Raw genomic sequence first — 72,089 nt, forward strand, 5'->3', positions numbered from 1 at the left:
ATTAAGGGCTGGTGGTGGGGGAGACTACGTCTCCTGACAACACGTGGTGGCATAAATAGCAAAATTAAACATTAATTCTTCTTTCCAGATTAAAACTTCCTTATTCAAGAGTCTGTATTTTGGATAAATGTAATCCAATTTATTCCAGTTAAAAAAAAATCTGAATTTTGTTTTTCAGTTCTTATGCTGGTTAGTTTCAATATTAAAACCTAGACAAATATCATCTAAGTAGTCTTCCTACTACTTTTCTAACACTATGGTAACTATTTCTGTTTAATCAGAAAACTTCTCTGTGACTAACATTTATAAATGCATTTTTTTACACCCCAAAGAAACTCACAACCCTCTTTTCCCCTAAAATAATTTTATTCTGGGATGAAAGCAGATACTTAATCCATTCAATTTTTAGTACAATAAAATTCATTATCTTAAATCATTAGAACAAATGAACTGCGTAAACCTCAGTATTTCTTTTTCAAATTGATCTATGAATGGCATACACAGTACTGATTGTACAAAAAGGTGATATATATTGAAAAGAAATTGTAAAGATTCAGAACTTTTCTGGGATTAGTACACTTTTTAAAAGGGATTAACGAGAATCTTGAAAAACATTCAATGACCTGGGCGCATTTAATATCATTACAATTACAGTAATTTCACGAATACAAGCCGCACCAATTTGACCAAAAGTTTGGTGGAAACCCGGAAGTGCGGCTAATATTCGAGGGCGGCTAATACATGAACAATATTCTAAAAGCTGCTAACACGGAAGTGAGAGCCTGCAGCAGCCCCAAGCCAAGCTGGAGCCCGGTCAGCCCCGGCTGAGGTGGGAAAGCCTGGCAGAGGCGGGGCCAGCAGTGTGGGGGACGGGCAGCAGAGCCTGGGCCAGCAGGGCGGGGCAGGGGGGCGGCAGAGCCCGGGCCAGCAGGGGGGGGAAGCCCGGGAGAACTGGGGCTAGCAGTGCAGGGGAGCATGGCAGAAGCAGGAAGCTCGGCGGGCGGGGCTGCCTGGCAGCGGAGGAAACCCAGCAGAATTGGGGCCAGCAGCGTGGGGGAGCCTGGCGGTGCGGGGGCCTGCAGTGCCAGCCAGGGCGAGCAAACGTGGCGGCAGTGCAGACGGGAGGGGGCGGCCGGCGAGCCTGGCGGCGGCCGCCCCGCCAGCAGAGCCTGGCAGCGGCGGCTGGCCCGCCGGCAGGGCGAGTAAACGCAGCAGCGGGGCGGCCGACGTGCCTGCCAGCAGTGGCGGCGGCTGGCCCGCCGGCAGGGCGAGTAAACGCAGCAGCGGGGCGGTGCTGATGGGAGAGGGGGGCCAGCGAGCCCGGCGGCCGTGGCAGCCCTCCGGCCGGGCGAGTAAACGCAGCAGCGGGGCGACCGGCGTCCCTGGCAGCGGCGGCGGCGGCTGGCCTGCCAGCAGGGCGAGTAAACGCAGCAGCGGGGCAGTGCTGACGGGAGAGGGGGGCCAGCGAGCCCGGCGGCGGCTGCAGCACCACCCAGCCGGCCCCGTCGGCAACCATGAGCGGGCCGAGCCTTCCTGACCCCGCCCCGAGCCAGTAAACCCCGCTATGCTGCGATCCTGTTACTAATTGGCCAGTTTGTGAAAGCTGCACACGGATTCTCGCTACGAACGAAAGTGCGGCTAATATTCGGGGTGCGGCTTATCTATTGACAAAGACAGCAACATTGTCGAGGCACCGGAAGTGCGGCTTATACTCCCGTGTGGCTTGTATTCGTGAAACTACTGTATATCTTTTTTTCAGGTTTACCAGACTCCATATTTCGCAGCAAATCTTGATCTCCTGTCTTAACATCATACAATAGATTATATTTTGGAAATATTCACATTGTCTTTATGAGAAAAGGCACCATAATGGCATGATTAAAAACTTGCATTTTTGTTACATTAAATAGTATTTTCAGTTTTTGAAATATAATTCATCTGTAGTATTAAGGAATCACTTGTAGAATTTGTGTCTGTAAGTAAATTTGAAATTCACTTTAGCTATTTTTCTAGGGATATTTTTCAGTGTTTTCCGGTTTATGACTTTGCTAGAGACTGTTTTTTCTGCATTTGTTTTTATTTTTGTCTTTATCTTCAAAATATGCTGCTAGCAGAGCACTTCATGGTGATAATCCACTGGATCTAGGTGTCACACCAGTTCTGTTCAGCAATGAGTCACTTCAGAAGACACATACTTTAACACAATAGGTATACCTTGACATTGCCAGGGAAATATTTGTGAAATATTTCTGTGGTATGTGTGTGTGAGGGGTGAAGAATTAGTTTTTGCCTGTTTTTTCATGGATTACAAGGAATGTGGCATTACAAAGCATTCCCTAAATGATAAGGAGAAACTCTTGAATTGCAGGTGCTAAACAGTGTCCAAGGAATTATTGTTATTTGCTATTGTACCAGAAAATGCCAATAGTACAAAAAAAATCTGGAATGGAGCGAGAAAAATTTGGGACTGAGTCCCAAAATGCAGGTAAAGTATTCAGACATTCTAGAGGAAATGTGCCAGGTATTATTGTGACTGATTTGCAGGAAGAAATAATCCCTTCCATTAAATGTCTGGATATAGTCAAATCAGAAGACCAAAAAACTAAATATATGAGCCTTCAGGAAAGGAATCATTCTTCATGCAGTAATACCAAGGAATTTTTCTTTCCAGAGGATTTATCTCCATGCCACCCTTACAAAGACCAATACAGATGCTACAGAGACCATCCCTTAAGTAGTTATTAGGAAGAAGACAGGGAGAAGTCAGAATACCACATACTCACATTTGCTACTCCTACTCATAGCAGTTGTAATGACACTATCAGTGCTATTTGTAAAATGATGGCACTCAGAGAACCAAATTTTAGGGCCAAGGTCTTCTACAAAAATGTCCAAAAATCTGTTTTAAACACCTTCCATAGGCGTAGAAAACCGATCAAAGAGCAGAAGCAGCAAAGATCTGAAATAAGTTAGTCTTCAGCATGACTTCATACAAATTGGCCTTTCAGGGCTAGAAGATGGTGTTCATGGACTTCTACTGGGCCAGTTGTGCTGTGGTCATTGTGCTGCTCAAGTTTAGAGATCCTATCTCTTGGTACAGTACTTCCTGTACTGTGAGAATCATTTGGAGTCTTCCTAAAGCTTTTACTTTTATTATTTTACTACTGAAAGCAGAAGTTGGGAGAAAAAATGAACAGTGGGTCATAAATTGAATAATTAAGATACTTGGATGGTGAAGATTATATTTTTCGTGCGAGACTCAAAATAGTTGAAGAACTAAAACAGCTGAAAAAAGTGGGTAAAATAATGCTAAAATTATATTTTCTTTTAAACTGGGCCCTTTATGGTTTTTTATATGGAAGGTATATAATGACATGATTTTGAAGATGGCATTGTTTTGCAGGAGTCATTGGCAAAAATAATTTTATTAACTTGAAACCTCATTAATAATTTATTTGTTTTCCCAAAAAGTTTTAATCAAAGCTTCACGGACACTATCTCATCTTTCCTTTGGTACCTTTTTATTTATTCTACATTTGTCTCAGAATATTGGAACATAATCTAGTGAATAATAAAATAAAATCTTATGAACGCTATATTTAACACCTCACCAAGAAATGATGCTTTATTGCACCTCCTGAAAATCGCAAAAATGACTACAAGAAGGATTGTTAAAATGCTGACACTTTCTTTAATAGAAATGTAATCAAATCCCATTCAGAAATTTTCATATTATCATTTTGTATGGGTCTCCTAATGTTGTTTCAATTTTGAAATCTTGATTGAAATGATAATGTGAAAAAAAAAAAAAAGGAATAATGATGGGTATTATATTGACACTGTAAGAGCTTCTATCCCATCATTATAAAAGTAACTTTGTGGCAGTGATTTTGAATATTAACAATGCGACACTGGGTGATACATATGCTGTGCAATTACCATCATCCATTAATGTGTTAATCTTACTCTAAGATACTATGTAGCAAGAAAATTTCATATTAATTCTGTACTTCTCCCTTCCCAGGTTCCTCACAGTCCATATATTAATATTTAAACAGTTTGATAAACACTGCACTTTTAGAGTCCCACTGAAATATTTTTACTAGACAATGTCCTTATTACTTTATGGAACCATAAAATTTTAGTAGTCATATGACGCTATTTATTTTGATTTGTTGTATTAAAAAAAACTAAGTACACCTGTGCAATGTTTTAGGTATTTCAACCTAATTAATTTATAGTATATTAAATTGGGACACATAAAATAATGATTTAAAATAATGATTTAATGCAACTGCACTGATTTTTGCAACTGCAACATTTTAGAAACTCCTTTCCTGGCTCTCTAAATGAATGATAGTTAAAGCAAGTATTCACTTTCATACCTGAGAAATGTATAGAAGTATTTCTACCTATTTGCAATACATCAGTTTAATAAGAACTGTAAGAAGAAGAACAAATATTTTTCTCCACTTTGATTCACATACAGAAATTCCTTTACTTGCATACACATAGGCTCAATTATGAATATATTTAGCTAAAGTAATCAGTTTTGAAACTACTATTTCTAGCCCAGAATTTTCTGAATAGTGATCTCAGTGCTTATAAAAAAGAAAAAAAAAAAGCAAAAAACATAAATTCAAGAAAAAACTAATAAAATTATTTTTTTAAATTAAATTTAAATTTTATGACTTTAAACCTTACTCAGCATTAACCCAGATTTTTTTCAAAATCGACATTTTAAATATTCATATGAAAATGACCGATTACTAATCATTGCCACTGCTAACAGGCTATTGTCTTCCAGTGCATTCAATGTTTTGAAGGTATCACTGAGCAGATTATAATATTTGCAATTCAAGGTCTTCAAAAACCATAAATAAAATGAACAGCTGTCAGTACTTAACCTGCTAGCTGGATGTCAGCATTTGCTTTAAAGGAATTAGTCCTTCACGATACGAATCTGTTAGAAAAGAGGAGTCTTCATCCATAATTATATAGTCAGAACTTCCTCCTGGTATTTCTTGGATGAACTCCTTCTATCAGATAAATTGATGAGATGAAGACAAAGTAAAGTAATAATCAGTGACTTAGTACAGAAAAGTTAAAGAGATAATCTTCTTAATGTCAGTGTGCCACCTTACACTCCTATGATTCAGTAAAGCCAACGTGCTAGATCTTAGTATTTAATTCAGCTGCTCTGTCCTGCCACAACCTATTACCAACACCATTTGTACTGCTACCCCATAGAAATGTATTTGGTTCCCCTTGAGTAGCCATTCACAACCTTTGATTTCACACTCTATCAGCTTTAGATCAGATATATTTCCCTGAGTATGGGGCTGCCGTTTTGATAGATAGCTCCTGCCTTGGAAAGTCTCCGTTCCTGAATCAAAGCCTGACAGCTGGGTTTTGGCCAGTTCTTTTTTTGCTGTATATATTACTGGAAGAAATTCAGGGTCACTTGTCAACCTACTGTTCCTTAGAGTAAAAAAGTGGCTGGCCACCAGCTTTCTCCTGTAAATGGATTGTTTAAAGCCATTCAATAGTGATGGTAGGGAGCATGCACTGAATGGATGCTGGGCTGGATGTTTGTACAGAGTGAAACTAAAGATAAAAGTAGGAGCTTCTTTCCAACAGAAAAAATGCAACTATACATTGACATGAATGTCTGTCAAAGTACAGGTTCCCAGTGCTAAGTTCCCATGTTTTAAGTGTCAACTAATGAAAAGCAATATCATCCTGTGACCTAGTATTTGTCTACTTGGAAAACTGATAAACAAGAGGAAAGCATGGCTCAAGGTTTGAATCCAGTTTTGAGTCTCTAAATCCAAACATATATGGAGTGGTTGTAGAATGTCTGGTGAAAAGAAGAATAAATAGACTGTAGTTGTTCTAAGAGAGGAACAAAAATGAAAAGGCAACATTACAGCCCTCAAATGCATGACAGTTTTCTGCAAAGAGGAAAGAAACTGTGAAGCTGAAGAACAGATTGCTTGGGAGGTCTCTTCTGATCTGCAGTGAAGGCATCATGTGTTGGAATGCAGCTAGAAGCCCTACACCAAGTTGAAGGAGGAGCAAAGCACATTGCTCAAGAGGGAGGCCTTGCACTGTGGTGTACTGGTACTGTAGTTCTCAACAGGAAGAAAAGGCACGGAGAGTTCATCTGATACACAGATGTATCATAAAGCAACAGCCTGTCATTTGTTTCCTGCTGTCTTAGAAGGAAAGAACCCAAAAATTTCTGTCATGACAGGGAAGCATCCAAAAGAAATTGTATCCACCATGCAGCAGTTGTAAGAAAAGGCAAGTAAAAGGGTGAGAAATTTCATAAACTTTACCCCTGGACCACTACTAACAAAGTGCAAGCAAACATTTGTCATCAACAACTCTTCAGTAGTGATCATGCTTTGAGCAGGGCATTTTCATACATAAACTTTGGAGGACTCTTCCACAATTGGGACATAATGTTCATTAGTCACACAAAAGAGGAGGTTCATAAGCATGACTGAGCTTTTTATGTGATGCTTTAATCTGATAAAATGTGAATTGAGAGTATAAGAGATCAAAGTGAAAAGTCTATGGATGCTGAAGTTTCTTACATATGGTACCTTAGACCCCTCCCTACACCTGCCATCTGGAACAAAGCTGTCTCTGTAAAAGTTCTTTTTTTTGATGCTTCAGTCCATACTTTACGTTTTGACCCTTACAAAAGGGATGAAAGTATGACCTGGAGCCCAGATGTTAATGCTCTTAGGAAGCTGGTTAATCCTTTGTAGATGGGAGTTGCACCTGTCAACATGACCTCTAAAACAGGTGTATGCTACAGTCCTGCACAAATTTAACTATTATCTAGAATGGCAGAAATTATTTTTATGCAGCCACCCAATCTTATTGTTTGAGTTCATTCAATGACTTGTTTATCTTGTATTTAAAATGCAAATCACATTTTAATACCAAGATTTGACTTCCTGATATTACTAATGATAGGAATTTCAATGGTAACCTGAACACAGTTTGCAGCAAATTAAAAATATATATTGAAGAGGACCATGACACTCGTCTTACATATGACGTGTTGAATGCCTGAGGACAATATATCCTCAACATTATGCAGATTTTACAAAATGCAAAAATACTCACTTGTAGTGAGCAACACTGGCAACAGATTCATATACCAGTTTTAGAATGACTTCATTTCGTGCCAAGTTTTCCTTCTTTTCTTTGGTCTGGATGGAATGGAGTTAATTTTCCCATAACAGACCTCATAGTACACACCTAGTACTTTGTAGCTAGAATGGTGTTGGTAACACACCAATGTTTTGACTACTACTGAGCAGTGCTCCCAAGCTTAGAGGACGACTCTTCAAATCACCTCCCCATCCCTCTAAAAAAAGGTTGGTGGGGAACAAGAGTTTGTGATGGGCCATAGCCAGGACAGATGATCCAAATTCACCAAAGGGATATTCCATACCATGTGACATTTTCTTAGCAATAAAAAGTAGGAAAAAGAAGGGGCATTTATAATTAAGTAATTTTTCTTCTAAAGCAACCACAATGTATATCAAGGACCTATTTCCCAGAAAATGGTTGGAACTCACCAGCTTAGGGGAAGCAGGGTATAAAAGTCTCTGTTTGCCTTTGCTTTTGTGTAAGGCCTTTGCTTTATTGAATTAATCTACCTTTACCTCAGCCTAAGAGTTTTTCCATCTTGTTTTCTTCCTCTGTTTTGCTGAGGGAACAAAGAGTGGTTTGGTGAGCACCTGACAGCCAGGTGATCGACACACAACAGTCTTTTTTTGGTACCCAATGTGGAGCTTCCAAGGAATTTGAGACAAGGACAGAAATTGAGAGAAGTAATGGGCAAAATATGGATTTAAGATTGTAGGGAATTTTTATTGTCCTAATTGTAGTGAAGGGATGTTTTGGTCATAAATTACCCACCTTTTTCAGTGTTGTGTGGAAGTGATTTTGATTTTTGTAGGGAGAATTTTTTTGTCGATTTAACTGAAGCTTTTAAAGATTGTAGATTGTGCTATGAATATATTTGAATTATAATTCTTCAATACATGATTCACAATGGCAGAGAATGGAATATATTGGGTTTACGTGGAAAGCTTTCAGTAATGCAAAGTGCTTCTGGAAGAAGACATCAGAAGCTGCACTCAAGCTATACAGAGCTGCTTCCAGCTAGCTCTGAGATTTCTGCATAGGTTGCTGCAATCAGCATTTTGAACCCATACCTTTTTTGGGTTGACTTCTCCATCCATTCAAGATATAGGAATTATATCACCCTGGTAAGAGAGAGCCATGAATGAGCTGTTGAACTTCAGGAATGAAGCTTCAAAAGTGACAGCTCTGCTTACAACCTCCAAAAAAACACACTGAAGATTTACTCCTTGAGCAATTAACATTGTGTCCCAGGAATTTTTGACCCAACAATTTCTGGAAGTAACACAGTATGCTCTTCAGTTCCTTTATACTTTATTGGCAAGTATTGGATCTAGGATGTTGGTCAAGAAGAGTCTTTGATTCCACCTCTAGAGCCATTCCTGCTAAGTCTGCTGCTGCCATAGAATGTCCTCTTATATCATCTCAATCTTCAAAGAGGAAGATGTGAACATCAGAGCCACATCACATTGCCAGTGGACGGAAGAAATAAAGACAGCTCTCTCCTTACTCAAATTTTTTGGCATTAGCCAGGACTCTATTGGCACATCTATAATAAAGCTTGGAATAATAAAGCTTTTTCAGTTCAGACACATTCAGTGCCATTCTGTCATCCATGTGTCCAAGACGAGAATGTTTAATTGCATTTGTGCTATCTTTTAATGAAAATGACACACAACTGAAATGTTACTCTGTGTGTTTTTCTCCATGACTGAAAAATGTCAAAAGAGATGCATGACACTAAAACATAATTTTCGCTTGGGAAAGGGTTCTGATTACTAGTTACTACATTTTTAAGGTAAAAGTATATTTCATTTCTGTAACTGAACCATTTAATATTAAAAGGGTCAGATGTCTTGATTCCTTTTTCCACATCATTCTTTCAAGATAAATTTCATTTTAGTATATGTAATGCTTTGTGCAAGTTATATATGGATGCTTTTGAATGAAATGGTAGTGCCATTGCAGAGCAAAAATTGTTATCCATCAGATATTAAGTTCATTACAGTAACAATTTTCTTAAATACTACTTCTAACCTAGTGGTCCCAGCACCAAGCCTGCCAGAGTTCAAGAAGCATTTGAACAACACTCTCAGGCACATGGTGTAGTTCTTGGGGTTGTCTGGTGCTAGATTTTGGTCAACCTTGTGGGTCCCTTCCAAGTTAAAACATTCTATGATTCTGAATCTAACTTTGCTTATTTTATAGGACAGTATTGCCATGAAAACTAAATACACTGAATTAGTTTCTAATTAATATTTCAGATAATGGAAAATTGTATCTGATAATTAAATAGATATAGAAGAACATATTAAAAGGATCAATGCTCACCTATTTGTTGCATGGAATACCCACCATGTTGTTAAATACAGACAGGTGGTCTACACAGGAGCTTTAGAATTTTTATGAAGAGGAAATCTTCCAAGAAATTATGGACAGATTGTATGCAAATGATCTTGTGCTGAAAGATTACTTTGGCCAAAATATTTTAATTATATATTGAAGAACTATTTTTGCATTACATAACATGGACCAGCCAACCTCACTGTTCACCAAAAGTTTTAAAAATAGCTAGCCTGACGTGAGAATTAATTTTAAAAATATTTTTCCATGTCCATAAGGAAAAAAAATAGAAGAATTTATTTGATTTTGTTTAGACTATCCCATTTCTTGAAACAAAGAAAAAGATTTTTTCTGCATATTAATTTTCTTTAGTCTGTTTCATGTTTAAGACCTCACTTTGATTAAACCAGTTTTTAAGACTGTTAAACAAAAACATATTACCATTCAATATTAATATCCCTTTATTCATCTAATACAAATGAAAAATAAACAGGAAGATCCCTAAAAGGGATTTGTTTTACTTGACTTAACATGCTGTTTCAAAAAACTAATTTTTTTCATCTGCTGTGTGGAAAAAACTCTGTAACAAATTATATACTGCAACAGAAAAAAGTCAGACTCTATTTCTGCCTCTTTCTTAGACAGTCACTGTAATGTTAACAGTGTAATTTTGAATTCAGATGGCGAAAAAATGTCTTTGAATAATGGATGATTCCCTGTTATTTAAAAAAAGTTTAGAATTTTATTTTTTCTTAAATATTGCAATATTATTCTCAGATCAATACCATACTTCCCTGTCCCTATCAGTGCAAATCTTTTAAAGACACAGTTCACAAGATCAAAGATAATCCCATAATAGTTTTCATCTTCATATTTTTTGGTTGTAAAGCCCTATGTCTAATTTTACAGCATTCAGATAGCATTTCTTTGAAATACTCTCATTTACTTTCTCTGATTCTTCATAAAAATTTTCAAAAGTTTTATTTTGTAAGATTGCCTCTAAATTATCTGATACTTAGGTCGAAAGTTTTCTTTCATGAGAATTATTTTCACTATAGATACATAAATGAATGCTGAAAAGTCCTTGAAAAACAACAAAAGTCTCCCATTTATTTGCATTACCTTTGGATCAAAAATTCAAGTCTTTAGAGAGCAGAAGTGAGATTGGATGTCTTGGTCTTTATCCTCACTTCAGTAAAATCAATATGTTTGTTAAGCAAAGGACCAAACTACCAGCATGAACTTTTAATCAACAAAGTGCAAATTCCAGCTTAGGTTTTAACGCCTATCATGGAAAGTTGATCCTTTTTATTTTCTCATCTCCTATTTGATCATCAGTTGAACTGCTGTATGGAGGTTCTCTTGAGTTCAAAGATTTGTCTTTTGTGATAATTTTTCTTTACACTTGCTATTAGACTCTTATTTTATTCACAAAATGTAATGAATTAGTAAAGATTGTTGACAAAATTACTGTTAATACACAACTTAATAGCTCTTATTCTCCTATTTAAAATGCTTCAGCCATCAATCGAAGAGCAAAACTACTGCTGCAGACTTTGCATGATGACGTACAAAAAACAGTCATTCAATGCCATCCTGTCACTGGAAACTATTTATTGAAACTACTCAAAGAATAACTCAATAATTTGGAAGTGAACATTGGTGTCACTTCACAGTCAGTTTGGTAACGGAGAATGATTACTACATTTGTTTATTAATTTTGACTAGAAAAAATTTATTAACTGGAGTTAATTTCACCCTGCATTTTTTTTAGGTTAGGAAAAACAAAAGAGGTATGACATGAAATTTTTTTGAACGTCAGCTGTAATAAGCTCTGAGTAACAGTTTATCCTACTTTTTCCAAGAGGACTAATAGCAATTATGTAGCATTTTTTCCATCTCATTTGCAGATTATTAATATAACTTAGTTATATTGTTACTGAGCTTCTGAACAGTTCCTTTCATTTTCCAAACAATTTCCTGCTAGCGGAACTTAATAATAGACCCAAATCCAAATTTCTGTTGCTAATATCAAAATCTCCATTTTGTAGGATGGAAGAACAGAAGCATTACTTTAGGTTACAAGACAGATGAAATTAGGACCTAAAATTTACATTTAACCATGAAATTAAACCTAGGATTCCTGGAATTTTTGGGGTTTTTTATTTTACATATCTATGAATATGATCCTTCTAAGAATCAGTCCCAAATCCAAAAAACTTCAACATAAATGTGTATTCTTGAATCTTACATCTCCATGTTGAGGAGCAGCACTCTATGATGTGTTTCTAGTACATTTACAGATTATAGGGTTTGACCAGTGACATTAAGATTCCAATATAATTTGCAGAACTTTTCTTAATAATGGTATAGAGAAAGCTATTTGTCTCAGAGTAAAAGGCAAAGTTTTGAGATTGGTATTTACAGATATTTTTATTTATATATTGAAAATTGTCAGAGAACTCAAGGTAGTAGAAATTCTAGGTATCACGGTACTGAAGTTGCAGAAGCTTGGCTTTCAGGATGAATCCTAATCCCTGTCAAAATCCTGTTATTAAAATTGCTAGAGAGATATCTCTGCTGAAATTAAGCTGCAAATGAGATCATACGCCAAAGTCAATAGTATGGATTTCTATTTGACTGTAAACATGATGTAGAGAGGGAAAGATATAAATAGGAAAACAGAGCAGGTGAGAGAGAAAGAGAGATAGATTAAGTAGATAAAATATCACCACTCAGTGGATCCTGGTAGAATCCCATTAATCCTCTTCTTCCAGTCTTGTGAGGATCCTGGTCTTGTCAAAATGATGACCACTATCTTGATCTGTTAGGAGTAAGAGAAGTCCACCAAACAGAGTGCACTGGGTCCTCTCAGGTTCAGTTGGGAGCACTCAGGTGGGGGGTTTTACACTAAATGATATAATGTTTTATGACCTCTTTTAAGAGGTTACACTGACTCCTACATCATCTAAGTTGAGTCAATTATGGTCCATCAGCAGGGAGGAATAACTTCAGGCTATGTGTGAATGTCCCAGTCATTTGGTGCGAGTTTTCACATCTGAGCTACTTGTGTGAGAACTTTGTCATGATAAAAAGCATTATCCCACCTCACAGGATTTTCCTCTTGCCTTGTCTTTTTCAAGATCCAGCTGTAGCCTCTGGTGATGGGTGTGGATGCACTCTGTACCTGGGTGGTTAAGTGATCAACTGAGTCATCAACCATTAGCAGTCCTGACTCTCACAATCCCCAAAAGCACTTTATAGTTCAGCTGTGGTAGAAAGTGCTAATACAGTGGCCTCTTTGTTCTTTAGGTCATCTCCAGATCCATGATGCCTAGACTCCAGGGGATGTCTGCCCATTTAGGAGGCAAGTCTATTTTTGTGTTGTCAGTTTCCTTTTAAAAGGAATCTCAAAATGAGAGCAGGTGAATGTGTATTTCCATGCTCTATCAGTGTCCAACAGTTATCTTTTCATGTGTGAACATTTATTACCCAACATAAAAACATTCCAGAAAGCAGAATGCAATACTTTTAACTAAAATTCTTTAGATTACAAAACCAGAATCCTTCAATTAGAAGAATAACTAAATGAGCTTATGAATTTCACACAGCTTCACCAGACAAAGGGTTGGTAGCAACCAGCACTTGCCTACCTCCCTTCCTTGCTATATATATACAAATAGTTTCAATTTGTTTAAGGGCATTCCAATTGTCAAGGTGTAGGCTTGAGTCTATCAAGTTGAGAAGATTGTTTAATGGGTGATTATCATACTATAATGCTGTTTTATGGATGGTGTCTATGTTTTTATACAGTGCTAATGACTTCATGCTCTAATTCATTTTATCTGCACACTGCTTGCATGGGTCCCTTAAAGGACACAGATGCTGCTTGTCCAGGTCTGTAGCAGTGTGTAAGCAGGATTTAGGTACATACCTGACTACAATACAGTGATTCAGGGACAACAGTGCTGAAGATACCTAGAAATTCTTGTAATACATAATTGAGTGCAGAAACCCACTGAGACGATCTGTTCCCCATTGTGTCTGACATTGTACAGATCTGTCTCTGTATACTTGAAAGTTTTGAGACAAAACTTGTTAATTGCCTTTTTTGCCTTTTTATAGTCAATTACATACTGCATTAATTTAACACTTTCAGTACTACTAAGGGCTGAGTTGACTCCTGACTTGAGGCATACCTATAATATTTTTCAGAATTTGAACAGTTCCATTTGTCAGTCAAAGTGAGAGGTTCTTCAAGTCTGCTCAGTGGGGGCTGCTTCTGACACTACAAACCGGCACACCTTACTATACCAACTGTGATGTGGATGTGGGAGGAAATAAGGAGCTGGACAGTGGAGGTTTGCTACTGCAGGGCAGGACAATGATTCTTCCTTGTGCCCAGCTAAAAAGGGTCAGAGAGACTAGAGTTCCCCTAACCTTCTGATAAACTTGTTTTCCTCATATGAGAATACCTATTTGAAATACAAATGCTAGGAAAAAAGATGGAAGGATCAGTATAGGGGTAAATAAAAATCTGGAAAAACATCCAAATATAGAATTTGGAATGACAGTAAAGAAACCTCGTCTTAATTACACCAACCAGATAGTCTGTAGTGAGTCTGTTAGCTTAAAAGGAAATTACAGTTCTCACTTAATTAATTAATTTTTTTTTTTGTGGGGGGATGGAGGTGAATAAATGTTTAAAAACATTGAAGGAATGGGGAACTACTTATTCTGATGCACCTTACCAGGAGAAGAGTTTCCATGTAAGTCATGGCAGTGCTCTACTGCCTACACATGGCAGTGCTCAAATCTCAAAATTTGAAGGCTCTTGCTCTTCTACTGCCTTCTATTCTAGTCATGAGAGAGGGTGAAGACTGCAGTTCCCCAAAAGTACAGAGGCTGAGGTTTTATGTGATTCAGCAGCACTTAAAAGCCCTTATCTGAGAAGAAGACGCAGTGCCAAAAGTCTAGGTGTTACACCTGCCCAGCCCCATGAGGAGAGATACTGGGAATTTATCTGAAAACAAAGTGTGATGAGAAAACCTTGTAGTCTCTGAGAAAATCTAAGGATTTTGCAGGTTTGTCTGACTTAGCAGTGAAAAAGTACCTCATTCAACTCTTTCAGAAGCCAAGTGTATGACAGGATAAATTACACTCGTGAAAGCTCGGTGTGTGTCCAACAGTACAGTGTCATTCAGAGCTACATCAAAGGCAAGGAAGTTCCTTGGAAGTACAGCTGTTGATACCTCTCACTAGTAATATCTGGAGGTCCTCATATTTGAGCAGAGCTCAGGATCTTTTCTTCTGATGAATGATGTGTTTAAATAAAGCAATGAGATGACAAGGAATAGTATTAAGGAAAAAGAAAAGATGCCGCAATTCTGCTGATTAGAAGTGTCTCCATTTCCCTCTTCCCATGTTTTTCTAATGAAAACAATAAGTGCAGTTATGATATGTTTGACTGTATTTTCCAGAAACTATATAATTTTAAATTAAGCGTAATCTAGACTTTTTTAAAGTATTTTGACAAATTATTTTGGTACAAAGGAAAGTTTTTTAATATTTCCATTAACTTTCATCCCTAATTTTTTCAGATGAGAAGCAAAATTACTTCCTTCATATTCACTTTTTGTGGGTGTAACCATTTTTAAATAACCAGTCTCTGAAATGGAATTAATCAATATATCTTATGAATTGATGTTTCATTTCTGTGACAGACTTGTAAACTTGGAATTTAACCTTTAAAAAGATTAATTATCAGGGTAATTCGAGTTAATAATTTTTATCTTCTTCCAGTGGGACTGGTAAAATAAAAATACTGTTCCTAAAGAAAAAAAACGTTAAAGCCTTTTTCATTAGTTTATAAGAATAGCGGTTTCCCTTTCAATTATCTCATTCCTGAACAGCATGAAACAACACAGAACCAGCAGGAGGAAGGGGATTAAAGATAAGAGGATGGGAGATTAAAGACGAGAAAACATACTGGATGTTTTAAAACTGAAACATTGAAGGGACTCAAATGCACAAACACAAAGAAGATAGTAAAAATGAAAGAAAGAAAGAAAGAAAGAAAGAAGAAAGAAAGAAAGAAAGAAAGAAAGAAAGAAAGAAAGAAAGAAAGAAAGAAAGAAAGAAAGAAAGAAAGAAAGAAAGAAAGAAAGAAAGAAAAAGAAAGAAAGAAAGAAAGAAAGAAAGAAAGAAAGAAAGAAAGAAAGAAAGAAAGAAAGAAAGAAAGAAAGAAAGAAAGAAAGAAAGAAAGAAAGAAAGAAAAAGAAAGAAAGAAAGAAAGAAAAAAGAAAAGAAAGAAAGAAAGACATATGAGGGCAACAAAACAAAATTTGTGGTCAAATCAAAAGTTAAATTGGCAGATTAAGTGTCACAAGGCTGTGCCCAGCAATAATTCATAAAGACATGTTATGTGAAAATGTATTTTTTGCTCATCAGTACAAGCTGAAAGCTGATGGATGATCTGCATTTAAAAGTGGTATGCTTGTGGTTTTAACCATTGAACTGACTTTATTCTAGGTGAGGTCTCAGTGTAGATCTCTACAACTGTTCTTCAACAATTTGTTATGGGACTGCTTTTATAGAGAATCTATTGACTATGGGAGAGATTTGTTTATCTATTTCTGTCTTTCATTTTTTCCCTGCATATCTTTCCTATTTTTTAATGAAAAACTGTTCTCTTTTCAAAATATCCAGTGTTTCCTATAAATTGATACTGCTGTTCTGCAGTCTATTTCCTATAATGTACCTCTTTTCACTGCTGCTTAGAAATCTTTTCTAAAGGCTTTATTTTAAAATACAAAGTATATACAATTATATAAGATATTAAAGGAAGCATTATGCATGCAGAAAATGAAAACTTCAGTGATCAAGCTCTGCCTTTCACATCCAAGAGCAGAACACTCCCCACAGCGCTTAATTCATCATGAATTCAAAGTAAATTCCAGATTTAGTACACAGTCTTTTTCTACTGTTCCTAAAAACACTAGGGAATTTTTAGGTGACAAAACTGTTTCTGGATTTTGGGTTTTTTTTGGTGTTTTTTTTTGCTTTTTTGGTTTTTTTTGTTTTTTTGTTTTTTTGTTTTTTTTTTTCTTAATTTTCTGATTTTGTACATGAGCTAAAATACAGGAAGAGATTGAAAAAGATCACTGATAATTACTGTCCTCAAGAGGGAATCAACATAGAAATTTAACAAGAGCGCAAATTGGCTCGCAGAGAGATCTCAGGTTTCAGGTCAATGGGAAGTTGAATATGATTCAGCAGTGTGCCCTGACAGCCAAAGGGCCAACGCTGTCCGTGGTGCTTCAGGCACAGCAGCACCAGCCAGTCAAGTGAGGGGATTGTCCTGCTGCACTTTGCACTGGTGTGATTCCACCTTGGCACCCCCTGGAGAAGTTTTAAGCATCTCATTTCAGGAAGGTCATCAAATTATTAGAGTGCCTTGTAAGAGAGTGGAAAAGATGGTGAAATGCCTTGAGGAGAAGACTTCTGAGGAGTAGCAGAGGTCACTCAGTTTGTTCTGCTTGGTGAAAGGAAGGCAGGGGATGCCTCATCATTGTCTCTGACTTCCTCAAGAGGGACAGCATTAGAACATGAGTGAATTGAACGAATCTGCATCAGGGAATATTCAGACTGGACATTGGGAAAAGATTCTTTGCTGGAAGTTAGTCAGTCACTGAACAGTCCCAAGCTTATTACAGTTAAATGATGCTCTTAATTATATATTTTAGATTTAGGCAGTCTTGCAAGGTGCGAGGAGTTGGACTCGATGATACTTATGGGTCCCTTCATACTTGAGATATTCTCTGATTCTATGAACTGCTTATCTGGACAGTTTACCAGCCATTGAGCAGACTGTTTGATACAGTAAATGGGGAAAGTTTTAAAATACTTGCATCACCTAACAATGTGCAGGAGGTTTTATCCTCATCTGGATGTCATTGCTTGAGGTTTTTGGCGGCTGCTTCTATCAGAGGTTATAATCATGTCACTGGACTGCTGTAGAAAGAGATCCTCTACTTGAATTATGTTATGGTTTCAAAATCCTAGATATGAATTTTTAATGAATTCTGTTTTATATTCTCATTGTGGAATTGTTTATAATTTCTTTGCTGTTTTAATTATTATATAGTTACCACAAGTACTGTGGATTGTACAATTCTTTTGGTAGCAAAGTAAATTGGTAATAAAGTAAATTAGGGCATCTCTTTCATTTCTAACGAGAGTTTTAGTAAATATTTTCTAATAGATCTTCCAGTTTAAAATATTTCATTCTTGTGAAATTGATGAGTCATCTTAAACATTTCAATCTCAATTTTATATATTTACTAAAATGGATATAATAACTATTTGCTTTTTACTAGTAAGTACAAAAATCTGGGTTTGAGTAAAACTAATTACCATATGGTGTGAAAATATAAATAAATAATTTATATATTTTATGTGCTTCATTTGTCATAATTGAGGGTTTTTATAATAATTCTAGTCAACAACTTTGAAAAGCACCTAAATTATCCTTAATTACATTTATTTTAAAAAATATATGTTTAGCTTTTATTTCATTAGTTTTGCATCTATTCTCCTAGGCTACCTATTTTTCTTAGAAAAAAAATTAATGTCTTTGTAAGCTGGTTCCTACTTCAGCAGTGAGTGGTTTTTTTATGTACAGTAATTTCACGAATACAAGCCGCACCAATTTGACCAAAAGTTTGGCGGAAACCCGGAAGTGCGGCTAATATTTGAGGGCGGCTAATACATGGACAATATTCTAAAAGCTGCCAACACGGAAGTGAGAGCCCGCGGCAGCCCCAAGCCAAGCTGGAGCCCGACCGGCCCCGGCTGAGGTGGGAAAGCCTGGCAGAGGCGGGGCCAGTAGTGCGGGGAGCGGGCGGCTGAGCCTGAGCCAGCAGGGCGGGGCAGGGGGGCGGCAGAGCCCGGGCCAGCAGGGCGGGGGAGCCCGGGAGAACTGGGGCTAGCAATGCAGGGGAGCATGGCAGAAGCAGGAAGGCCGACGGGTGGGGCTGCCTGGCAGCGGGGGAAGCCCAGCAGAATCGGGGCCAGCAGCGTGGGGGTGCCCGGCGGTGCGGGGGCCTACAGTGCCGACCAGGACGAACAAACGCGGCGGTGGTGCAGACGGGAGGGGGCGGCCGGCGAGCCTGGCGGCGGCGGCGGCGGCTGGCCTGCCAGCAGGGCGAGTAAACGCAGCAGCAGGGCGGCCGGCGTGCCTCGCAGCGGCGGCAGTGGCTGGCCCGCCGGCAGGACGAGCAAACGCGGCAGCGAGGCGGTGCTGACGGGAGAGGGGGGCCAGCGAGCCCAGCGGCGGCGGCAGCACCACCCGGCCAGCCCCGCCGAGCCGTGGCGCTGAGCTGGGCTACCCGGCCCCGTCGGCAACCATGAGCGGGCCGAGCCTTCCTGGCCCCGCCCCGAGCCAGTAAAGCCCGCTATGCCGCGATCCTGTTACTAATTGGCCAATTTGTGAAAGCTGCGCACGGATTCTCGCTACGAACGAAAGTACGGCTAATATTCAGGGTGCGGCTTATCTATTGACAAAGACAGCAACATTGTCGAGGCACCGGGGGTGCGGCTTATAGTCCGTGCGGCTTGTATTCGTGAAACTACTGTAATACTTCTTCAGATCTTTAAACTTATATTTTATTATTTGATAATATGTGACAAGTTTACTAAATATTTACAGCTATTAAAATGTTTTTGTATGTTAACTAATAAGAAACCTTAATACTTCTCTTGATAACTATTGAATTGACATTTGCAGGATTTTTCTAGTCTCTTATTTTAGTAGTATATAGTAGTTATTTTTAGTAGTATTTAGAAGTTTATTTTTAAGCTAAAATTTAATTCTGAATTTATGAAAACAAAATCTTTGCAAAATGTTTCCAAATGCTTTGGAAGCATGAGGACACTTGCCTGCGTCCTATGGCAATGTGGAAATTTTGACTGAGCATATGGTCACATTGGTCATAGGCACCACACTGCATGCCATAGAGGTACCTTAAATTTTGTTTCACAAGTGCAGTCACTACCTCTCTATAAAAAAGCAAGAAATAATTACATATTGATTCAACACTTGCACTTTTAAATATTGTTTGGGTATAGCAAATGAGCACTAAAGATGTCTTACAACTCCAGTGGATCTCAGTGATCCAATTTTTTTAATGGTTGTTGCCATTTTATTCTCTAGAGTATTTAGAAAAGAAAAGAAATTAGTGAGATGGTAGAGGCAATATGCAATCATAAAAGAATATTTGCTGTGGTACTGCTTAAAGAAGCACATCTGGACAATTTGCCATAAACACACAGTGAATTGCTGTGTATCAATCTTTATTGTGTTATGAATGAAATGATGGAAACTTTAAACAAATGGTTCTTAAGACTGATATTTATTTGGAACCGTATGTGTCTACTTTGAAGGCAATGTAAAGAAATCATTATGTTCACAAAATAAAAATTTATTCAGGAGTAATGAATGCAATAAAAGAATTATTGAAAGAAAGCATTCAAAGCAAGTAATTATTGTGGCAAATAAACACCGAGTAATCCATATTTTTTTCCTACAGGAAAGACATAGAAATTTAAAAACAGATATTTTTGTATATTAATTTTCTCATTAGAGAGTTTACAAACAAAAAGAATTCAGATTTTTTTTCTTATGTTAAGAAAAGTATACATTGAAAATTAAGGAGAAGATAAAGCTTAATTCAAATGTTTCATTTGATCAGTTCTGATTTGGTTTTAGGTTTTCCTCTATTGTTTCAGCTGCAGATCAAAGAATAAACAGAGCCGCCACCTTTCAGTGCCAGTATGTACAAATCAAATAATCCATTTTGTGTAATCTTATGCAAAGTATTAGGAAGAACACTTAGAGTGGAACTTTGCTCAAGATTATGTCAAAGAAATGGAACTCCATACCAAAATCAGCCACAACCTGTACTGTCAGTGCTGTCCAGTTCCAAAACAAAAAAGGTCCAAACTCAAAAATCCTTAGCCAGCATCAGATCAATTTTTTACCTTCTACCACTGCATTTAAGTACAGAAATCCAGCTATGAAAATAACTTTCTTTGAGCCAGGGTCTTGGACTGGAAAGTCAAAGCACATTACAGACGATCACATTGGATGTACCTTTCTTTTTTTGTTAAAATTAATGTAGTTTGGATGATTGTTTACTAGATCACTCACTTCAAACTTCTTATGTATCTACTTAAAAAATTTTGATATTGGGTACACTGTATCTAATTTACATTTCTGCTGCATGGATTTATGTTGCTATAAAGACTATCTGTAAAGTAAAAACCATCCATTTGAGAACATTATTTTCTTTTCTTATATTTTTCTTCTGTTTGTGGATGTGCCTTTGACAAACAGTGCATGTTTTAAAATAAAATTCTACTTCAAATGACAATTCCTTTCTCCCAGACCAGTCATCAACTATATCTTTAGAGGGGAAGGCATTATAAAAGGGGAGTGCAAAGTTGCATGATTGCTAAAGAAAGAAAGGAGATAAAATTTTCACTGTATTGCCTTCTCCTTTGTAGAAATTATTTGAGTAGTACTAATTTTGGAACATGTCTGAAGAAGGTCTCCATTCTCATTCAGATTTCATTTAATACTTATATCTGGGATGTTTATTCCTCACATCTGGGATCACGTATCTAGTCTTATCTTTTGGGGTGAGTCCCAAATAAAGGATATTTTTTATACCATGGACTTCAGCCATTTTATTGTTTTCCTTGTGTCTCTGACAGAACCATGCACCAGTAATAGCAACTTACTGTGTGCTGTAGCCCAGCTTTCCAATTAACAAATGAAGAACCAATTAAATTAGTAATCCTAAAGATTTCTTGCAACAGGTAATATGACATTCATGTGGACCTTGTTTCATGGCAGTCATGGTTAAGTCTCACTCAGCAACCAAACCTCCCTGGCCTCTCACTCACTTCGCCTGCATTGGGATGTGGGAGACAATCAGAAAGGTAAACCTGATAAAGCTTGTGATTGAGCTAAAGACAGTTTAAATACATAAACCAAAAACTGCTTAAGCAAAGCAAAACAAGGAATCTTCAGCACTTCCCATGGGCAGGCAGGTGTCCAGCAACCCCCACAAAAACAGAGATCCATAATGCATGGAGGTGTCTTGGGAAGACAGACACCATAACCCCCAGTATTTGCCCTTTCTTTTTCTTCTTCCCTCTCCTGGTTTTGGACAGGACAGAGTTAATGTTTTGCACATTTTTCTAATCTGGGTCACCCAAGGTGATCAGATGAGGGGAAGTTTTATGATGAGCAGTTGAGGTCACTTGGCTTGTTCAGCCAAAAGAAGAGGAGACTGAGGGAAAACTTTTTTTGTGGTCTACAGCTTCTTCATGAGTGGAAAAAGAGGGATGGGAGCTGATCTCTTCTCTCTGGTGATCAGCTTTAGGACACAAGGGAAACTGTATCAGGGCAAGTTTAGGTTAGATATTAGGAAGATGTTCTTCACCCAGAGGATTGTCAGGCATTAGAAGAGGTTTCCCAGGGAAGTGGTCACAGCACCAAGCCTGAGAGAGATCAGGTACAAGTACAAGGTACAAGTACTTGGATACTGCTTTGAGCAACATGGTGATTCTTCATGAGATCCTCCACTGGGCCAGGAACTGGACTTTTGATGAGCATTGTGGATCCCTCCCAACTTAGGACATTTCATGATTCCCATTTTGCAGCTCTCTAGAGATCTCAGTGATGTCCAGTATGAAACAGAGGGAAGAAAAAGACAATAAATGAAAAAAGGAATAGTGTCACAAGGGTTCCAAACTCTCAGTATAAACTCACTCTCATATCTTACATAAAAGGTCTGTTATTTTTCTTACAGTCTTTTTCCTGTAGTAAGTGTGGGAAACCATTCCTTTGTTCTTACCTTTCTTCTTTCTCTCTGTGGCTCCAAATCTGTGTAACTACTGTGGCACTTACCTTCACTCAGTCATCGCAGTTTTCAAATTGATGATTCCAATAGGGAGAGCAGCTTTCCTTACTACACAATGCTGTATCTCCCCTCATGCCAGATATAGGAATATTTGCCACCTCTTCTTGTATGGGCAGCTGCATAATAGAGGGAAGGAAAGGCAAAAACATTAATAAAAAGGTGTATTTATACCTTCATTTGACTTTTCCATTACTGGAAATCAGTAAGGAAGAACAGGATTCAGCAATATATGATTAATAAGCTACTATAAAACTAGTTTGATTTAGACAACTAATGTGGTTATCCTTAAGTCCTGGTATGGATGACTGCTCTACTGATTTCACATGTGAGAATATTTTTTTCAGTAACATCATTCAGCCTGTGATATCCAGATCTCAATAAGGTAAATATTGTTTGAATTAATATTTGCAGAAGACTATGGTCCTATAAATATATGAATGTGTTTGAAACACTACTTGAATCTAAATGCATGGTCTCGGCAATTTCGTGTATTGGAATTCTCTTAAACGATCTTTATTCCAAGAAATATAGTAACCGAGTAATGTGGAACACAGATCATCAGTTACATCAATACTTACATTCTATAGTTGCTACAACAAACATTCAGTGAGAAACTCACTAATATCCAGAGTTTTTGTAAAACTCTTGAGAGACCCCAGCCTGAAATCAGTATATAAATTAGAAGTCAAACCTGTCTTTAAATAACTCATTCATAGAAGGAAGGACAAAAGTTAATTTGCAAGGTTTACCAGAGGAATTATAATAGAAAACCACAAATGTCTGCCTGGATGTTTTCCTTAAAAACTGGTTGGTTTCCAGCTATGGAGTGTTTTTGTATGAAATTTAGTTAGACTACCAAGAAAGAAAAAAATACAGCTACCATCTTTCAATGCTCAAAATTAAAAAAAAAAAAAAAAAAAAAAATTGCTTTCATTTTATGTATTATTTTTTTAACAAAATGTTTCTTACCAAAATTGAAAGGTGATTTGTTAGTCAAACTATGCAGTTATTCAAAATTGAAAGGAACATAAAGAAATAGGAAGTGTTATTAGTATTTTCATTTTCCTCTGGCTGTTTTTATTTCATGTGCTTAGAGATTACTTTAAGTACTTGTACTTATCTTGTGCCTCAGTATAATCCTTCAGTGCATTACCATGCAATGTTAAGCACAACCCCGTTTTCACAGTTTCATAAATACATGCAAATACCAAAGGCACTTTTCATTTAAGTGGAATTTGTATTCCACTGGAAACCATTATATACTGCTACAGCACACAGAAGTGAGAGAATGTATTACTTTTGAAATTGAAGGCACCTTTATTGATAGATCTATTTGTCTTGTGAGGCTATCCTAAAAAGTCTGACATACTGAAACTTCTTGGAAAAGTATTTCTACCTGTTAGCTATTAAGTAATAAACAGGAGGTTCATTCAGATAGATCTATATAGGAGATCTATATCAAACACGACTCTTTTTTTGCTTTTTCTTTTTTGCTTTTTTTGCAGATATACAAGGCATTTATATGCAGAAATAAAATTATACTGAAATTAGTAGAGTTATTTTAGATTCAGAGTGACATAGAGTTGAATTTGGCTTAGAGAAGGCACATACACTTTGCACCAGTAGCATGGTCTTATAATGGAATGCTGACCAAGACCTGAGACATTGAAAATCTTTAATTTTGCAAAAGAATATTTATAAAAGCTGCTCCAGTGACATCATAAGGCAATTTTCCTCAATGAATTAGAGCTGTTGTGATTGCTGAGGAGTGGAGACAGCCTTGCCTGCCCAGTGAGGATGGGGTTATAGAAGAGTGGGTTAGCTGGTCCTTGGTGGTTTGGTCTGCTGGCTGTGAGGGAGGAGGGGTATGTGGCTGTGCAAGGGACAGACAGGGTTAGGCAGCTGGGTAAGGAACAGCTTTGGGTTAGCCAGTCATGCAGAAGGAAACTTGCAGGTGAAAGGAGTGAAGAAGTCAGAGCTGTGTAAAGCTGTCTGTAAGAAAAGGAGTCAGTATTGTGTGGAGTTGCCTGAAAGAAGGCATGAAAATTTTTAATAAAGGGCTGGTGGTGGTGCAAGTTGTGTCTGTCTTGGCTGTTACAACAGCTGTCCTTTTAGTTGTCTTTTGCATGATGTGCCACTATTCTGAAGGACAGTATTAGAAATGGCAAACAAAATTAGTTGGGTTTTTTTGGTTTGTTTTTTTTGGTTTTTGTTTTGTTTTGTTTTGTTTTTTTTTTGCTTACCTTCACGATGAAATAGGAGGAAGAAAATATATAAGCTTTGGGAGATATGGGGTTACCATTGCCTACTCTGATGAGGGCTGAGTTATCAGGCATCTGCAAAGAACAAATGGACCCATAATATCATTAATCTCTGGAAAATCCTGTCGTGTCTTGGTCAGTATTCTTACTGCAAAATAACCTATTATTTTTAAAGTTAGTGAGAAACCTGTGTGTCTATCTATTTGCAGCAAACACTTTGTAGGCACATTGCAGAATTTCTCTAGATTTTATTAAGACCTCTTGCCTTAGTATCTACATTGTGCAGCTTTTTACTCTGAACCAAAGCTATGAATTCGTTTACATCATTTTGTTTGAAAATTCTTCAGAACCAATTGCAATACTGAGCTGAATAAGACTTTTTTTTTGTTCCATGTTATTTTTTGCGTAGCTCAAAATTATCTGATGTCTGTGATAGCAGTATGTAAATTCTAAATAGACATCCTTAGAGATAAACACAGTGATGCTTACACAAGCTTTCTGAATACTAAAAGTAAATCTCCACATGTATCAGTGCCCTCAGTTTAATGATAACATAGACTACTGATAAATTTTAGTTTAAAAACTCAAACAAGCAAAATCTATAGCATGGGAATAATTCTTAAAGAATATCTTCATTCATGATGAGTGTTATTAGTGAAAGCTGAAATTTAATGTGATGCTGTTTCTGAAGATAGACACCTTTCAGAGACTTCTTTGAAGCGTGATATTTGATTGGATCCCAACCTACATCAATTTCAGAAAGGTGTTCTCAAAGTGTTCTCTAAGAACTTAAGGATGCACCAATGACTTAGAATAGTGTTAGCAAACAAACTCACATCAGAAAGAAATATAGAATTTTTATTGCAAGAGTGATCACAACCTCACAAGAAAAATTCATCTTCTCCTGTGACTAGACTTGCATAGGATAACTGCAACTCCTGCTGTCAGTGCAATACCTAATGTATTTTGTAGACCTTAACTTGAGGAATTACTGATGTAACTGATCATAACAGAGCAGATCAAAGAATAAGTGCAGTTGAAACCACTTAATTTTCATTCATAAGTTACATACATTTTGAAATAGTAATTTTATGAGATCTTAATTTTACTCTTGTCCAAATAAGATTTCTACTGTATTTTCTATAAAAGCAGAGACTGGGGGAAGAGAAGACAAATTGTTAATGGAACAAGCAGTTGTTTGTTTCTTGCACTTTTCCTCTATATCAGTACTGTGAGATAGCTAATTAGAGTGAGGCATTCTGATCCAAGAGAGAGAAAAGATGGCTGCATGAAAAATGGAGTTTTCACTTAGGGAAAATTCTTCCTCTATTTATAGATATAACTAAGCATTGTTAGACACTTAAATTAAAACTTGTTGTTTTGAAATATCTTGAATACTAGAAAGCATTCAAACCTTTTATTGAGAAAAATTAAACTAGTCTATTTTAATTTTTTTCTTAAATAAACATGATGAATTGCCCTGACTTCCCAAGTCTCCATGTGACCTTCTAAGTTTCAAGCACAAGAAATTTGAAAGACCTTACAGCTCCCAAAACTCAGATCCCTTTCTCCTTCAAATGATTGCTGGCTTAAGACAAAGCTCCTTAATTCTTAGTACTTTTAACAATCAGGTAACTTTGCAACAGACACAAATGCTTTTTTTGACATAACTTAAAAAAAAAAATCTGGATTTTCTAGTGGTAGAAAACATGTCAAAAACTTATTGGGTGCCTTTAGCAGTTAGTTCAATGTATTGTATGTTACTGACTAATTTAAGAATTCATTTGAAATACAGGAAAAAAGAAAGCAGATTTCCGAAAGATGCTGTTCCATGGTTTTATTGGGCAGTTATACCCATCTACTATATGACAGAAGACCAAAACAGTGATTTCCAAATCTCAGCTTCTAGTGCTATTCTTGTAGACAAATACATTTTACATATTTTGTAGAAACTGACAAATAAGAAGGGTATGCAGTTAGAAATCCAAAGGTCGGCATCTAACATTATATATTAATAGAAACTCACTATGAAAAACTCGAGATTATTCCAGTCACATTATAAATATGAAGTAATCTGATTTTCTAATCTCCTTAAACTCTTCTCTTATGCAGTGAATAATATATGTAAATATTTTCCAGTAGACAATGCTATTTGCTGACACTAGTTTACATATCATAACCTCAACGTAATTATGGCTGAATATGTGGTTATCATTTTGCTGTCTCCTTATCTGTCGTTCCAGCTTTGTATCTCTCTATATTCCTATCTGATTATATGTTGCTTTGCATGTGTATCTCTTCACTCTTAAAATATCTTAATGTCTTTTTTTTCTCTCTTCCTGATGCATAGTCTGCATTCTAAATATGAGACTGCAAGTAAAGAGATCTTGCTCTTTCACATGGATTTTCTTCTCTTTTTTCCCCCTGAATTTATATTTCAATCTTGATAGAAAGTCTGAATGAAAGGAAATGTGAAGTCAAAGAAATTAAGACAATTATGGAATCAACAAAAATATAGATGGATGATAATTTCAACTCGTAATATAATGATGAGCTTGCAAGCAGAGAAAGACCTAATTATAGTACCAAAAATCCTATAAGAAGAGATAAATATTTTCATAAGAGTTTGAAGTACAAAAGATCTGGAAAATGAAAAGCAACTTATGTTTTAAGGAGTTGGAGCTAGAAAAGCAAGATGATGCTGACTGTGTGCACCTGAATGTATGCAAGCATTTGCACTCAGCTAGACAGCAAGTGATATTGTGATCTTTGAACTCTATTGCATCTCTCAGTTTATAAGAGTTCCTATGGTATATCAGATCTTTCATTTGTTTGCCTGAGTATCTTGTCAAACAGTTGCCCATACTTCCTCTTCTGAGAAAAGTGTATGCACGGAACACACAGCAGACTACGTGCCTCATTCTTGGGTCTTTTCTCAATTGTCAGAGTTTCTGTAAGTCCTGAAGCACAGGAGTTAAAATGCATTCTTAAAGTGGTAGGAAAAATCTCACCCTGTGCAATTTATACACATTGAGTTTGGAAATTTCTTGACCTCAAAATCTGTGGCAATAAGTTTCAAAGCCGGACCACACAGTGTGTGTAAACGAGTTTGTTTACAGGTAAAATTTTTCAATTATTTTTCAATGTTCAACTTTTTTTGATTTTGAAAAATAAGCAATTTATAAATGATATTCTTGTTATTAATGTTCCTTTTCCTAGGTGACAGGGAAACAGAGTTGACTCACTGTTTTCTGAACAAATATGTTAGTAGATGTTGCTTTCCTGTAGAATCCTTTTTTGAGCAAGTATGCAATTTTTCTTCTTGCATTCCTTTTCATTAGTCAAATAATGTCAATTTCCCTAGTTTTTAGAAAGGTCCCGCTGGTTTTTCAGGGTCTACTGCATCTGCATAACTAAAATATTTTGCCACATCTTAGCCTGACTTCAATGTCATCAGACACTTAAGCTACCCAAGGGTTTTTCATTATGCCATAATAAATAAAACTGAAACAAAAATACAGATAGAGATAAAATCTACTTCATATTGAATGGGAAAAACAGTCATATTTTCTGGCAGACAAGCGAGACTGAAAAAGTTGTATGGAGCATATATGCTTTTTTGTTCTACTCTACTGAAATATGAAACTGAGCAACATCATCTTATATCTGATTTTTCCCCTCCTCAGTTACACTGGTAGGTATAATAAAATATATTACTTTTTTCCTGAAAATCTTGACTTGACACTGTCCCTTTGAGACAGCACAGCATATACTTACTTCTATCTTTTCCATTGTCTCTCCTAGGATTTATGTTACATTAATGTACAAGTTAGTTAAAGATGATGGCTGCTTAAGTTCTTTATTACTTTTTGGACAATTATAAAGAATCTTTTGGAAACATAAAAACATATCCATCTACTCACATTTTTCTTTACTGTTTTTCTGTTGATTCATAATAAAGGTCTACATCTTTTCAATTGCCTACATATACAAGCACATTACTCTATTGAACATCAGGACCATGTCATTAATTGCTGTTCAACTCAGATCTTCATCAGAAACTTAAGATAAAAAATAGATGAGTTTTGTCACAGGCCAAATATTTGCTTAAATTTACATCTGAAGCTTTGCTGTATACTTTAAAAAAAATAACTAACAACATCTAACTCCAATGTAAGGTTCAAAAACTAATAAATTAACATTGTTTCCAAAGCTCTTGTAAGTTTTGGAGAATAAATTTATGGTTCATGAACTTTCTTTTCTAATTAATTTACTTTTTTTTGGCAACCTCTGTGAAGTCTAGGCCTGCTCTTAGATCAGTATATTCATACCTTTGTATCCAGGACCCTAAATATTTTGATGGTTTATCTGAAATCAATTCACTACTTTTCTTTTAAACTTAGAACTTTTCTCTGTAAATATTTCAGCAGTAATGTCTTAAAAGAAAGTAGACAAAAATTGAAAACACATTTCTTTTCCATATTTAGTATTCAAATTAACTGCTTTCTTTGTGAGTTTTAAATTACATTAAAAGTAACAAATTTAACTTTTTTAATGATTCAACAGACGATGGGAGCAATAAAAAAACCCAAAATAATACCCTTAAAAAACTTAAATATTATGGTGCTCATCTAGCTTTTTGTATATGTTCTCAGTAATTTTTGTATGGACTCAAGAAAATACAGAGGATTAAGTATATCGAGGCACAAGTACTTTGGTGTGATAACACACATCTCTGTCTCCATTAGATGAACCCTGTAATGAATTTGAATGATATTTTTTTTTTTTATTAAACAGTGGAAAGATATATAGCAAAACTGACACCACATGAGAGTTAACCCTGAGATTGTAAGGAGCTCTGTCCTACTCAAAATATGTTGTACTCAGTTTTATAGAGGTGATAGTCCTTAAAGTTATATAGTTGATATTGTGCTCATTGTCAATTATTTACACCAGATTGCTCTATGTTAGTTCTAGGTCAGATGATGCTATGAGTAAATAATTCCCATGTAGTTGCATCCCATCCAGTGACACTCAGGTTCTAAACCAATTGGTTGTGAGGAAAGTTTTCTATAGTCTCTCTTTGTATAATCCTACTGACAATGATTTTCTGGTTCTTTTAGAGCTGCCAGCTCTATTGTTTTGAAATGTTAGGTCTTACCCATTTTTCACAAACTTGTTGGCTCTATTCCATTCTATTCCTATGAGCAGATTTGATGCTCAGATCAGCTGTGAGGGATAATAATAATAATGATCTAAAGATACAGTTGTTCCAGTTGCTGAATGTGTAGAATCTAAAATATGGTACAGAAGCACATACAGCAGGATAAGCTGCATAGCCCCAAAGCTGTAGCTGAATGGACTGTGCTTTGACACATGGAGAGGAAAAAGGCAAGGGCTGTCTGTCAGTCAGAACAATGCTAGTTATTGAGGACTAGATTTACCTCATAGGATATGCCTTTGAGATAATATTAGAGCAAGTTTTAGGTCAAACGTTGTTATCATTCATGTGTAAGAATGTTGTATAGATTTTTATTTGCTTTAAACCCTTTATTGAGTGTCTCTAGCAAAGGTTTGATTATAAGGGGGCCTTAGGGGTGCCCTCTCTGAGAAGTGGGGATGTCCCATTTGGGTCAACCATTTCCAGACAACTCCAACAGACCCACCACAGGGCAGAGCTGAGCCCCTTGGCCAAGGCAGTGGCACAAATGGGAAAGCATTTTTAACAAAGGGTAAAACCTCTGCACAGCTGTGGGAGGCAGAAGTAAGGAAAACATGAGAGGAACAATGCTGCAGACACCAAGGTAAGAGATGGAGGGGCAGGAGGTGTTCCATGCACTGGAGCAGAAATTCCTCTATAGCCACTGGAGAAAATCGTAGAGAAGCTCTTGTCCCCCTGAAACACATGGAAGACCATTGTGGAGAAGATACCAGCTCAGCAGCCTTGGAGGACTCCACACTGGAGCAGGTGGAGATGCCTTAAATGAATTTACAGCACCTGAAGGGTCCATGCTGGAGCTGTAGCCTGCACAGGGGAACACATGTAGGAACTGGCTGCTGACAGAAACTTCAGCCTGTAGGGCACCAACACTGGAATGGTCTGTTCCTGAAGGAGTACCCTCCCCTGAGAGGATCTGTGGTGGGGCAGCATGTGGAAGGTGAAAGCGTTGGGAATGACAAAGTGAAGTGAAGCCTTGGAAGGAGAGGTAAGCAGAACGGTCCTTTAGTTCAGAAGTTCATTACTATTCTAATATTTTTTTCTTTCAATAAACTAAATTTCCCCAAGTCCAGTTTGTTTTCAATGATGGTAAGGTATCTCCCTATCATTATCTCTGCATGAACTTTTCCATCTTATTTTCTCCTCCTGCTCTGCTGAACAGAGACAGTGAGAAGGCAGTTGCCAGCCAACATCAGCGCACCATAAACCTGTAGCAGCATATCCAACTGGAAATGTACCTTACAGCTTGTTCTTGAGTTTTATTCAAATTTTAGAGCAAGGGTAGATATTTTCATTGGTGGGCTTATAATTCTCCTATGTCTTTCCATTTTTCCCCACATTAAAATAGGGAATGATTTCATCTTACAAATGGTGAAAAAGGGTAAGAAAGCACTCTGCTCCTTCTTGAATCAAAATTCATAGTATGTGGCAGTAATCAAATAAAAGGGATGACAAAATCTTCAAGGACACATAATGCATTTTTCTGTCAAGTCCAGTGAAGTTCACCTGGCCCTGATTCATACAGCTAGTTCCCTTCAGATTTCAGATATCTGAGCAAACTTTCAGTGTGAAAATATCCTTACTTTTTAAATATACATTTTCTCAAATGCACACATCAAGAAAAACAAGCATTAGAGCATCTTTCTTTTTCTCTCAGAAGTATTTTAGATTAAATCTCAAAAGGCAAAAGGAGTATTTAAAATTATCTGCTTCATCAGAATATGACCTTCAGCAAGAAGCTGTCAACAAGCTAGTGAGATAGTAAGAATTATTAACTGGATCCCAGAGAACACAACTGTAGGCAGTGTTGTGAGGTTTGAGAGTTAGAGTATACAAATCAGACAGTGAAACCTTTAGCTTTGCTAATGATAACCATCACTCTGGTATTCTGATCTTTGGGATAGTAGTTCAGCTGATTCATCTTTGTTCTGTGACAAAGGTATAGACTCCAGTGATTCATTACTTTTACATTCCCATTAGCAGAATATTTGCTCACTCTAGGGCTTGTTTAACAGAAATCCACAGTGAGAAGAATACACTTTGGGTTGTGCCAGGTCTTTTCTGTAAACAATATAATTATTTTTACTTCAGTTGAATACTAAAATTAAGGAACTCTTCCATGCCTGTTATTCTCAACTATGGCCTGAGACAACAGATAAAAACCGTAACACAAAGTACAAAGGCTGAGGAGTCACGCAGAAATGTAAACCATACATGGCATTCTGAGGTCATAATTCACAAAGCAGAGAATGATTGTCGCACAAGCACACAACAGTTATTATCCACTCATATGCTTTCTCAAGAGATTGTTTCCTTGACAGGACTATGGACTTTGCAGACACTTTTTCACCATGATAAATTGGAAGGATCTGGACTGACCAAACCTGGTACCTGCATTTGGTAGTTCTGCACTGTTGTGATTAGTCTGTTTGATAATACTGGTGCACTTTTAGAGGAAATGATGTCTCTGACTCAGTGAAATCATCCAACCATCTAGACTATCTGTATAGTCAATAGAGAAAGCGACACTTTGAGACATGCCTGTCTTCCTAGGTCAAATGATTTCTATTCTGAAACTTCTTTACTTACTGCCTGTAAGAAAGATGGGGTTTGTTAGTTCTGGTTACTTGATTAATCCTATTCAGTTCAAAGATCTAGTTTAGACCAGATACAACCTTTGCTCTTACTAACTTAGGAACCTTAATTAAATAGTTAAATTTAGGTAAATCCATACCTTCAGGGCACACAGACATGCATACACATATAGACATGGTTCTTTTACCACAGAGAGCTATATTAACCCTCCAAAAATGATGAGATTTTAATATTAGTATTGTTATAAAACATTCTTTGTCTAGACTCCAGACATCTGACAGTAAACAGAAGCAATCCCTCTTTCTCCCAAACACTGTGATAGAAAGGGCCAATTTTTCAGTCTACACATTACTTCCATCAGGCAGCTATTCAAATTAAGATGAGATATAGGGACTCAAAATGATAGCAGTCAATGGAAAATCTATCTCTCTGAATGGCAGCAGTAATAATTCAGAGAATATTGTTATCAAGCCTCACGTTACTGGTTTTTCTGCCAGCAGTTGAAGTACCACTTGTTAAAGAGAAAGAGTTCATAGCAATATGAATGCCTGAGTATATTTCAACAAGCCCTATTTCAGTTTGAGCTCCCTTGAATACATTATATGCTGCAATAACTTTGCTTCTCCCCCTTCTTCCATCATATCTAATTTTAGTAAAACGTACTTTTTTTACTTTCAAAAGAATTAGACTGTATTAACAAAGTTGCTATTGTTCCTACTATTAATACTCCAAAAATTTTACAAGGGGAAGAAAGAGAGAGTCCTTCCAATAAAACTCAAAATTTATTGGAAACATATCACAACTTTGTTGTTGCACTCCAAGTAACGAGGAGGAGTACACTAATTTCACGATTACAAGCCGCACCGATTATAAGTCGCACTTCCGGGGTGGCGGCAACATTTCGTTTTTCCTCCATATATAAGCTGCACCAGACTGTAAGGCGCACTTTTGTTTGCAGCAAGGATCCGCATGCAACTTTCACAAAGTTGCCAATTAGTAACAGAATCACGGGATCGCGGAGTTTACTGGCTCGGCTCAGGGCCGTGCAGACTCAGATTGGCCCCGCTTTTCCCCTGCAGGGGCCGGGTGAGCTCAGATCGGCCCCTCCACCCCCCTGCCAGGGCCGGGTGAGCTCAGATCGGTCCCTCCACCCCCCTGCCGAGGCCAGGCGAGCTCGGATCAGCCCCGCTTTTCCTCTGCAGGGGCCGTGTGGACTCAGATCAGCTCTGGGCCATACGGGCTCGCACTTTCAGGTTAGCAAATTTCTGAACCTCATCAATATATTAGCCGCACCTGATTATAAGCCGCTCTTCGTGTTTGGACCAAAATTTTAGTCAAAATGGTGCGGCTTATAATCATGAAATTACTGTAAATTAATTCTAAATTTTAAAAATAGGAAAAGCTATATATTTTTTTTACTTATAACAATTTTTATTGACAGCTTACTTCCTACTTAGAAGCATTATCAAAGTATTTTTAAATAAAAAAATAGTCTGCAGTGAGTGGTTTTTTTACAAATTTTGAGGACAAATGATTCAGTTCTGGATCTGAGATGTTAATTTCAACTGCCTAATAATGTGTATAATTGCTGTGGCATTCTTGTAGTCTCTTCCCTAGTGTTGATCTGTCATGACCTGCTTGAGTTTTTTTCAGCATAATAATTTATCGTGATGTTAGGGAAAGTGGTATATATGTATCATATACAGTAATTTCACGAATACAAGCCGCACCAATTTGACCAAAATTTTGGTGGAAACCCGGAAGTGCAGCTAATATTCCGGGGCGGCTAATCTATTAACAAAATTCTAAAAGCTGCCAACACGGAAGTGAGAGCCCGCGGCAGCCCCAAGCCAAGCTGGAGCCCGGCCGGCCCCGGCAGAGGTGGGAAAGCCTGGCAGAGGCGGGGCCAGCAGTGTGGGGGGCGGGCGGCAGAGCCTGAGCCAGCAGGGCGGGGCAGGGAGGGCGGCAGAGCCTGAGCCAGCATGGCGGGGGAGCCCGGGAGAACTGGGGCTAGCAGTGCAGGGGAGCATGGCAGAAGCAGGAAGGCCGGCGGGTGGGGCTGCCTGGCAGCGGGGGAAGCCCAGCAGAATCGGGGCCAGCAGCATGGGGGAGCCCGGCGGTGCGGGGGCCTGCAGTGCCAGCCAGGGCGAGGAAACGCGGCGGCGGTGCAGACGGGAGGGGGCGGCCGGCGAGCCTGGTGGCGGCGGCGGCAGCCCTGCCGGCGGGGTGAGCGAAAGCGCCGCTCGGCGAGCCAAAGCGCCGCTCGCGAAAGCGCCGCTCGCGAAAGCGGGGCGGGGCGGGCGCGGCGCGGGGCGAGCGAAAGCGGCAGCGGGGCGAGCGAAAGCGGCAGCGGGGCGGTGCTGACGGGAGAGGGGGGCCAGCGAGCCCGGCGGCGGCGGCAGCACCACCCGGCCAGCCCCGCTGAGCCGTGGCGCTGAGCTGGGCCACCCGGCCCCGTCGGCAACCATGAGCGGGCCGAGCCTTCCTGGCCCCGCCCCGAGCCAGTAAAGCCCGCTATGCCGCGATCCTGTTACTAATTGGCCAATTTGTGAAAGCTGCGCACGGATTCTCGCGACGAACGAAAGTGCGGCTAATATTCGGGGTGCGGCTTATCTATTGACAAAGACAGCAACATTGTCGAGGCACCGGGGGTGCGGCTTATAATCCGTGCGGCTTGTATTCGTGAAACTACTGTAATTATATGTCCCATTATCTAAAAAAGAATCAGAGGGTTTGATCTTGTAGCATAAATATTTCAATCCATTAGCTTTAATAAAGCTGTAAGTTTCCAATCTGTACCATGGAGTTACTTACTTTTGACATTCAATAACCATTGAATTTGAAATTATTTTGCACAAAATTGTAAGGTTATAAACAGACCTGTAAAAGAGGAAAAATATTTCAATAATTTTTGGATGGCAACAGATTATTGACAGAATATTCCATACCAGATCTTACTTCAAAATTTGAAGCAGTAAACACAAGTTACTATAAATTTTTTCTCATTCTTTTAGTTACAGTCACTTTCAGAAAAGAAATGATCCATTCCAAGGCAGTGTTTGATCAACCACATTAACATGTAGAAATTATGTGAAGGTAAATTCAATTTAATTCTGTGGTCTGAAATCTATGATATATGTGGAATGCATATAGCAAAAATGATGTCATGTATGTTTGACCCAGTTTTAGCCAACCTTTTTTTTTTTTTAACAAACTGAAGCACGGACTCTTGCAATGACCTGGTAAAATAGTAGAAAAAATGGAAATAAAAAGATCCTGAAATTTTAGTAATGTTTTACTTAGTTTTAATGCATCTGATCAGTATGGAAAGGTTTAATATAATTCGTTAGATTTTTGAAATTACTGGAATTTGACTAGGTTCACTTTTCTTCATATAGTCAAACTGTACTATATAAAATATTGCTATATCTCAAATTATAATTACTTGAGAATATAATGGTCTGCCTACACAAGCTCACGTTAAACAGTCAAGACCCATACTTTAAGTTTTACATAGCAGAAGACAAAAGGGAAAAAAAAATTGTTTCTAATACATAAGCAAATAATTTGGTATTAAATTTGAACACTTTTAATTGCATCAGTTTATTGAGTAGATTTAAAGTTTTCCTAGGTGAAATATTCAAACGAATGCTCAGAATAAAATAATATATTCATGGAGGCTTCTAGGTCTAATTTCCACAGAAAGATATTTCGTGGCTATATTCCTGCATGTATTGTAAGTCTTCTCTGACTTGAAGCAGGCAGCATGCTCTACATCATCTCAAAAATGTGTTAAAAATGTAAAAAAGTGTGTTTGATTTACTTTTCCGTTGTTTCAATAATCTTTACTGGTAGAAAAAATCTGATTTTTTTTTTTTTTTTTTTTCCAGTTGTGCTTTCAGCTCTTCTTCCCACAAGTCACTGGGGCATATGATTTTTCATGTGGACCAGAGTAAACAATCAGGGAAAGAATTAATTTTGCATCAGTGCCTTCTCTATTTGTGTACTATTACATCCTGAAAAACTTGATTAATTCACTTGGTCTGTAGCTTTCAGGTCTGGCTCTTGCAAAGTTTATCAGTGAATCTGTAATATTAGCTCTGCTACACGGACCTTTGTGCAAGTAAGACAGAGCAGGAATCCATTTCACCCTTTTGTCAAAAGCACTATTGACGAAAAGGTCCCAAGCACTGCAGTGTATTTGGGGTTTGGCCAGCTACACTCCTAGGCATGTTTATATGGCAAGTGAAAGGCTAAATATTATTGCACCAGTGCCAAAGCAGTTTCCTCTCCTTGGCGGCTGCTGACTAAAAGTCATCTTCCTGAGACTGGTAGGGTGGCTCTGTCCTGCTGTGCCATGACATTTCTGGGTACTGTCCTTTTGCAGCTAATATCATTAAATATTTCCTTCATGCACTGAGCATGTTGACAAAATAAATCCAGCTGAGAAGCAGCACCTGGTATTATAATTTTCCGTGCCTCTACTGAAAATGTAAATAAAATTTAACCTCAGCAGTTTACTGTTTCCCTTAATGAAAAATGTATGGAAGCCAATAAGAGAAACATAAAGTCAATGTATTTTAATAACATGCTTTTTAATGTTGTGATATTGTGACAGAAGGGGAATTCTAAAGATTCATGTGTACTAGTCTGAAACATTATTATTAAATTATATTGGGTACATTTTCAAATATGTGTGGAGTAGTATATATTTGGTTATTTCTACAGAGTATCTAGCTGCAAAAATATATTAAGAGGATTAAATATTCAGAAAGGTGCCTAGCTTTATAGAGTCTGCTAAATTAATGCTGCAGCATACTGTCTGCATTATTTAGAAATTTTCTATGTCATAATCTTGACTGCAATTTCACACACCATGTTATAGTTATCTAAATTCTGAGTTCAGGCAACAGGTATCAGAGCTCCATGGCAAACTCATCTGAAGCAAAGCAAGGTTATTGTTGTACTGAGAAGTCAAGGACAGAGGAGTACTTTGCTTTTGTGTCAGACCTCTGACAGAGTGGCTTGTCAGCTAAACAGCATTTTTCCTGACTTCCAACTGTTTTCATTTGTAAACAGAACAACAAAACAGTTGTAATGGAAAATGAGTGCTCTCACATCAAAGTGGAGGTAACAGATCAGGCTTTGGAGACAGATAGTCTCCACATTTCTGTTGTTACAATTTCAGTGCAAAAATGAGATTCAGACATGTTCCATGTGCCATGACTTGAGTCTTTCTCTGTTATGACTTGCTACATCATTTGTGTGGGACTGGGGAGGACCTAGGTCACTTTCTTTATATCAAGCACTTGAATACCTCAGGCATTTTAAAACAGGAACTGTGACATTTCTGAAAATAACCTAAACACCAAGATTCGTTTTATAAATCTGAGATTCTTAAGTCCTTCTACGCTTCTTTAGAAGTGGAAGTATACAAAAAAAAATTTATTGTCTTGGACTAAGAAGTTCTATCTTTTTTCTTGTCAGAAATAGAAGTTGTGTGAGCAGCAAAGCACAGTGAGTGACAAACTGGCAAATGTTCATTGTCTATGTTACAGAATCCTGAGCTGTGAATGTTTCCACTGAGGAACAGCACACTGCTGTCTGTTGCATCAGAAATTGACAGTTCCTACAATAGCATGGATGAGAAGCCATGGAAATGCATTTCTAAGTAGCAACATTCAGAGCTGCTGGATCTTAATTGTGACACATGTCAGAGCCAACTAATTTCTGAAACCTTTAAATTCTCTAAGTAGGTCAGTATTTGTATTGTCAATAAGTTTCACATTGCTTCTAAAATATGCGTTATATCTGAAAAGAATACAATAGAATCACTGAGGTTGAAAAACACCACTGAAATCAAGTCTAACCATTAATGTAACAGTGTCAAGTCCACCACTAAACCATGTCATTAAGTGCCAAACTTACACGTCTTTTAAACAGCTCCAGGGATGAGAACTCAACCAATTCCCAATTTTCAATGCTTGAAAACCCTTTAAGTGAAGAACTTTTCCCTCAGATGCTATCTAAATCTCCCCTGGAATAGCCTGGGCCCTTTGCTCTTAGCCTACTGCTTGTTATGTGGGAGGAGATGCTTACCACTTTGGTATCAGCACTCAACTCAAGCAGCTGTCAGGATTTACCAGATCTGACTGTTGTTTGTCCTAAAGGTTCCCTATTCATCTGTCATTATCTCCTTTATAATTTTTGGCTGTCATTGGAAATGAACCTTAATTCCCTGCTTCTGAAAAGACTACTTTGATTCCAAAAGTGCAAAGTGCTCTTTTTTTTTTTTTTTTTTTTTTAAAAAAATAAGGGACCTAAGGCCACTCTTCTGGTTTTAAAAAGACTGTGCCTTGCTCGGTTAGGTGCCTACCCATTTTAGCTTTCAAATGATCCGAGAGCTTAAAGGTTCAAGTCCTGAGTCCCTCATCATAGTTGGTGGGAAGTTCTCAGTCACCACTATATTTAATACCTACTCTGAGGGGCTTTATGTCATCACAAAAAGATTTTGTGGATTATGTTTCTAAGGAACTTAACTTCTCTATCAAACTGATAGTGAATGAATGCACATATTTGTGGAGCTGTGAATTATCCTGCTGGGCTGTATCTAATTCTGACACACTGTGAAATGACTTGAACTACATCAGCTCATGATGAACCCAAATGGAAGCAGAATTCATTCAGGTCGACAATGTCACATTGTTATATATCAGTGCCATATCAAAACTGAAATATAAATTTGCAATATTAGATATGCTTGAGATATGTTGATGGAACTACAAGCAAAATTCTCTAGGATGGTAAAGGATTTCCTCCCCTGAAATACAATTCCAGTGGAAACTCTGCTGTGGTCAAAGCCCTTGAAAGATTTGAATTGTCATACAGTATGTAGGGAGATAGCACTGACACAAGGGAGCACTGCATTTCAGTGAAGGAAAAAACACAAGTGGAAAGATACAGAATTCCAAAACTTAAAAATCAAAGTTGTAAAAGACATGTCAAGTTGATATAACACAAACAAATCTTGAAATGAAGTAAAATGACATGTTTAATTCAATACTCAGAATGAGAATATGGTGAAATAACTAATTCACCATGTTTTCCTGATAACTTCCAATGATGATGCTTTTATAACCTTTTTTCTTTTCTGTTAATCAGGAGTTGTTGTAGTTAAATTTGAAAGGCTGTTTTTTCACGCCCCTTCTGATAACAGAGTCAGGCTAATCTCTAACTCCTAAGTTAGCAATGCCAGTTCTTAAGTTTGCACCCTAGCTGGCAGATGCTGTATTTGAGATTATGATTAAGAGATCATGTATCGACATTTCAAGCAACTCAGGAAGTAGAAACTAAAACTTTTAAAGTTATCTCTACTCCATTTTTCCTTCTAACATGCAAGTTCTCCTGAGTGGTTTTCATTTGCTCTTTTTTCAGGTCATTTAGTTTCTTATTTTAGCCATTATTCATTAAATATTAAATTTAAAGCATTTGATCAGGGTGCTCAGAGCTGGCAATGAGTCAGATCTAAACATTATATCTTACTGATTTGCTCTGTCATTGTAATTTCTCTCACTGCTAAATGAATTATAGGAGATCACTGTAATATAGAGAAGACCTTCTCAAACTTACCCATGAAAAAGTGTTGTAAATCACTGGGAAAGATATAGAAACAACAAGGTTTTAATTCAAATAAGGTACACTGGAATAAGCAGTTTCTGACAGAGTTCAGAATATCTAAGACACAAAATACTGTGTTCTAGACTAATATTTTTTCCATCATTTTAGGATACAAGAAGAAGCAATGAAAATCTCTAGCAAATGTGAAGAAAACATTATGAAACCATCTCTAGGATGATGAACTTCCTCTTTTAGGATCCAAACTGCTGCTGGACACCATATCTGAGAAACTCTCAGTTTTCTTGTATCAGATTTTACTATATCTACCATCTGACTATATGCAAGCATTTGCTGTCTTACCATCTTCCTAGAATCAACTTGAAGGTGACCTTTTCTCTCCAGCTTTCACAATGTAAAGGAGGTAAATGAGTTGCAATGCATTTTTTCTGTGCAGCTTCAGGAAATAACAAGGGGTCCCCTTGCAACCAGGATTTCTGATAGACTGGATGAGAATGACTAGGGATGCTGAACTGAGACAAAAGGTTTTTGCTGCCCCAACACACGGCAGAGAGAGAAGGAAGTTTGGAGGTGGACCAGAGACCAGACTTTTAGACCAGAGACCAGACTTTTAGACATCAGGTAACTTAAAATAAACCATAAAAATATAATCACATTGTGCCTCTCCTACGAGTGCCATAAGATACTCACTGAAAAATGTGCTGCAATGAACCACAGCGGTATGAGCTATAAACTTTTTTTCCATTTGCATATATTTTCTAAATTATTCACATTTGCTTCTTCTCTCCATATCCTTTCCCTGTATGTCCCAGCTTGAATTATTAAGAGTTCTTCGGCTCGTAGTTAAATTCACCACTGAGATAATTCAAACTGATTTTACTGGCCTTATCCAAGAGCAAATGATCAAAACCCAATGCCTATATTTAAATAAAAAATATTAATGTATTTTAAAAATTCCATACATACAAAGAAGCATGTTACATGAGATCTGCCTGTCTTTGCACAATGCAAGAAGTCCAAGAAGTTATTAGAATGCTTTCTTGTCTCCAGGTTTTTCATAAGGATGAGTATAACAGAACTTTTTCTCTCTCTCACTGTCATTCAGCTAGGCTAAAATGGTCACAGATTTCCACATTAAGGGCATAGGTAAAAATCACAAGCATACTTCAGTGCTGCTTTCCAAAGATAGATTCTATAGTAGTTTTTCATTTGACTTTACTCTTTCCATCAGTTGATCTGAATTCTAGTAAGAAAGTGAAATTGTGCATTTTAAACAAAAATAATTTCAGTAGTGTTGATCTAAGGCAGGATATTGAGGCTATTTCTAGTGAAATAAAAATCTGATAAAACCATTAGATTCTTGATTTGCTTGCTTGATCAGTGCATGGTGCTGATAACACCAATGTTATGGGTTTGATCTCTGAACAGCCTGTTCACTAAGGAGTTGGACTTAGATGATCATTGTGGGTACTTTTCAACTCAGAATTCTGTGAATCTGATACATTTGGACTACTTACTGTGCAGAGAAATAACTCTGGTCCAGTTTTAGGGTATTTAATATCCTTACCTTTGGAGTTCTTCAGTCGGCTCATGGTTCAGCAGATGTTTCAGAAACAGACTGTCCATCAATTAAATTTCCTGCAGCAAGCTGCAACAAATCAGTCTCTGCACTAACTAGATATTCCTACACAGTTTTGATGAATAATAAATGGTGAGACTGTTTTTTATTAATAAAACAAGAGAGGTCTATGTCTGATTATTGGTTCCAACTTGTGAGCATAAGACACTATCAGAAGGTACAGGAAATAAGTTCAATTGCTAGTATTATTATAATTACTGTTATTCACCACCTATCAAATGAAAAACACTATCTCTGGTTTTGTCTGCAAAAGTATCTGCTGTTGATTCACTTCTAATGCACTATTAAGGAAAAACTCAGAGGAAAGACCATCAGTGACAATGCATGGAAAGAAAGAAAAAGGCTTTTATGCACCCCAGTATGGAACAAAACATGGGAAGCATTTTACCAGCTTGAGAGCAAGACAACTTGATCCTTATTGCATTTCCTTGTGCAAGATACTTTGAAGTCGTCTATGCTACTGAGTTCCAACAGAGAAATAATACCCCTTAAAGTCAGTAGACTAACAAACCCTGGGACTAATAGACCTGGGGGTTTTTCAGAATTCTAGCTTGTTTGATTGACTTTTTAACTGATTTACACTAAAACATTTTTAAACTCTGCCGGGCAACTATTACCTGCTCCAGCACAACAATTTGATAGTGAAGCATGAGCAGTAAAAAGCTAATCCTTTTCTGTCCAGTTAAACTATCTTAGTCACCAAGTTTTATCTTTTCAAATTCTCTTCCTCATCCTACTGGGGTGGAGTGAGCTGTGTGCCTGCCCAGTTAAACCAAAACAGTTCATCATCTTTTCTCACAGCTGAGTTTGCTGTCATGATTATTTGCTGAAGGAGTGCATTTTAAGCTGATACTGTAAGATATGAAAGGCAGACAATTTCTATGTCTCTAATAATTGCTATTAATACCACAAATCCCCAGTTCTTAGAGACAATCATAGAACTAGAAAACACCCTGTTTCTGTGCATCCTTTCAAAACTTTTTGTATTAAAAAAACCCCAAACTTTAGAAAAAACTGCTCAAAGAATAATTTCCACAAATAATTCTAGAGAATATTTTTAGTATAATAAGCATATTTGATGAGATAGGAATTGTGGAGGGAGGTTTATTTTTACATAGAATTGTAACAAATTTTTTTTTTCTTAACTATGAAATACGATTATTTGATTCTTGGCTTCCATACTAACTTGTGGTAATTTTCTGCCTCAAGCAAGCAGTAGTAAGCAGTAACTCATGTCAGAAGCCACACTGTCTCAATTACTGATTTAGAGTATTTAACTATATACAAGAAGGCATACTAAAGGTAATAACCAAAGCTGCTATATGCACTTTTGACTGTGAAAAGAAAGTAAATAGCTACTTACTTCATGTTTTAGGACATTTAACAGCAAAGATTTTTGGTTTCTCTCAGCCTGATTCATTGAAGGGGGAAAAGCAAAAAAGCAGAAATCAAGCGAAGTAGAGCCCTTTCCTACCAGTAAGCATTTGTTTTCTTAAAAGCAGATTCTTATTTCTGCCTGATCAAAACTGTGTGAGCTATAGTCAGAGAGATCCAATCACGAATCATCTCTAAAACAGTGGATTATCAAACTTCAAAACAGAGCATAAAAAAGCAATGTAAAACAGATACAGGCAGCCAAACTGGTATTATGAAGAACCAGTTTAATTCCATAGATTTTATTAGATCAGGCACAATCCTCAAGCTAAGAATTGAAGCTAAAGCCAAATAGCTATATTACCATGACCTTGGTCCTAAGCTAATAAACCCTGTCAAACTTGATTTGGCAGCAGAGAAAAACAGCTCAGATATCGTGGCACAATCAGCTCTGCGAAGATTCATTTGTTCAGGCAGACCATCACATGGTCACTGCAGTTTTCATCTATCCAGTATTGTAGTACTCTGTCAGATCTCATAACTTCTTCAAGAACCAAATGCATTGGGGAGTGGATTGCAAAATTTACAGCCTGGCTCCACTGGCACTAGATCAGATCCACCCCCCTGGAATACATTGGGCCCATATGGTTTGGGATGAAGGGGAATAAATGGTACATATGCAAGCATCAATTTTCTTATAAGCAAAATCTTTACCAAAAAAGGCAAAACTCAAAGGCTTGAAAGCTGTCTTTTAGTCACCTTTTGTTGTAAAAAATGTGGTATTGTGCTGTTCTCCTTAATACAGCGTCTGGAAATATATATGGGTATCAACATCAAAAAACATAAAAACATAAAAGTTGAAGGGAGAGATACCTTTGATACAGATCAAGGGTGGTAGGAGAGGTGTCAGTCAAATAGGCTATATCCCCTGTGTTTATTTGGTATATAGAGGAGCCTCTTTGCAACAACTCTGCCTTTGAGCTCCAGCTAAATAAACACATACCTTACAAGCACCTGACCATGGAACACCATGACTGGAGCAGGGAAGCAGTGTGAGGAGGAAGGAGCAGCAGACAACTGTTATAAACTGACTGCCACTCCCCATTCTTTCTCCCTTATACTGTCAGGGGCTGGAAAGGAAGGTGGTAGAGGAAATGGGAATTTTATCAGTGGAGACTGATTAAAAGAGGTATAGGTGGGTATGAGGTGTTTTCATTTTTTCTGAGTCAGTTATGCTTGTGACAGTAATTGGCAAATTATTTCCTTGCCTTTATCTCAACCCATGAGCTTTTTTCATCTTATTTTCTTCCTCTGTCCTGCTGAGGAGGGGAAGTCAGAGAGCAGCTGGGTGGATGTCAGGCAGATGGCCAAGGTTAACACACCTCAAGAATATTCATTACTATTTTAGTAATCTCAAGAAAATAATGTAAATATGGCAATGTAGGGTACAGCACAGAAGACAGAAGAAGAGTGTTTAAGCTACAGATTACTACTGAAAGAATATATTCATGATACCCATTTATTTATTTTGGAAATTAAACTATGTATATCACTGCCAGAAGTGATAAATCAGAATCTTTCCACAGGGAACTATGCATACAAAAGAAAGAAGTGGATTAAATTCATGCTGGATCTTGCTGAGACCCATGAATTGCATGTGATGATTCAGACATTTCAGTGCTTCTTCTCCTCTTCATTGCTTAGTAAATTTGCCTTTCTGAACACAATTTCTTTGCTGCAATACCACTTACTGCAAACCCCCTTGATTTCTATGTATTGGCTGATTTTATGTTAAGGTAGAAGACTGTCAACTTGCCACTGAAACATTACTCAGTGAGAGTCTGATGTACTTAAAGTAATAATAAAAGTAATGCAGGGAATGACAGTCAATTGCAGAGCTAACTTATGCACTTTAGATTTCCTTGGATGCAAATCATGGTTTCAGGCAGCTAGCCAACACCAGGATGGGCCATATTTTCTGCTGGGATATTTTCTTTACTTCTTGATAGTAAATTTAATAGATAACGTAATAATGTGCATAAAGATTAATTTCATAATAGTGTTAACACTTTTTAAACAGTTTTAATGACTCCTGCATATTAATTTTTCATTTCCTCTTAAAATATCACTATTTCTTTTCAGTTTGTGCATGTATGATAAAAAAATTGTTATGAGTTTCAGTTTTTATACAGGATTTTCCAGTTTCTCACAATATTTTCTTTCTTTCCTGGTGGAAAAAAATATTTATCATTCACAAAATTACTGCAATCCTTTTTCCTCTTCTGTCTTTCTCCATTGATGTTGTATGTCTTCTGTTATTTGGAGGGAAAAAAAAGCTACCGTTGCATTTTTGGACTCTATCTAAAAAATCACCATTCACTTTTAAATGTGTTTCCCTGAGATGTTGTTTACATGTTTCAGTTCCTTACAGTGTTTCAAATACAGCTTCAAAGTTAGAAGTTGCTTAGAGATACAACGTTTTGATAATATAAAGTTTAATTATGTCACAGAAAATCACTAGTGAACTAATGTTTCTTCACATCCATCTCAGTGGAGTCTATAGGAGTTTCACCTGCAAAAGAAGTGCATATTTCCTCTTCAGATACAAGACAGAAATGCCACAAAAATGTTACAGATGTTGCTGTAAAATTTATGTGACATTACACAAGACCTTGGATTTCTAGAAGTTCCTAGGAAGATCTGTACCAAAATGGTTTGGAATAAATGGAATCGTTTTGTCTTTATATTACGCTAAATCTTTTAATAATGTATGGACTGAAAGGAAACACCTAAATTTGACCATGCCATGAACACCCTCTGGCCTGTAAGGTCATAGGCTAAATGGCCTATCATCAAGGACCTTTTTCCCCTCAAATGAGGGTCGCCAGCTCCAAACTGAAAATGGTCCCTGACACATGCAGTTACCTCAACACTGCAGCAATTTTCTGGGAAACTGTTCGGCACAAACCATGCCAGGGACTAAAACTGTGCTAAAATTTAAACAACCTCTAAAATAGTGGGCTGTTACGAGCTCATATTCTGAATAATTTTATTTACTTGTATAGATATTACCCATGAAACAGCAGAAGTCATCCAGTTCCATCTCTCTCAGTCACAGATAGCTTCGTCATTAATACTTGCATAAGAGGGACTCATATACCTTCCAAGAAGCTTCCTCCACGCTGCAAAATACTGCAAGACACAGAAATACACCTCAGATACCTCACAAAACTTTTTTTAAGTTCTGAAGAGAACATGTATGATTCATGTCTCTAAAGAAGTAATTTCAAGCAGGTTGTGAGTGTAAGAGCTGTGTTGGTTCCTTTCCATTAGACATATGGAGGTAGATCCTATGATGACAGCAAGCACAGATGTCTCTCTGGCAGACGTCTGAAGCTTCATTAGATAAATGTCACACTGAACCCTTAATACCATGAACCTAACTTTTTGTCTCTTCTTCAATGGAGCTCACCTCTCTCCTACCTTATAGTCTCTGCTGTAGTTTATAAGCACTAACTTGAATTCTGATGCAATGTTCTGAAAACTGAAGTTCTCCAAGAAAACATTTTAGTGACAAAATATAAATGTCAAGATTGTGTCTAATATGATTCTTGTTACTATATCAGTTTTTATTCCAACTTAGGTTATATTTAGAAAAACAAAATGAGCTCTCTGAAGACAAAATAAAGGGGTAAACTATTTCCTCCATGCATTAGACCCTAGTTAATAGAAGGTTTGGGAAACTCAGAAAAGTCCTTAAATGTTTCACTCAATAATATTCCACTCAAAATACACTTTCTAGAGCTCAGCTTGTCTCCCTGAAACTCAGCACATTATAAAAAGGACAAAGAGCAGTTTATTTGCAGGAACCAAGATTTCTCCTCTATATTTATGCAGCCCGTGGTGCAGAGCACAGTGTGACAGGCTGTGTCCCTGCAGCCCGTGGAGGTCCGTGGTGGAGCAAAAATCCACCTGCAGCCCCTGGAGGACTCCATGGCACAACAGCTGTTTGCACCTGAGGAAGGTTGTGACCCTGTGGGAAGACCATGCTTGGAGCACTGTTCTTGAAGGATGGCACCTGTAGAAAGAACACAAGTAAGAGATACATGCTGGGGCAGTTTGTGGAACTGCATCCCATGGGATGAGCCCATGTTGGACAAGTTCATGGAGCATTGCCTCTTGTGGGAGGAACATCACAGTGGAGTAGGGGAAGAGTGTGAGGAATCCTCCCCCTAAGAAAGAGCAGCAGAGAGAATGTGTGAAGAACTGACTGTAGCCTCCATTCCTCATCCTTCTGCACCACTTGAGGGAGTGAAGGTAGAGAAAGGTGGGAGTGAAATTGAATCTGGGAAGAACAGAAGGCTAGGGGGAAGGTGTTACAAGATAGGGCTTTAATTCTTATTACCCTACTCTGATTTGATTGGCAATGAATTAAATTAATTTTTCTCCAAGTCAAACCTGTTTTGCCTGTGACGATAACTGGTGAGTGATCTCTCCCTGTCCTTATCTTGACCCATAAGGTATTTGTCCTAATTTTCTCTCTCTGTCCAGTTGAGAAGGAGGAATGACAGGCTTTGGTGAGCACCTGGCATCCAGTCAGGGTTAACCCACCACACAAATACTGTCATGCAATTGTTTTGATGTAATACTTTTTCAAATGTAAAAATTTATTATATTTAATCAAACACAAAATGGCATAAGAAATAAGCTATACAGCTTGTCTACTTTTAGGAATTTTTTTTTAGTTACTAGCATTTACAAGGAAAATATGCAATATTTTTTCCTACTTAAAGAATGCTTTTTTTCTTTTTTTTCTTTAATTCCCTTTAGCAGGATTAGAAACTTCCTAAAAGAAAATGGTCTGCATTTAAGTGTTCATGAGAAAAGGAGAAACACTAACTCTATGTCTTTGATTACGTCTGTTCTGCTCTCTCTATACAGTCAGTTTAGTAAAGCACTAAAACACAGATGTAAGCTAAAATGAACAGACTTCACCTGTATTATGAGGACCATTACCAATCTTACTGCACTCATTCCAGTAGAGCTTATACAGAAACAATAAATTTATTTTTCAATTTTCAAAAGGAGTTCTTTGTTCATGAAACAATAAATTACCTGAAGAATAAACTAAACTTTGCTAAGTATCTGGAAGAAATCTCTTTGTTAATGTGACGCCCAAAAATATCATGGGCATTTTGTATCGTGCATCTAATATTCTAGTATTCCATATTGTCCACTGAGGTAAACAGAAAGTAGAATACATGCAATGTATAATTCTACTTTAACTACTTTAACAATTTTCTGGGTAAAAAATAAAAGCCAAAAAAACCCACAAAAAAACCCCAAGGAAGATAGGGGAAAATTTATTGTGCTCATAAAAGTTAAGGCATGAGCCTGTTTTGAGGAGTTTTTCTATGAGGAAACTTTGTTGATAATATTGCACTGAGTATGATACAGCAGCACCTCTACCTTTTTTCTTTTTGGGATTATCAGTCACTCTCAATATGAATATCAGCTGTATGGCTTTACAAGAAATTAGTTGGATTTTCAAAACAGAAGACACTATACACTGTTCAATTGAAGTATTTTTTTTTTTCTGACAAAATGAAGCACTAGCTTTTATAGGAGCTTTCCAGATCTCTTTCTCAAAGAAATATTGTTTTGTACTCCACTGATGTCAAGATATTATAATACATATATGTAATTCGCTCAATAATTCCATCACCTAAAGCGTTTATCAACTTCCAAATTTGAAACTGTGTGCAGCACATGTCCCAGAATTATGTTATTCTTGGGTCCACTTTGTGGTTTCTTGAAATTCTGTTTTCTTATGAATGAGTAAAGCACAGTCTGTAGTGGAATTTTTTAAAAAAATGTGAAAGTAGAATTTAAAAAAAAAGGTGAATTACAGTACAGTAACTCTTCAATAATGGCCTGACAGTACCAAATTAATGGGAAAATAATGACTGCAGTGACATTTGTAGGTATATTTATAAAATTATATCACTCAAATCTTTTTTTTCAGACAAGACATTTTATATCTGTCTGGTGGGATTTTTTTTCAGCTTGAAGAACAAGTGTGAAATATAAAAAACTGTCTCTCATGCTTGACATTTAACCCACTCAGCTTTCATAGTAACTTATATTTCTTCTACTCTGCTTTACTTTTCCAGTTTTATTATAGCAGTTTTTAAACAACCCTTTGGAAGAGGCCTCTGAGTTACACTTTATGTCCCATGAATAGCTTGGAGTATGCAAGGTACCTTTCACTTGGCAGTCAGATGAACAGAATTTCCAGTTTCTCCTTCTTCAGATTTCTCTTGCACTGGAATAATTATCATAAATAATCCAAAGATTACATTTATTTGGGTACACATACAATGTGAAATAAGGAAAACTGGAACTGGAACATTCTCCCCATGCTCTCTGTATAGCCTCCTGGTAATTGAGGGTGACACACTCCAAGATGAGAAGAAGATGCCTGTCTTTCCCCTGTGAAAATGGAGGGAGTTTATGACAACTTCTGTCTCATTACGGGTACATTAGGTCTTAACCTAAGTGAGGTTAAACTAGATGAGTGTGTACAAGACATTCTTCTCTATCTGTCCCTGTTCTTCCCTCAACAGCGGTCTCTTGTCTGAGGTAATTTGTCCTCTGCAAGTGGAGCCACACATAAAAGAACAAGACCTTGAGAAACTTCTAGGCATTTTTGCATTGTAAAATATTACTCAAAGGGTTGGAGGTTTCTATGAAAGAAACAATGATTCAAGGAAGAATTATCAAGAGACCTAGGTGTAGAAAGTCAATTGGAATGATGTTTGATTACTGGCAGTTTCTCTAAACTTAATTTGAAAATAATTAATGTTTTAATTTTGTTACTGAATCATGATTTTATGGTCTCCCACAACAGCTACAGCAATTATAATAACAGTTACTATAGCTAATCATAATTTAAACCCTAAGTCTTCAGGCATTTTTTTTTTTCTGAGCCCATTTCTGATATCCTATCAGTGGCAAATGAACATCCCCAAACCTTTGCATTCCAGTCACACACTGTTAGTATCGACTTAAATCTCATTTTGTAAGGTCTTTCAAGTATCAGAGGCATCCCTCAGAAATGTGTTTAAATTCTCTCATTTACATTCAAATTATGCTTTCCTTTCACTTTTAAATTCTTCTCTTTCAATTGTAAAGTTTATATAACCCATGTCACTTGGCAGAAGAGAAAAAAAAGACTGATATGTATTAAGAGGAAATAGGTGATGATGTAGATTTGAAAAATGTTGCTACCGTGAATGCAGTTTACATTCACAATTGAGTTTTTCTGAGAAATTGGTTTTGATAAGTTGTGGCCTTGGATTTTGACTTTTCATATAGAAATATAATACATTTTTATTCATGCAGAGATTTGTTTATTCAGTTAGAAAAAAGTGAATTAATTCTCTCTGGATATTTTGTAGGTTTGCCTCTTATGTTATAAAGTTCCTTTTAAAGTTTGGATTAGCATTCCACCTAGACAAGATCTGAAAATTGTTCCAGCTTTATCGACATACAAGAAAAGAAATTAAAAAGTTGAACATAATCATTCAAAACATAGATGGTATCTTAATAGTACAAGTATTGCAGTATTCGCAAACAAAGATTAAGAGATGATTTCTTGTAAAAATTACCAGTAAAATAAACAGATATTTTCTCTGGATTGATTGCACTATTGTAAATGCTGCTAGGAAACAAATGATAATAGTAATTATTTGTATTATTCAGTATTAGAAAAGACCTCTGGAAAAATTAGCTGATTGTGATTTTTTTGTCATCAATCCCACATAATAAAAAGAGTTACACTATGTCAAAAGTAGAGGTGAGTACAGAACTGGTGAGAACACCTATTTTGAGGAATAAAGCTTACAATTCATCTGTTTGAATACACAGCATAACTGTTGTGATCCAAATCTGTGCAGGAACACACCCAGGGAATATATGATTTCCTTTCTCCAGGCTGAGGCACTGACTTCAACTGGAGCAAAATTCATATCCATATATGAGAGTCAGAAAGGGCTCCAAGAATTTGCCAGACTTGCTGGTTGAGTGGGCTCTTTGACATATACTCAACTGTGCTATAAATCACACAGCAGAGACTACCTGGAGATTAAACCTCTCTTCTGCCAGAATAAAAAGTATTAGAAGATTCCTCTAATGGGATACTAGAATTTCATCTGCTCCCTTAGAGCAGAATCGAGTTACATGTGAAATACAATATTCATAATTTCTTAGGCAGTACAACTTGCAAGTGTAGCACAATATATTTATAGGCTGAATCCAGAAATATCAGTAGCTTGGAGATTATTTGTAAACACAGACATACACACACCCAGAATTCACTGATTTAGTTTCATGATACTTTTCCCTGAAGTGGGCCCATTTCTCATATTTCTTTCATCTGTAATTTTCTTTAGATTAGCTATTTGTAATTCTGTATTTCAAAGCTTCAATTTAAAGCTTTACTATGTCTCCATTATTAATTTAATACTGAGTTAATTATAAAGATAATATAAAAGGGCTCTTTAATTTCCGAAGAGGATTTTCTACTTATTAACTATATATGAAACAAGACTGATGAAATGTAGATTATTTTAAAAAATACTGTGGTGTATGCAGCTCACAGTAAAGTGGATGTGGAAATACAAGCCTAATTGAAGAAAACCCCTAAAATTAACTGGCATTAGTAATGAGTCTTATTGTAATGGAACTGCTTGCCTGTCATATGAGTGAATGTACACTTTTTTAAAATGTGATGATTAGATTTGATTTGATTTGATGAATGAATTTGATTGATGGAATTTTGTGAGACATCTGAGAAGCTGACAGCAGTTTCTTGGAAAACTAGAGTTTCCTTCAACAGTTTACAGTACTAAGTAGGAATGGCACTTATCTGTCTCAAAGTGCATTACTCCTAGAGATTTTTCTATGTGTAATTCAGTGGGTGAATCTTGGTGTTTTATCAATATCATATGTGTTCTTGTAGTGTGTTGATGCTGGCTGGAGTCCAGGCACTCACCTCCATCACCTCCCTCCACAGTTGGACAGGGGAACAAAAGGTTCATGAGTTAAGGATCATGAGAAATCACTCAGCAAGTGTTGGTAAAACAGCCTAGAATTAGAATTAGACCTATTTTAATTTAATTTATTACTAACAAAATCAAAGCACAATAATGAGAATTAAAATAAGACAATAAAAAACCTTCCTCCCACCTCTCCCTCCGTCCCAGCTCTTTTCCTCCCCCAGTGATGCAGGGAAACAGGGAATGGGGGTTATGGTCAGTTCACGTATCTCCCTCTGCTTAGGGAGAGGAATTGTTGCCCAGCTCCACTTTGGGGTACCCCCCATGGCAGACAGTTCTCCGTTAACTTCTCCAACATGAGTCCATGTCACAGGAAACAGTTCTCCACTAACTGCTCCAATGTGGATCCCTTCGCATGTAGTGCAGTCCTTCAGGCACAGCCTGCTCCATCGTGGGTCCTCTATGAAGTCTCAAGTTATACCAGGAAACCTGCTCCAGCAGCATAGCTGCTTTCCCCATGGGTCTGTGGGTATCTGCCAGGACCCTGTTCCAGCACAGGCCTCCTCTCAGGCATTCCCCTGCTCTGGTCTGGGGCATCTCCGGGGGCTGTAGAGGGATCTTTCCATCCCCATGCCATGGGCTGCAGGGGCACAGCAGCTTCACCATGGTCTGCACCAAGGTCTGCAGAGAAACATCAGCACCTGGGGCATCTCCTCTCCCTCCTTCTGCACTGACCTCGGTTCTGCAGAGTTGTTCCTCTCACATATTATCAGTCTACTTTTCCCAGGCCAACATTACATCTGCTCATTATCTTTATTTTTCCTTCTTAAATATGTCATGGAGGTGTTACCACTATTTCTAATTGCCCCAGCTGTGACCAGCATCACATTTGTCTTTGGAGCTGCCAGGAATCAGCTCTGCTAGACATGGAGAAAGGGGCTTCTCACAGAAGCCACCTCTGCAGGCCCACCACTCCCAAAGCCTCGTGATGCAAACCAAATACAATTTTCAAGCCTCTGATAAGGAAATTCCAGAAATTAAACTTAGTAAGTTTCTAGAAAGTGTGCGCTCACGGAAAATTGTTTTCAAAGAGACTTAATACCTAAACTGTATTTGGAATAATGTTTGGAAACAGTGGTTTCCAGTAATTGTAGTCAATAATTCACAATTCAATAATAAATACACACACACACCTCTTCCTAATAAGTCATTAATCACAGAAGTATCATGCCTGCTGCTTATGTATAGTTTGAGATTTTGTTCGATGTTGCATCTTTGAAGAAACATCTAATTTTGGATTCAAATGTTCTGCACTATGGCCCAGGATTTCAGCTTATCATCTGTGCTGTATTTTTTAACTGTGAAGAAGAGTGACAACATATTGTTCAGTTCTCAATTTGTATGTATTTGAGATTAGCAGAGGACAAAAATTAATTCTGTCATTTCCATAGGATCTCATTTCAGTTTTTATAGGAGGCATTTATAAGACTCTTGAAATATATTTACTTCATGCTAAGAACAAATCTTCTTTCTTCTCTTGCTCCTAAAGCGATTAAATGCAGATTTGAAAAGATGGAATTATATACATCTATAGGATTGAACCAAGTAGAGTCATAACTTGAAAAAAAAATTCTGATACTTAGTCTACCACAAAGAACATTATTTTTACAAGGAGGCCTAATAAATTCAGAGGGATGACTTATGATATATAGATGTATTCATCACATTGTATCATCTTTAAAATAAAATGGAAAGAAGTTTTCTGTTCAGCTGCTAATTGTCACAGAACTGGAATTTCATGTTTTCCTATCAAAACCAGCTCAATAAAAACACTGTACATTTTACATGATTCAGAAATATACAGTAATTTCACAATTACAAGCCGCACTGACTATAAACCGCATCTCCGGATATCGGCAACATTTTGTTCTTTGTTCATACACAAGCCGCACCCAATTATAAGCCGCTCTGTCGTTCGCAGCAAGGACCCACGTGCAACAAAGTCGTCACTTAGTAATAGAATTGTGGGATCGGGGTGTTTACTGGCTCAGCTCAGGTTGTGAGGACTTGGCCCACTCAGGGCTGCCAACGGGGCCAGGTGGCCCAGCTCGGCGGGGCCACTCGACGGGGCTGCTTGGGGCCAGCTGCCGCTGCTGCTGGGTTCACTCGCCCCGGCCCAGAGCTGTGCTGCAGTGGCAGGCAGGGATGGAGCCCGCCGGCACCCGTGGTGGCAGCGGCAGGAGGGGAAGGGAGCCCCCCCCGGTCCCACGGCAGGCGGGGATGGGAGCCTGCCTGCTCCTGTGGTGGTGGCGGCAGGCAAGGATGGGAGCTCCCCACCTACCCCCCGGGCCACAGGGATGGCAGCATGGAGCGCCCTGCCTCTCCCTAGGCCGCGGGGCCAGCAGGAAGGAGCCCCCCGCCTCCCCCTGAGTTGCGCTGCCTGAAGGAGGGAGTCCCCCGCCTTACCCCCCCGGCGCTGCCGGCACGGAGCCCGGCTCCACCCACCACGCAACAGAGTAACCAATTTGCAACAATCGCGTAAAGCCAGGTTTTACTGGTAGTTGCTCAGCTCAGCACCCTGGCTGGCACTTCTGGGGTTGGAAATGTCAGAAAATTATTCGCATATTAGCCGCCCCTGAGTGTAAGCCGCATTTCCGGGGTGGGAGCAAAATTTTAGTCAAAACGTTGCGGCTTGTAATCGTGAAATTACTTTTTCCCACTCCCCCTCTTAACTCATAAACATTGCTAGTTTTGCTTGCTTTTGGAGTTCCTTATTTAGAAAAGAGCAAAATCTTAGAAGTTGACATCCAGGGACATTAATTTTTGTTGTTTTTTTTGTTGTTTTTTTGGGTTTTTTTTGGGTTTTTTTGGTTTGGTTTTTTTTGTTGTTGTTGTTGTTATTTTTTTCTGTGACGTTTCACTTGGTCTCAATAAATTGCTAGGATTTCAAAATCCATTGAAGTGGTGATTTTTTAAATCCCTGTTTTGATTTGATAAAAACATAATGCAAATTCTTATTTTTTATAAGAAAAAGAATTTTATCATTAGAAATTATCTAAGTAGTGTGGTACAAGTTATGTACCACATGCATCCGTTGTACAAATACAATAATCATTCTTATCTGTTGAGAGAAAGTAGGTTGATTATTAAGAATACTCTAAGTGGTGTAGTACAAGTTAGTTATCATGGTTATAACCTCAATTAAATTTATGGCAGAACTGAGTCAATTAATATCTATTTTTACTATACATTTGTACAGATGAGATGCAGAATTTGGTAATGCTAGCTATTGCCCTAGAGTGACCTAGGAAATTTTCAAACTTTGGTACATTATAGCAGATGCAGAAATGACTGTTGTACTTTTGTTCTTCTATACGAAACTTTTCACACTTGCATTTTCAAGGACATTCTCAGGTCTCGCCTGTACTTATATGCTTTTCTAAATTCCAAAATATAGATTTCAGATAAGATTAAGAAGGATAAAGAAAAGCGGGAAAAGCCACTAAACAACAAATTAACATAAATGCTCTAAAGGATACAGTATTCATGTAAATTTTATAACACTTTTCTGTCATATTTCTTAGAGCTGTGGATATCAGTGAAGCGACCCTCATTGACAAAATTTCCTAATGCTCTTAGCAAAAACTCTTCATACAGTGGAGGTACATTCAGTAAAAATACAAGCAGTTTAGGCGTATTTGCTAGCACAAAGAGATTTGCTAAGCTCTCTCTGTGCAATTCATATCTGAGTTCTCATCCACCTGAACAAGGGGCAATCTTCCATTTTATACACACCTATGTAATACACAACCAGAGAGGCTCTACGACCTACTTAAAACCTAATGTTTTACAATTAATTTCTCTTTGGACACCCTGTTAACCGATGCTGTAGAAATGAAAACTAGGTACAGACAATGGAGGCTAAAATTTAGTTCAAAATATAGTGTTTTCATTTGTGCTACAAACATAATTTATGCTTCCATCACAAGCTATAAAAATTAAAGTTAATACCACTAGCAAAAGCCAAGAGGGTGATTCAGAGTCATAACAATTGTCCATGGAATAATTTGGTTTGCTAAGCACATGTATTGATTTCCATCTGAGATTCTTTGCAATATCTTCCCTCATCTCCAACTTATGTGGAAAAATATGATTCTCCTGCAGGTCATGGGTCATATCTTCTTGTTTTGTGGATCTGTCTTAGTCATCTTAAGGTTTCTCCAGTGACACTAGATTCTTTTAGGTATATGGATCCTCCGTTGGCTATGGTAAGAAAGATAGGTAACTGACGTACATGGAAAGACACTAAAATTTAGTTATTCAAATTAAAATTACTAAACCTCCTATCCTAGACGCCCCAGAAAGTAAGCACATCCAAAATTTCTTCTTAGGTAGACAGAAGAGTTAGCCTTAGTACCTGGCAGAATTATAGAGCTAATACTTACTCTCAATACCTCAAAGCTCTTTTGGGGTACATGAAGGGAACAAAAAACCCAAACATGTTACTGAGTATAGTCAACATCAATTTCTTATGGGCAAATTATGTTTTCCTTTTCTGAATGGATGACCAGTTCTGTGGCTGAAGAGAGTGCAGTGAACTCCATTTACCTTGAGTATATCAATGTTGTATAATTATCTCCATTATGTCAAGGTCTTCCATGGAGTCCTGGTAGCCAAACTGAAGATTAGATGGGTGAAATATAATCTGTGAGAAAAATTTGGACAATCAGAACCAAAGGGTAATGGCCAATGAGTCTAAGTGTACCTACACATCAATTAAGGCATATTCCTCTGGAACTGGTTTAAAGGGATGAAACTTTAACAACTTTGACAGTGACCTCAGAGACTATTCACCCTATCAAGTCTTTGTATTATTTCAAATTGGGAACCATGGTTGATATGCTGGAGAACTGGGATGTTCTTGCTGGTGAAAGAATAAACAAGATGGAAAAATGAACTAATACGAATCTCATAACGATCAAGAAATGCAAAGTAGTCTTCTACTTGGCATGCAGAAAGTCCACCATCAGTACAGGCTGGGAGCAGACTGTCTCGGCAGTATGTCTTTAAGAACTGACCTGGGATCAAGATATGTTTACAACAATGAAGACCATTGGGCTGTATTAGCAAGGATGTAGTTATCAGATTGAGAGTGTAGTTAGCACATTGAAGCAAATGGTTATTCTTCTTCATCCATGATTTTGAATTTAGAGTGTTTATCTGGAGTATTGTGTCTGGTTTTGGACCCCTGGCAAAAGAGATCTATCAACAAACAATCTAGTGGAGACTAACCAAGATGATTGGAAAGGCTGAAGAACATGGAAAGGTTGTTGAAACAGATTAGCACAGAGAAAACAAGGATAGGGAGGAATATAATTTCAGTCTTTCATTATTTAAAAGGAAGTTACAATAAAGACAGAACCCAATTTTTTCTTGGATGGGTACAGTGAAAGATCAAGAACTGGTAGCCAAAATCATAAGTAAGAAAAATTCCATTTGGGTATATTATTCACTGTGAAAGAAGTCAAGCACTGGAAAAGGCTGCACAAAGAGGTAGAGGAATCTCTCTCCCTAGTGCTTTCCAAAATTCAACTTGTCAAGATCCTGAGCTACCCTCTTTTGAGAAGGATGTTGAATCAACCTGAGTCATCTGCCCTCTTGAAGTTTCCTCCTTACAGTAAAAATGAAAATAGCTGATGAGCCTTTTCACCAAATGCACACACCAAAAATATTTTATGCTATTCTTCCCCCTCTCCCTTATGACATGTTTTTATATATTTCAAAGCTGAATCGCCTGCTTCTAATGATGAGTCAATCTCCTGCGTTCATAAATCTTGGTCAGGCAACAAATGACAATTTTCAGTATGCCCTCCTCCAGTCCAGTTACCCTTCCTGAGTTACAGAATTGCCACTGAAGAGCCAAGAAAAAAACAGAAGAGTATCCTTAATCATAAAGATATCTTTCTCAAAACCAAAGTGTGCAAATTGATTTCTGAGTCTCCTCAAAACATTTTACAGTGGAAAAAAAAGAGAATGATTTTTTTTCAAGCTCCTAAAACTTGTAAGACAATAGATCTATTTTCTTTTGTATTTTTTTGTGGTTTTTTATTGTTTTATTTTCATTGGCTTTGGAGTAAAGAAATTCAATTGATAGCAGATTGCAAGCAAACGAATAGTGAGATTTATCTGTAATACCACAAAGCTAACATTTCTGCTTCTGAGGGTTTTCAAGACAACTATTTCACCTTGTGCAATTTTATTGGTATTCAGACCACATTGGAAGAAAGCAGAAAGGGCCATGTTACAATTTCCATTGTGCTTGTTTGTGAATTGAAGCGTAAGCTGACATCTTGTAGTAGAATCAAAGAATGCAAGTAGCACAGTTCATAAACCCGTTTTCCTCAGGTTTCACCAATTTGAAATATAATTACAATAGTAAATTCTACTCTCGTTTTGACTCCAAGAAGATAAGTTGCTAATTATATTTGTTATTTTAAATAATACATCAGTATTAGAGAGAGAGTAATGATTTTGCAGACACAGTACTGGATAAGAAAAGCATAAACATAAGCACACAGTGTGTTAGAAATAACATGCATTAGCCAGTCATAGGGGAAATAAAAGAATACAAGCAAATTCAGCATGGCCAGTAAATGGATGTACTATTCACCTTGGATATAGGAGGCAGAAGTTTAAGTACTGCTGCTTTCGGGTTTAGATTGAGGATTTTAACTTGAACGTTCCTGGATAGTTTTCCTAATCTCTCATCATATATATATATAGGTTGAAATACAGCCAATCCATATATATAAATATAATAATTTTTGTATTTTATTGTAGTAAACTTGACTTTCCACCAATAAAATGTTCTATGTGCTCGAAATTATGCAGTTCTCCTTCTGCTTTGCTACTAGAATTCCAAAGACACTAAATCATTCAGGTAACTCTAGCAAGTGTGCCCTGCCCATCACTTCATAGGCCTTTCTGGAAGTTTGTTTCAAGTCTTTCCAGGTGATGTTACTCCTGGTGATATTAGATAAACTAAATATTCACCAGAGCAGGCAAATACTGCAATTCAGTTGTGATTTTGCAACCATGTGAAATGATAAAAGCCCACACTCCAAATCAGTATTAAATTATTGTACATGGTGGACCAGGTTCAGCACAAGACAATGAGAAATACTGCAGTTGCATAGGAGACTTGCAGGACTACAGAGAGCTACTTCCTTCTCAAATTCAATAAAATAAAGATTTTTGCAAGGATCACCCATAATTCAGGCAGTCCCACACCACATAGGTATCAGGGTATCACTGTTTTCTGCTTTTTCTTCCTTGTGAGCACAGTCACTGGGCTTTCGAACAAAGTTCACATCTGTCAAAACTGAGTGGAGCCAAGTCTGATCTAGGTCTGATAAGCCAATTTTTCCCTTTACTAGCAATTTCCTGCTTGTTGTGCTAAATCCCTCTATACATAAATAGAAGCACTTACTATTACAAAAAACTCCCTACATTCTACAAAAAGGATTGTCAACAGGATATCAATTGGAACAAACCCTTAGGTAAACAACCACTTCAAATAATCATCATAATAATATATTAGTATTCAAAGTACTCAGCTCTTGATTTTCTTGTGAGAATCCACTTTTATTCTGTTACTGAAAACTAGCATTTAAGGTTTAATAATACTATTCTCTTTTACAAATCAGTACAGTGACAATATGAACAGTGAAATTTTTAACCACCTGCATTACTAAAAATAGAACCAGACACATCATAGACCAGTTGGGAACCTGATAAAAAGGGGGTAGTGATACTCAGGTGTGTGATCAAGGATGGTTGTAATGGGTCTACCTTATAAAATTAGGCAGATAGTTTAATAAGTGATACAGCAAAGCTAGAACCTGAGGAAGGAGGAAGAACTCGTTGCTGATAATAAAACCTTTGCAAGCAGCCAAAGTGAAGCTCACTTTGCATGAGGATGTTGCCTATGAGATACAGAACAAAGAGGGACCTGCAAGTATTGCAGTGAGGAAAATATTTGTGCTACTTCCCATTTGTACTGCCTGTAAGTGTCTGCTTTTAGAACTAGACCAAATGCTGGCCTAAACTGTGCTTATGCAACAAAAAATGAGCATTGCCACTATGAAAGAAATACACCCATAAAGAAAGACAATTTAGAAAACCCTCACAAATACTCTACCAGGTCTCAATGCTTTTTATGTTATAAGAGAACAAATGAGCATTATTTCTGAAATGGTCAACAACAGCCTGATATTTCCAAGATTTGGTGCGGTGTAATTGTAAGCAAATTTATTTGGGTTTATTCTGCTATACATAATATATAATATGCACTTGTATATAATATTTTGCTATGACTAGCAATGACTGGGCTCCCTCTGACTTGTTGAGATATGAAAGCATTGCTGAATAAAGTAGCTGGTCACCTCATCTATATAGTCAGTACACACTTGAGCCCAGATTACCTATCTCTGTATTTTGAATCCCTTTCTACTTCTAAATCAGAATAAACTGATGGATTTTGTGAGGACAGTCAGATAAGGTCAGATCCCAAAGAGGACTGGCTCATACCCAATGCTCTATCCCTCCTGGTAGTTCTGATGAAACCAACTTGATTACCTGAATATAGCCACTGGTATCATTACAGCTCTGATCAGTAGCAACAATTAAACCAAATTCACTTTTCAGACAACATTTCAGACAGCAAAAGGTGAAAAAGCAATGAAATGAAGAAAGGAAGCAAGCAGCAAATGCCTCGGTGTTATAATGTTACCTGATAAATAAATAAAAATACTAGTCTCAACTGTGTTGTTCGGTACAATAAAAAAATGGTATTTGTTCTTATGGAAAGCATTGTCTGGAAGCTGAAAGTCATGTTGTCATCAGAATTTTTCAGTTCTTTCTGCAAACATGTCTATTAACCTGATGAAATGTTATATCGCTATTTATACATTGCAATATTCATGATATTGCATGCTTAAGGAAAATAGCTGGTGGAAACATCAGCTTCATCTATACTGATAAATAGGATAAGAGTTGGTTACCACAAGCCTAGAAGTCAAGTGACATAACCTGTGTGCAACTCATTCACACAACACTTGATCATGTGATTTCACCTCAGTTTCAGGTGGCTCTTACACACTAATATAATTTTGCTTCTATTTTTATGTTGGAGTGTGGAAATAGGCTTACACAGAACATAGAGAAACAAACCACTATCAACCTTTCCATGTTGCCTGTTGCAAATTATCTTTGTGGTGTGGTATTCCCAAATTCATGCTTGGGAATCTTCTTGGAAAATGCCAGTAAAACTAGCACAGTAATAACTTAGGTAGTATGAAAAACCAGTATCCCAAAGCTGAAGCATGTTCCTTTTACTTTTTTAGTGATATAGATTTGGTCATTGAAGCCATGACTTTATTATTATCTGTCAATGGAATTAAGCATCATGAAATTGCCAGAAATCCAATTTCCATCACATCCCCTTTTTTAAAATGCAATCTATAATGTTGCCCTATATTAGTAGACAGTCCTTCAGTCTTTAAATTAAAGGGTTAGATCTAATAGCATGGATAGTTGCTGAGCAATAGTTCTGGGACTCATGTGTGATTATCTTCCATCCCTTTTTGAAAGATAGAGAAGAAAAATTACATTGATGATTGCCTATTCTTGCTTTGCAGTTACTCTTGGAGTTGTGGGTTAACTCCAGGTGGCTAGATCCCCACTGAGTCACTCATGCACCACAACCCTCCACTCCCCTTTCAAGTGGGGGAGGGTATCAAGACAGCAAAAAGCAAGAAAACTCATGGGTCAAGATAAGGATAGTTTAGTAAGTGGGGAAGATGGGGAGGGATGCGGGGGGAAGAATCTCCCCCACAAGGGATGCAAAAAAATTCAATCACCATGGCCAGACCAATGTCCCTCCAGTCCCCAAGCAATGGTTCTCTTTTGAAATATACAGATAAACATTTCATTTCTGAACATGATGTTACATGGCATGGGGAATCTCTGGTCAGTTTTAGCCAACTGTCCCACCTGTGTCTACTCCCAGGTTCTTGCTCACTCCAAGCCCTATTTCTGAGGGGTGGATGGAGGAGCAGACAGTCTGGACACTGGGCACTGGATGCTGTTCAGTAATAGGGAAAACACTGGTGCATTTTGGTCACCAGACTAAACAGCACCATATGTGTAGATGTGAAGAAAACTAACTGCATCCCAGTCAAAACCAGGACATTTTGTGCTGCTATTCTTCAGTTTGCCTTTTTCCCCTCTTTCATTTGCTCCCATCCTAGTCATTGTCCTGGCACTGCAGAGTTATATAGCAGTGAGTAATTTAAAGCAGAACTTTTCATCTTTTCACGTAATCTGTTCCTCACATCTCTGTATTCATTTTTCTATATTGATATAATTTATGATAAATTTGAATGTAAAACTTGGGAAAGCATAAAAATTTTTATAGACTGCCTACATTGATGTGGGTCAAACATGTGAATAGTTAGATAAGACTGGACACATTCAAAAGGATCAATAAGCTTCCTCTGCCTAGAGAAATTACAGTCTTATAGAAGGGAACTTATTGCCCAAAAATATAATGTAATTATTTAGGCAACAATTTTCTTAGAACTCAGATACTTGATTCCTTCTGTCAGCTCTACTTACCTTCTGGAAACAAAACCCTTACAAATTCAAAGTTTGTAAAGGAAATTGCTTTTCTTCTTTGCCTTTTGTCTGACTAACTACTGAAACTAAAAGTGACATAACTGACATCACGTAGTAAACCTTTTCCTGAGCAGGTGGCTTGGAAATTTTACTAACATTCTTATCAGCACTGAATGTAATACTTTGAGTACTGTTAATATTTGCACTATAATTTGCAAAATATTACATTTTTCCCCTCCAAAAATATCTGTTCAGCATCAGGAACTTCACATATTTGTTAGAAAAATAATAAAATGTTAAAATGATAGTTAAGTGTATGCTACTGCTTTTTTTCCTAAACAAGAGTTAAAATATAACATAATTGTTTAAATGGTTCCTGACCGTTTTCTGAGCAAGAATTGAAACATAGTTAATATTTTTAGACAATTAACAGTTCCGTAGCTATTATTTTCTCTCAGTGCTATGCATTAGTTAAGTAACATTCAATGTTTTGAAATTTATTATTAACTTGGTATTAGAAATGAAATATTTTAGTAGATATACTCATTATTCTCTTGGTTGCTGCAGCTGGGAATTCCTATTTCTTTCCTACTGCAAGCTCTAGTTCCACAACTTTGTCACTAAAGGAAACCACTCAATACATGCATAGCTCCATTTAAATCTGAGAACTCCATACATATACATTGTTCTTGTTCAAGAAATGAAATTGCAAAACCAGAATGACAGTACTTGTTCACTCATGTTCCATTTAGGATTCTGTCCTAGATCACCATGATTGAATTAGTGTTTTGAATTTGAGACTGAAGAAAAACTACAGATATAATTATAGTGAAGGGCAAAAGAATGTTAAAAATTATAAATTTTCATATTGAAGATTTCCTCTCAGATAACAGGCTAGAGGTAATTATTTCTTCCTTTCTGTAAGTTTTGGGAGTTTTGTTTTAAATTCCTATTATGTCATGTAAATTTCTCTTTTCCTAAGAACAGCTGCCTATTGAATTCAGAACTTCAGCTATTGTTCCATTCTTCAAAAAAAAAGCTTTGTGACTCAGCAGTATTATCTAACCATAGGCTTATTGCTCAATTATCTCTGTTGCTAAGTCAAGGAACAGAAGTTTTTTTAATTACTTGCAATATTTTTTTGAGATATCTTAGTGTGACTTTAGGGAAAAGTACAGGACAAAAGTACGGGGCAAACTTTATGTTCTTTATAATTCAGTAAAAATGCCTTTTATCCTAATAAAATGGACTTAATTGAACCCTTTAATGGTACAAAGTGTTCTGCATAGGTCAATGGAAATTTAAGCAGTGACGCTGTTGGTTGGTTGATATATATAGTGGACCTTTAGATACAAATCTTCCAACTTTCTGTCAATATCATGTCTCTGCAAAGACTTTCAGATTGCTTATAATTCTTACTTTTATTAGAAATTAAGTAAGCTTTGCTTCTACTTGCAAAATTTCAAGGGTACCTTTAAAGTGTGTTCTCTGAGAAGAATGCCAGCAGTATCCAAGAACACTTCCTCAACGTGCTGAAAGTTTTAAAGCTGATGGGATGGATTCATATCAGACTGCAGATATCAAATGCAAGATCATGAGACCTTTATAAAACAAGTATGGCTTTGATTAATAAAATAAATCAAACTAAGTGCTGTTTTATGACCTTTAACCACAATTCAGGGGAAGCTAATGCTGTTGGTTGACAACAGGCCAATCTTTCCTTTAATGGCAGCTGTTAAATCCATGGGAAATTAAGACATTACCCAATTCATATCAATTAATCAGATATCTTGGCCAAGCAGAACTGATATCCCACTTTGATATCAGGATACACAGTAAAATATAATAACTGTAATTGGGTTCAGTTTAGTAGCAAAACTAAGATTTTGTGCTCAGGTATCTTTGCTTTTTGTAATTGATCTTCAAACCTACTTTCAATTAAACAGCAAGTCTCCTATTCTGGTTTCATGATTTCCATGACTGTTTGCCAAAAAAATATTAATTGAATATGGTGTAGTCTTTTAAAGCATCTGACATTACTGAAAGATAACCTCATGAATGGAGTTTTATACAAGAAATGCTCTGGACCAGCCGAAATAGAAATATCTAGCAGATAAGTTGTTTCCAGATATGTTTCTTTTTTACATTAATGACTATAATGATGTATTTATGAAGGAAGGATTATTTCAGCGAGAAGAAAGTGAAGAATAATCCAGCCAGCAGAACAAAGTGTTACATCACATCTAAAGGTAATAAATTGGTCCTGTCAAAGATGATCTCTTTCAAGAACTTGTTTGAACAGCTTGTGACATTCATTATAAGGAATTCTCAGAAAAAAGGTTTGTAAAAGTCATACTAGAGTTTAGAATAATTTGTGCTGAACATTATTAATATTGAATATATTTGCAAATTGTAACATTTAAGTTGCAATATTTTCCCAATGAATAGACTTTATATAATTATTGCAGTCATAGCTGGCCTTGCCAATCTTCCATCCTTACATAGGTTATGGAAGGAACAGCCCAACAGTTATGGGCTATATCAGTAGTCCAAAGGGCTGCCATGGGTTCACATTTTTGGTTCATATGCTGTTGCCCACTTTTGTCAGACTGTAACACTTGTGAATGTTAGGAAAGGAGACAGTAGCATTTAGTGTTTGGAGATAGGTGAGTCCTTGATGAATACCTAAAGATCTGAATGAGAATAGCAAAGGTAAAACTCTTTACAGTTCAGATGGGAGTAGGATAGTACGAGTTTAGATTATCTTCCACCTGTGGAAACTGTAGAATCAGCTTGTTACCACAGCATGGACAATTCCTTGTAAACCATGTAGATAGTATCATAAATGATACAGCACATGTCTCCAATCTAAGTAATCTCAGTAGAGCATTGTAAGTGACATAAACTTCATTACAGAATAAAATGGTGTATTCTTCACATCTGATGCATTTGAACTATTCCACGGTGGTAGAATAAAGACAAGACCTAAAGTCTCACACAACAGCTGAAGAACAGTCATCTAAATTAGTCAAATACTAAAATCTCAGGAGTTCTCTTAACATTTAAGACAAGCAAAATTGGACCCAGTGGGAACAGAAAGTAGCCTTCAAGTATTAAGGGCACTGGTAGAAATCAGTATCATAGACAATGTGCTGTTCCGGATCCTCTTTTACTTAAATTTTGCATGCAATTATGGGTGCAATTTTCTCCCCACTAGAGTCAGTTGTGAAAGTCTGCTGTTTCAGTAGCAGTAGTGACAACCCTAAAACACAATATCACAGAATCACAGAATATGCAGCAAATAATTCAGAAAAAGTTCCTGTTTAAGGTCCAAGAACTTCTTGCTAATAATTTATTGAAGTGTAGTGTATACAGGTGTTTCCTAGCAATATTCACTCTGAGGTTCTTGTAAGAACAGAACCATAAAAACTCAGAATAATAGAATAGGTTAGGTGGAAAGCAATCTAAGGAGATAACCTAGTTCCAAATCCCAGGGTGTGAGGAGGGACATCTTTCACTTGATGAGGTCATGGACCATTTGTAACTTCTCTGGGCAGCCTGTTCCAGCGTCTCACCCCCCACATAATAAATAATTTCTTCCCTATGTCCAATGTAAACCACCACTCTCTCAATTTTCAACCATTTTCCCTAGTCCCTTAATAAAGATATTGAACAGTGTAAATCCCAGTACAGTCTTCTGAGGAACACCACTCAGTACCGATCTATGTCTGGACGTTGAGTTGTTGATTGGAACACTTTTGATTAAGATGTCCAGCCAATTTCTTATCCATTGAATAGTATGTCCATAAACCCCATATCTCTGCAATTCAGCAACAGGAATATTATGTGGGATCATGTGAAAAGCCTTACAGAAATTAAGATAGATAACAACAACTTTACTTTATTCATCAACACAGTTTCTCCATTGCAGAACGCCACAAGATTAGTCAATCACCATTTATCCTTGGTGAAGCCGTATTGACTCTCTCTATTCACTTCCTGTCCTCTATATGTTTTGACCCAGTTTCCAGGAGGAGCTCTTCTGAGATCTTTCTAGGTACTAAGGTGACACTGACTGATCAGTAGTTCCAGGGTCCTTCTTTTGTATCCTTTTTAAATATTGTTGGGATATTTCCCCTTTATCTAGCCACAGGTGACTTCACCTGATTGCGCTTACCTTTCAAGTGTGGTGGAGACTGGCTTTGAACTACATTGGTCAAGTCCCTGAGGATCCTGGAATGCATCTAACCATGTCCCCTGGATTTGTGTGCTGTCAGGTACCCTGGGTTCCAGGAACCCTCTGCCTTGTGATCCAGGGACACAAGAGATGAGGGAGGAACAGTTTCCAGTTAAAATAGAGGAAAAATGCTCTAGAGTTCCTCAGCCTTCCTCATGTCCACTGCCACTAGATCCTCAGCCTGATTTAGTGGAGAGTGGAGGTTGTACTATTTCTTTTGTCTTTCTTTTCTGACTAACATACCTGTAGAAGTTCTTTTTCTTCACATAACTTGACAAATTTAAATGCCTTTACTTTCCTGATCTCATCTCTACACTCTTGGGCACTAACCCTACATTCTTCCCAGAATGTGTGTCCTCACTTCAACTGCCTACGAATTTCCCTCGTGTTTCAATTTGACTAGAGGGTCCTTACTCATGCTCATCTCTTGCCTTCTTTGCCTGACTTCTTGTACAAAAGAATTGATACTTGTGTTCTAGTAAAAATGTATTTATCCCTTGAGGCAGTTTCCCAGGGTTGCCATCCACCACATCCTTTAGAACACTGAAAGTTCACTTTTACAAATTCCAGGGGCTTTAATATTCACTTTATGTATTACTAATCTATATCCCTTGAGATCAGGCATTTCTAGCAGAGCATGCTCACTGTAGCTTAGGATACCCCCAAGCTTGGCCTTTCCAATAAGTTCACCTGTACTGGCGAGCAAGAGATCTATTGCATCTACTCTGGTTGGGCTTACTATCACCTGGATTAAAAAGTTGTCCTCCATGCATTCCTAAAGTTACCTGGACTGCCTGCAGATTGCTGTGCTGCTTTTTCTCCAGATATCAGGGTGGCTGAAATACTCTATCAGGAGCAGGGCCTGCAGGCATGATACTTCCTGTAGCTGGAGTAAGAACATTTCATTGACATCCTCCCCTTGATCAGGCACTCATTGCTAAATACCAGTCACAAGGTATCCTTTGCTGTCTTGATCTCTAATTTTCAGTCATAAACTCCTGACCTGTGCATTACTGCTGTTCAAAGAAAGATAGAAAAATCTGCGCAATCTCCATCTGTTTAGGTAGAGAGCAAGTCCCAGTTTATAGCCATCAATTGCAGTGTTCCAATCATGTGATTCATCCAACCAAATTTCAGCCAGTAGTGATCAGATCAAAGATTTCCAGCTTCTCTGTGGCTTGAAGCTCCTCTTTTTTGTTCCCCATATTGTGTACATTGGTATAGAGATGCCTACAGCTGTGGAGGAGCAGAGCGGGGTGCAGCTGTCAGAGTGCCCTGCCCTCCATGCACCAACTGTCCAGCAAAATTCCATGTCACTCCTCCCAGGCACCACTCCCTTTTTGTACAGCCTGGCCATGTGACTCCTGATCGTTTGCACCCCACAGGGGCCAGCTCCATGGACCTTCCCGTGGTTTGAATTGGCCACGTGGACACCCCAGAGACCTCACCAGCTTCCTTGTCTTCCTGGTATGCCACAAGAACTGCTGCTGACACTGCTGCTGCTGCTGCTGCTGCTTAGCATGGAAATAAGCCATAAACCAATAAATACTATGTAATTTGAAATATTTGATTTAAACTACTTTTACAATAGTTACGTATGGTAAACAACAACAAAACAAAATTAAACTATGCTGGTTATTTTTTATCAATAGCAGGGCACACCAGGAATGTCTCAAAGTACAAAATTAATGTGTTGTAATGTAAACATGTGATTAGTTTATTTATAAACTAAAATAAACAGCCACTAAACCTAATAGTATTAATACTTATAAACATCTCAGACGTCCCATAGGATAAAAGAAACTATACAAATGTAAATTGCTAATCTCATCGCAATTCTGGCACAATACTGTACAGAATGTTACTACTGAGATATTTTTAATAAAACTACAGATGCACAGAATATTCTGAGTTGGAAGGCACCCACAAGAATAATCCAGTCCAAATAATAAATAAAGGGACCATGGGGGATTGAACCCACAAACTTGGTGTTATTATCACCATGCTCCGATCAACTGAGCCGATCTCAGGATCTGAAACAGCTTTACAAATATTCAAATTATCACACACATTTAATGAATGTAAGTTTTAGACAAAACAGCTATTTACTGTATCCAAAAGTGCTTATTTTAGAATACATGATAAATTTTCCAATATACAATCCATTACACAAGGTTTGCAGATGATTGTAGGATTCTCTACAGCCTCTATAGGACAACTGCTCCGCAGCTACGCTGTGTCATGTAATAGAGAAGGCATGCTCAGTGCCTGCCAGAGCTACTGAAGTGAGGGAGATATGCATTTTAGTTTTCTTAACCGTCTGCTGCTTTCCATCTGGAAAACCAGTATCTGGATCAGTCATTAATTTCTATACGTTCTTCCTTAAAAGTCAGCTTTTTGAAAAGATGCCCCTGATTGTGCTTTAGACATCTGTACTCCTGCATAAATACTTGGCTCAGCCCAACGTTTTAGTCCTACTTCAGTGGTCTTTAAAATGCACTTAAATTGAAATCACACGTGCTTTACTGACTTAAGTAAAAATTCACAGGCACATATGCAAAATTTCATTCACTATCAAGTTACCATTGCCTGAAACTAGCATTTCACCTCTTACCTTATGTGCTCAAAGCACAATATGGCTGTAAAGACTCAAATTGCATGGATTATATTGTAGTTAGTTGTTAAACATCTATATTTTATTAGGTTAAATATTTTATTGGTGGAAGTACATAAGAAAACTAAGTGTCAGTGCAAAACAAAACCAGTAAAAGCTCCCAACACGTACAGTTAAGCTATAAGTCCACAATAGAGGTTACAATAGAAATGCTGACACAATCTGAACCAGAGCTATTTCAACACAACAAGCTGTAATTGGTCCCATTATTAAAGACTTGAACTGACTGGGTATTTCACAGATCTAATGCTGCAATCTGGTTGTCACTTTATTCCAAAATGCTTATGATTATGGAAAAAAGATTCTTTGTGCATTGTTTGGGTTTTTTTTTTCCTGTATCTGGCACTCACATGTTTTCTTGAACAGCTTGATCTGTTGTCAATGCTTGAAATTATTTAACTATTAATATTACAGATTAAGAACACAAATTTTAATTGTGCTAATAAATTTCTCTACTCTTATATCTGAGATTCACGTTCCTTGGTCACTTCTAGCTCACATGACTGAGAGATGAGACTTCAAAGGAAGGGGTGCAAGCAGTAGTCCAAGCAAGAAGTTGAAGTCATTGCAGTCATTGAAGTAGTTTATTGTTCTCACAGTTCAGTTTTACACACTGTTGCAGCCCCAAGCAGTTACAGCTCTAAAGTAGTCACATCCTTAAACCAGAATTTTCCCCTAGTTACAGAATCAGCCTATTGTTTGTATTACTTGGCAGCCTTACAAAACCACATATTTTCAAAATCTTGATAACTGCATATGCTGTACTTTCCCAGCTCTTCTCCTCATATCCGTGGTTTCTAATTCCACAGTCTGTACCCTACCAAGGCCAGAATATCTGGATCAACCATGCTCTCTGTACCATCTCCCATTTGTTCTCCCATACACACGTAATTCATGTTCACCCTTTTCACCTACTAAAGTATGAAAGCGATTGTATAGAACTCCTCTCCTTCCCAGACCCTGTTGTTTCATAACAGTAACAGTTGAGTGGAGGGAAAGTGGCCATTCTCAAACCACAATTTCTGCATGTATGCAAGTGGTTAAAGAGTAGAGAGTTTGAACACCAGCACAGATTCTCTGATGCCATTTTGAGCAATCTTCCTAAGCCAAGCATAAGGCAAACACAGATTATTTCTCCTCTCAGCAAAGAGAAAATAGATTTGTATGTAAGAATTATAATCTGCTTCTTGCTTTCTGTCTCAGGAGACAGTTATAAACAGTTGAGGTTTATGGCAGAGTTAGAATTAGCATCTTACTGTGTGGAAACACCAGTTTGTTTGATTTGTGAAATATCTGAGATGACACATTTAGGATGATATTTTTCACGTCAGTGAACACTCACTTAAAAGTATCCTGCTAGGAGCCACAAAGATGATGCTGAGTTTTCCAGTTTGTTCAAGGGTTAGGGTATGAAAAGGAAGGGATATGGTCTTCTGCTAAAGTATTACTATTAAATAATTATTGGGAGCAGTTTAGTACTAAGAAAATTTCAGCTCATTTCTTGTTACAGTCATATTTTATCACTAGAATAACTCCCCACATGTTATTGAATAATATTTTCCTTTCCTGTTTGTGACAAAGAGTTGATCCAACTCACATTATACTTAATGAGGACCTGTCAGATTTAATTTGAGTTGATTCAAATCTGTAAACTGCAGTCCTGGTAACTGATGTCTAGCACTACATTATATGCAAGTAAATTTTTTTCATTTAGGTGAGCAACCACCATGCAATACCATTGCAAATCTTTATACATAATATGAAAAAATAATGCTACAGGTTTTGAAATTAAGTCATATAATCTGTGAAACAAACTGAGGAATAATAGTTTACATCAGCTAAGTGAATGGTACAAATTGTTCTTCAATAACACTGTGAAACGAAGAATTATTCATACATTTATCACAAAAGTCCAGAAATTCTGTCTGACAGTTCAGGTCATACCCCTTAAACATCTTCATCAGCAAACACTCTTGTGCTTCTTTTGTGCTGGGAGAGTGAAGTATCTGCCTGCCTGGCCTCTTTATCAATGAGTAACCCCCATTCAAGATAAAAGACTTGTGGAAACGATGAAGGGGCTCTCAACTAAAGAATTTCTGGTAGAGGCGTTGTGTCCACTAGAAATGTCACCAGTGTAAATAGCATTGTACCAGCTGCTACTGTAGTACAGCGTTTAGAGAATCATAGAGCAAATCTGAGGCTGATTGCAAAATAACAT

This window comes from Catharus ustulatus, chromosome 4 (assembly GCF_009819885.2).
Source record: "Catharus ustulatus isolate bCatUst1 chromosome 4, bCatUst1.pri.v2, whole genome shotgun sequence".
Classification (NCBI taxonomy): domain Eukaryota; kingdom Metazoa; phylum Chordata; class Aves; order Passeriformes; family Turdidae; genus Catharus; species Catharus ustulatus.